The sequence below is a fragment of the Oryza sativa genome, chromosome 12, assembly GCF_034140825.1.
Source record: "Oryza sativa Japonica Group chromosome 12, ASM3414082v1".
In the NCBI taxonomy this organism is placed as follows: domain Eukaryota; kingdom Viridiplantae; phylum Streptophyta; class Magnoliopsida; order Poales; family Poaceae; genus Oryza; species Oryza sativa.
The window spans coordinates 22,166,433-22,222,458 of record NC_089046.1 but is presented as its reverse complement, the minus strand read 5'-3'; the positions used below and the strand labels follow the sequence as shown (position 1 = coordinate 22,222,458).

At 41.9% G+C, this 56,026-nt stretch overlaps 5 protein-coding genes and 1 long non-coding RNA gene across 9 annotated transcripts; 3 read left to right on the top strand and 3 right to left on the bottom strand.

Moving 5' to 3' along the window:
• The first annotated feature begins 6,313 nt into the window (after positions 1-6,313).
• LOC136354860 (uncharacterized) lies at positions 6,314-7,380 on the top strand. The gene is made up of 4 exons (XM_066306674.1): positions 6,314-6,576; positions 6,669-6,751; positions 6,827-6,907; positions 6,994-7,380. The coding sequence occupies exons 1-4, from the start codon at positions 6,325-6,327 to the stop codon at positions 7,010-7,012; spliced, it is 435 nt and encodes a 144-aa protein (XP_066162771.1). The 5' UTR covers positions 6,314-6,324; the 3' UTR covers positions 7,013-7,380.
• Positions 7,381-7,814: 434 nt separating this feature from the next.
• Positions 7,815-10,253, top strand: LOC9270205 (uncharacterized). Its single transcript, XR_001541753.3, has 5 exons — positions 7,815-8,716; positions 9,196-9,319; positions 9,586-9,702; positions 9,796-9,890; positions 10,074-10,253. It is a non-coding gene; the product is annotated as an uncharacterized lncRNA (long non-coding RNA).
• Positions 10,254-26,998: 16,745 nt separating this feature from the next.
• Positions 26,999-29,968, bottom strand: LOC136354600 (uncharacterized). Its single transcript, XM_066306101.1, has 4 exons — positions 29,878-29,968; positions 28,292-29,049; positions 27,561-28,189; positions 26,999-27,281 (listed from the first exon to the last, which is right to left on the bottom strand). Exons 1-4 carry the CDS (start codon positions 29,966-29,968, stop codon positions 26,999-27,001), a joined length of 1,761 nt encoding a protein of 586 aa, XP_066162198.1.
• Positions 29,969-34,934: 4,966 nt separating this feature from the next.
• LOC4352428 (golgin candidate 6) lies at positions 34,935-41,919 on the top strand. The gene is made up of 19 exons (XM_015764545.3): positions 34,935-35,058; positions 35,164-35,240; positions 35,557-35,609; positions 35,748-35,875; positions 35,971-36,170; positions 36,262-36,335; positions 36,422-36,491; positions 37,070-37,123; positions 37,233-37,328; positions 37,467-37,517; positions 37,593-37,682; positions 37,806-37,922; positions 38,012-38,083; positions 38,188-38,373; positions 38,735-38,835; positions 38,954-39,002; positions 39,336-39,401; positions 39,814-40,572; positions 41,224-41,919. The coding sequence occupies exons 2-19, from the start codon at positions 35,178-35,180 to the stop codon at positions 41,782-41,784; spliced, it is 2,790 nt and encodes a 929-aa protein (XP_015620031.1). The 5' UTR covers positions 34,935-35,058; positions 35,164-35,177; the 3' UTR covers positions 41,785-41,919.
• Positions 41,920-42,077: 158 nt separating this feature from the next.
• LOC4352427 (tip elongation aberrant protein 3) lies at positions 42,078-47,741 on the bottom strand. 4 transcript variants are annotated; one of them, XM_066306296.1, is made up of 18 exons: positions 47,540-47,741; positions 46,959-47,080; positions 46,263-46,341; positions 46,008-46,184; positions 45,822-45,899; positions 45,627-45,731; positions 45,365-45,431; positions 45,230-45,291; positions 45,006-45,145; positions 44,674-44,800; positions 44,481-44,595; positions 44,254-44,342; positions 43,936-44,019; positions 43,333-43,695; positions 42,806-43,252; positions 42,658-42,717; positions 42,300-42,380; positions 42,078-42,196 (listed from the first exon to the last, which is right to left on the bottom strand). In XM_066306296.1, the coding sequence occupies exons 2-17, from the start codon at positions 47,003-47,005 to the stop codon at positions 42,306-42,308; spliced, it is 2,115 nt and encodes a 704-aa protein (XP_066162393.1). In that variant the 5' UTR covers positions 47,006-47,080; positions 47,540-47,741; the 3' UTR covers positions 42,078-42,196; positions 42,300-42,305. The 4 variants fall into 4 exon arrangements, with proteins under 4 accessions (XP_066162393.1, XP_066162394.1, XP_025877718.1 ...); XM_066306297.1 differs by having other exon boundaries at positions 46,008-46,166; XM_026021933.2 differs by having other exon boundaries at positions 42,078-42,380.
• Positions 47,742-54,679: 6,938 nt separating this feature from the next.
• LOC4352426 (glutaredoxin-C15-like) lies at positions 54,680-55,667 on the bottom strand. The gene has a single exon (NM_001423558.1). It carries the CDS (start codon positions 55,535-55,537, stop codon positions 55,223-55,225), a length of 315 nt encoding a protein of 104 aa, NP_001410487.1. The 5' UTR covers positions 55,538-55,667; the 3' UTR covers positions 54,680-55,222.
• Positions 55,668-56,026: the final 359 nt, after the last annotated feature.

The window sequence follows — 56,026 nt, the reverse complement described above, 5'->3', positions numbered from 1 at the left end:
TCGTGGAAAACAGCCCAAGTTTGCTCAACTTTATATCTATGACCCAGAAAATGAAACAGAAAATCGAATGAACATATTTCAACATGATGATTCCACCGGTGAACGGGCTGACCCATCTATAGTTCGTGCTCTTTCTGATATGCTAGATTCTGAAAACATGCTTGTCCAAACCTTTCGTTATGCTAGAGAGCGTCTTGCTGAGCATGGAAACCAAACTTTAACACTGCGACTTATGGGGTGCAATGCAAAATCTGAGATACAATACAACCTACCAACTAGCAATGAAATAGCTGCCATTATAGTAGGTGATTACTCAGCATCAGAATATACTTTCGATGTACTTGTGCATGATAAGGATGTTGGGTTACGACGTGTTTCATCTATACACCCATCATACATGGCCTTACAGTACCCACTGCTTTTCCCATATGGTGAGCGAGGGTTCCATCTTGGTATACAGTACAATGACTATGACGGGACAGGAAGAAAATATGTTACTATGCTTGAGTTTCATCGTTTTTTTATGCACTATAGACTAAACGAACCAAATCCATATACATGTTATGGTCGTCTTAGTGATCAAATAGTTGTCGATGCTTTTTCAACGATTGAGGGAAGCAGATTGAAGTGGATAGCTGACCATCAGGCTGACCTTCGTTCAGAGTGTGTTCAAGGTATAGCTGATGCTATTGACCGAGGTTTAATCGATGCTGATAATGTAGGCAAGCGGGTTATACTTCCTGCTAGCTTTACTGGTGGTAGACGGTACATGGTAATGAACTATCAAGATGTGATGGCAATATGTCGTGTTTTCGGGTCTCCTGACTTATTTGTGACATTTACATGCAATTCAAAATGGCAAGAAATAGCAGAGTTGATAAGGTTTGAGGATGGCCAACAGCCATCTGATAGGCCTGACATGATTGTTAGAGTGTTCAATATGAAAGTTCATGAATTCATAACTGACATCAGAGAGGGAAGAACATTTGGACCTGTACTTGCAGGTAAAGATGTTCCCTTTTCCCACTTCCAGCACCTGCGTATACAATTGGTTTTATCTTTATAGTTCTAATGACTATTTCTCTTTTTCGCGCCTTAGTTCTCTACATGGTTGAGTTCCAGAAGCGAGGTTTACCACACATACATTGTTTGGTATGGCTAGCTGCCAACAATGCTGAGGTATCGGCAGCTGTTATAGGTGGGTTCATTTCAGCTGAGATACCAGACTTTCGAATCGATGAATTAGGGTATGAATTAGTAAAGGAATTCATGATGCATGGCCCTTGTGGTGAGGACAACAAAAAATGCCCTTGTATGAAAGACAACAAATGCTCGAAATACTATCCTAAAGATTTCCAGGATGAAACATTTGTTGATGAGTGTGGTTTTGCTGTTTATAGGCGAAGGAATGATGGACGGACCATTTTAAAAAATGGTGTGCTTTTAGACAACAGATCAGTTGTGCTGTATAATATTAACTTGCTTAAAACATTCCAGGCGCATATAAATGTTGAGTGGTGTAACAAATCAAACATGATCAAGTATCTTTTTAAATACATAATGAAAAGCCATGACAAAGCAAAGATTTATTTTGAAACCACAGCCCCATCAGGAAACATGTCACTGAATCATGATTTAGCTCCTCCTGATGAAATTTTAGAATATATGGATGCTAGATTTCTCTCTACCTGCGAAGCACTACACCGAAGTTTTGAGTTTGATATACATTATAGAGTTCCTCCAGTAGAAAGGTTGGCTGTCCACTTACCAGGAATGAACTATGTTCGATATGAGAAAGGGTTTGATTTGAGAGCATTAATTAATTGTCCTGCTGCAAAGCGTACGATGCTGACTGAGTGGTTTGAAGCAAACACGAAATATGAAGAAGCCCGTAGCCTGACATATTGTGATTTCCCTAAAGAATGGACATGGGATGGCTCCTCTAGAACATGGCACAAAAGAACACCTGCCCCTAAAATTGGTAGAATGTATTATGTCCATCCAACTTCCTTTGAGTTGTACTACTTACGAATGTTACTAATGATTGTTAAAGGTGCACAAAGTTATGCCGACATGCGAACCTATAACAATATTGTATATGAAACATAGAGAGGCTTGTGAGGCACGGGGCATCCTTGAGGGAGATAATGAATGGCACCTTCTTTTTGATGAAGCGATAGAAACTGCATCTTCTTATCAGCTAAGACAACTTTTTGTTACCGTTGTCCTTTTCTGTTCGGTTGGGAACGTTCAGGGTCTATTTGATAAATATTGGTTGTATATGACAGATGACATACACCTTAGATTAAAAAAGGCCCTTGATAATCCACATTGCATTATTCCACACGAACATCTTCTTACTTTGTTAATACATGAACTTACCAGTGTCTTTGGAAAGAGTGGTGGCAACATAAGAGATTATAACCTGCCTCATCTAACCTTCTCTCCACAAGTACCCATGGGTAATAGGCTTATTGAAGAGGAGCTCTCACCATCCCTTGATGATGTCAATGCACGCAGAAACTTTGATTTCACAACTTAACAATGACCAAAAAAAATCTTTGACCAAATTGTTGGTTGTGTGGCTGCTAACCAACCTGGTTTCTTTTTTGTTAGTGGTCATGGTGGCACTGGTAAGACATTTTTATGGAATGTCATAATCTCAAAAATAAGGTCTGTGGACAAAATTGTTCTTGCTGTAGCTTCTTCTGGCGTAGCTTCTTTGCTTTTGCCAAAAGGCAGGACAGCCCATTCACGATTTAAAATACCTGTCGATATTAACGAAAATAGCCTGTGATGTAAAGAGAGGAACAATGCTTGCTGAGTTGCTGCAAAACACTGCACTTATTATTTGGGATGAAGCTCCCATGACACATAAATGTTGCTTCGAGGCGTTAGATCGTACACTTCGGGATATCCTTTCTGAAACGTATTCTGGAAATGCTATTGTTCCATTTGGTGGTGTTCCGGTTGTCCTGGGTGGCGACTTTAGGCAAATTCTACTTGTTGTGCCCAAAGGTCCACGGAAAGCAATTATTGCCGCATCGATCACAAACTCGAAGTTATGGAAACATGTTGTTGTGCTTAGTTTGAAAATAAAAATGAGGTTACTTAACCCTTCGCTTCCAGATGCACACAGAGATGAGCTTAGTAATTTCGGTAAATGGCTTTTGGCTGTTGGTGATGGTACTTTGCCTGCAGCTAAGAAAGATGGTGACAACTATGCTTCATGGATCGAAATATCTCATGACTTGCTTATCATGACAGATGGTGATAAGATAGCTGTTGTTGTTAGAGAGGTCTATCTTGATTTCTTAAAGCATTATAAAGACCCTAACTATTTAGCTTCACGTGCGATCGTGTGCCCTAACAATTCGATTGTTGATGAGATAAATGATTATGTTGTGGGCTTAGTTCCAGGCATTGGAAAGGAGTACCTTAGCTGCGATACAATATCAAAGTGTAGTGATCAAATCCCAGATTTTGAGCTATTATATCCCACTGAATTTCTGAACTCAATTGATGCAAACAATTTCCCTACACATAAGCTTGTACTGAAAGAAGGTGTCACGGTAATGCTACTTCGAAATATAAATCAATCAATGGGCTTGTGCAACGGAACTAGGCTTTTGATAGTTCAACTCGGTGAGCATCTTCTACAATGTGTCATATTAACTGGCTCTAACATTGGCGATAAAATATACATTCCTAGAATTGCACTATGCACTACGAATGTGAAATGGCCATTTACATTGCAGAAAAGACAATTCCCTGTTCGAGTTTGCTACTCCATGACTATCAATAAAAGCCAAGGCCAAACACTTGACAGGGTCGGCGTATACCTCAAAAAACCTGTTTTTACTCATGGTCAACTATATGTCGCTTTCTCAAGGGCAACTTCTCGATCAGGTTTACGAGTATTGATTGAAAACGATGATGGTTCCTGTGGTACACAAACAAAAAATGTTGTGTACCATGAAATTCTTGCTGCTACACAAGCAGCGGTACACCATCTGACTATTTTAGATTTTGATTGTTACACATTGTCTTCGTTCTTACGCATAGATACAATTGCAGGCTGAGCTGCCGCTGCACTAATCTCCAGCATATGATTATGTGCGTTGTGCGCACCTTTTTGGATATGTTTTTTTGAACATGTGGTCGATTTACTGGATGGTTCTTGTTTTGCTAATTGCTTAGGATCTTATGCTCTCCATTTTTGCTAACATAGTAATTGTTATTTCCTTTTTTTCTCTACTATGTATTACTTCTGTTTATAGTTGTCATTCAATTACATATACGTCAGTTCGATGTTTATTATATTGTTGTGTTTAATAACTTCGAATGATGTAGGTTGACATGGGAGAAATCTTGATTTCTGATCTGATTTGTGGTGATGAGAATGAACGTCTTTGTGTTCGATTATCTAGACTCTGGGATTTCTGTGATGCTAAGGATGAAAGTAATTTTTTTCACAAAGACCTTCTGTTGCTTGATGCAAAGGTAAGACAGTTCAGCAAGTAAATTTTGAGTTCGATGATGCTTTACATGTTTCCTTACATTGATTTGTCATATTATATAGGGTAATAGCATCCATGCACATATCTTTCCTCCTCTTACGGAAAAGTACAAGCCTCTGCTTACAGAAGGAAAAGTCTATTACTTACACTCATACACTGTCAAGTATGGAAATAGGTTATACAGGCCAGTTCCCAATGAAATGATGATCCTATTTACTACTTGGACTGAAATTGAGGAATGCATTGGTGGCCCTGCTGGTTTCCCTACTATTGTGTACTCCTTAACATCTTACAATGATGTTCCAAATCTGGTTGGCAATGTTGATCGCTTTGTTGGTATGCCCATTGCTGTTATGTCTTTGCAAAGTTTATAAATTACTCTGTTGGCTCTAATATTTACAACTTTTCCATTTTCCCCAGATGTTGTGGGTGTCATTACTGAGATAACTACACCGACAATGCTACGTCCCAAGTCAAGAAAAGCTGACAGCTTAAAAAAGGACAGTTCAAATATGTGATGCCAAGTAATGGTCTCTCAACCTGTTGTTTCTTCTCCTATTTATATTGATTTATATTATATGCTAACCAGTGGACTAACCTCAAACACAAACAAGAACTAGCATAGGGCATTTAATTTTTTTAACATGCCTCCCACCTTTTTTTTATGTTTACACAAATAGCAACTCTATTTTAAATGTCGCTCTTTGGGGTGAACGAGCACTAGCCTTTCAAGCTGAGGATATATACAATGCTGGTAAAAAGGAACCCCAGATTGTTCTCTTTGTTGGGACACTTGTCAAGGACTACACCAAGTCTGGGATAGGTGAGTTCTAATAGAAAGCAACAAAATATACCTCATACATACAACATATATATGCCATATCTAATTATTGTACAAATGTAGGCTTGGCGCTGTCTGGATGTTCTGCATGCAAGTGGTATATTAATATCGATATACCTGAGATAGCTGAACTAAAAAAGAAGTTAGTGCATAATTTCCTTTTTGCATGTGCAGATTCTAAGATAGGTATGATGTACATATTTTCTCATAACAATCGTTATACAGACTTGGGGAAAAATTGCAGCCAATCAGATGGGTTGAAACAGCAGCCACTGTATATGAAGATGACCCTGTTGGTAGAGCTTAAGAAACTCAATCCTCACAAATGTCGTGTTAGTGTTGGGTAGGCTAGATTCACATTGTCTATCAGACATTGCTTATTTCTCATGTTGTTTCTCTTTGTTCATTGGTGCAGAGGCTTCGATTTATAACCAGTGTAACTATAAGAAAAATCTGCAACGAGAACTCTTGGTGGTATCGTTCCTGCCAGAAGTGCTTCAAAGGAGCAAAGCCATATGGATACACGTACAAGTGCGGCAGCTGTTCTTGGATTGGAATGGCAACACCAAGGTAAAGTAACGATTATTGTCTATTTTGACATAACAGGTTATGTTCCATTCAATAACTCTCATCTATTGCGATATAACATGCAGATACAAGCTAGCACTCACAGCAGGTGATGACAGTGATAACGCCGAGTTTATCCTCTTTGGGAAAACGGCTCAACGCCTCGTGCGGAAGCCAATTGAAGCTTTGATTGACAAAATACCAGAAGGTTCTAACTTCATCCCAGATGAGATAACATGCTTGCTTGAGAAACAATTCGTCTGGAACGTCATCATCACAGAGAGCTCACTTAGAAACTGCGAGGTTTCATTCCAAGTGAACATCATAATCTCAGGGGATACTTCTGGACAGCCTCTTCTACTTATGTCCCCAACATCTTCTTAGACTTCATCAGCTATGATGTCATCTGGATCAAGCAGTGCTTTGTTGTCACCAACAAAAGTAATTGAGGTTGGTTGTTCTTCCCCACCATCCATTGCAACAGCTTCTCCATCTGTGGCAATTAGCACACCCAAGAAGCAGGCTTTACAGTCCTCAACACCTCACACGCCAACCAGCAAGTTCTCTTGTGCTCCAACAGAACAAGTAACCTCACTTGACACGCTTTTTCCATCGATAGCTCAGAAAGTTCAAGATAAAACTGCAATGGTATAAATTTCATAATCTGTCTAATCTTTTTATCTTAACACAATTTATGTTATTACTCTTGGCTGCACAGTACCTTACTTCCCTTTTTGTAGAAAGCAAAGGTTGTGGCTGTGCATGATAAGACTTTAAGCCCAGTTGCTCCTTCGCCCGCTTCTGCCACTACCTCCAGGAAGAGGTATAACTATTATCTCTCATTGTCCTGTTACTGAATTTTCCACATCCACTTATACTAAAATATGTCCTTCAACAGAGCGCACCCTTCTCAGACAACACCACCAGTTAAGAAATTGTTCAATGAAGATAACAACAAAGAGAAGGATGACGCTGATAGGTATACTCACCAACTTATAGCTAATACCAAATTATAAAACATGTTAGTATAGATATAGTTTCTAACAATGTGTTCTTTTTTTTCAGTGCACCAGCTGACGCTTAATGCATCATTCATGTATCCCCAGTCAAGCATTTTGGTCATCATCCAAGTTGTAGCGTCTCCATCAACCTTGTTTGAAGTACAAGAAACAATGGTGCCCCTGAGACTTCTGTCTCCTGAATGATAACACATGTCTAAGCCTTTTGCTATAAACTATGCCCGTCTCTTTATTACTTCAAGCCTTTTGGAACCATCCTTATCTATATATGTATGCTATTGTTGCTGTTATGTTTAGTATGCTCCAGCTATATGCTCAGGATACATTACAATTGCAGCTAACCTAGCAGAGCAATAGGTCCTGAACAATTAACAGAGACATGGCCACATGTTACCTTATCATTCTGTTATGTCAGACAAATATTAAGACTGCTTATGGTTATATCCTCTGCTATCTTCAAATCGTTACGTTGTTGCTATGTTCCATGGAGTTGCTATCTTTACCTGTGTTACATTGCCAGCAGTTACATTCTTGTTTGTATCTTCATAATCTCTCTGCAATGGCGTGCCCTACACTGTTTTTAATGAAAAATATGAATGCCGTTCTTGCTTTATCCAGTACATGTAAACATTTGTCACTTTTAAAACTGTTGTTTGCTTTTTATGAAACTAGACCTTTTGTTCTGTCATTAGCACCCCGATAGGGCGCGCGTAGCGCGCTTCAATGTCTAGTACTCCTATATATAAAAAGGAAGAGTCCAAGCAATAGAAGTAGTGTATACGGGGAGAAAAAAAATAAAGCAATGGAAGTAAAGTCAACAGGGAGGGTAAAATAAGAAAGCAACAGCAAGAGTCTCTCGTCTCTTCCGATGATATTTCTCCCAGTCTCTAACGGTCTCTCCTTGACTCTCCCTCCTCCCCTCCCACTCACCCAGACCAAACAACTCTCTCCCTCAGTCCCTCCTCCCTCCTGCCCTCTCACTCACTGGATCCCCATGGCTTTCCTCCTCATAGGACTTGGATTTGGGCATCCTGCGGCTCTCCAGCGAAATGATCGGTGGTGGCTGTTTTGGTGATGGCGGCATCGGCGGCGACGGGAGGGGCGGATCCAGCGACCTCTTCCCCTCCCTCACATATCCCATCGTCTGTTCGCTCCCCTCTCGCGCGGATCCGCCGTCGGCGGCGATGGGAGGGGCGGATCCGGTGACCTCTTCTCCTCCCTCACATATCCCATCGCTTGTTCACCCCCTCTTGCGCGGATCCACCGTCGGCGGCGATGGGAGGGGCGGATACAGCAACCTCTTCCCCTCCCGCGCTGATCCCGTCGTCTGTTCGCCCCCCTCCCCCCCCCCTCTCGCGCGGATCCGCCGTCGGCGATTATGGGAGGGGCGGATCCGGCGACCTCTTCCCCTCCCACGCTGATCCCGTCATCTCTCCGCCCCCCTCTCGCATGGATCAGCCATCGGCAGCTACGGGAGCGTCGGATCTTGTGACCACTTCCCCTCCCGCATGGATCCCGTCATCTCTCCGCCCCCTCTCGCGCAGATTTGCCAGTAGCTGTCCGGCTGGTCGGAGAGAAGGTTTCAAGATGGCGGACGAAGGTTGACCTGTGGTTCTGCTGATGAGGAGGCCATGGCCGTCGGATCCTGTGAGAGCGGACTCCCCGTTAGCTGTTCGGCTGGCTGGAGAGGAGCTTTCAAGATGGTGGACCGAGGAGAGCGCGGCTGAGTGGTGCCATTGAAGATAGTGGGCGTTTCTTCATGATTTCATGTGCGTTATCGGTTGATTTTGTTTGTGTATGTTCATGTGGGGGTCCGGGGCATATGGATGTGTGTTCTTTGCTTGTTGGGAGTTCTGACCAGCGATGGTTTTGGTAGCTGTAAGAGCTGCAATTCTTCAAATAAATGTAACTGTACCACTTATTCAATTAAAGATGCTATGCAATCTCCTTTCTTTGGTGATAATAAAGTAGTGTTATTGTCAATGGACACTTCTTATTTGAAACATGTTATAAACTATAACTAATGCTCTAAACAAAAAGATGGAGGGAAGAAGAGAAACAATAACAAAAATACTAAAAGATCCATCACCTTTATTTATGGACATAGGAATTACGATATCAATCAGAATATCAGGCATGAGTAGTAGTACAGGGAAGATCTGCAATTTTGATCACATTCATAATATATGCAGTATTTGACACTGTTTAATCCTGTGTTCTCAAACTCACACCAAATCTTTCTTTGCAGATTAACTTTGGGATCTTTGGTACTGGTGGTTATTTGGGCAGCTATGGGGGTCTTGATGGGTATGACAATACTCTACCAGGAATTCAGATAAGGTCACTGCGAAAGTTATAGCCATATACTACAGGTACAATTTTACGTAGTTTTGAAACACTGAGATGCAAAATTTTTGTGTCATTTGCATGAAGCTTCATTTGGGCTAAATTTCAAACATAGTTATATGGTTTAATTGCTGATCTATTAGTATTTGGTGTCTTCCTTAAGTTCAATTTTTGTTGTTAATAATACATCTGGTTCAATTTTTACTGCGATGAAACTTTTTGCATTTGACCAGAAGAAGCAACTTGGTTTTTCTCTGTAGAATTTTGAATTGACACAATATATTCTGTCAAGGTACTGAACCACGTCCTTTGTACAGCGCCGAGGTAGGCCTGCTGTGGGGTGCTTTGTGTTGTGGATATTGGGCGTGGACCAGAAGCTGATTATGTGGTGTTTCACCGCGTGAAATTGGTAAGCTCCATATTTTTTTCATGATTGAGTCAGTCTTCAGCACTGAATCTCTAACATTGTTTTGAACACTGAAAATATCTTATTTTGTTACAGCACTACCATGTCAAATATTAAAAATTGCATTTATAGCTGTGATTGGAACTCAGAAACTTTGACTACCAAGACAAGAGATCAAGATGCCTGGAATGGTTAGTAATGCTGCATTCCTCTAAATGTTTTTTTGTTGGGAGTTTATGCAAACTGCTTAGAATATTTGATATTGTCCTTCCAAATCATTACACAAATGCATCAAAATATGTTCTGTCTTAGTTGATGGTTGCTGATGAACTTATGGCCCTGAGAATACTTACAAATGCATTTTGTATGTTTAGGCATTGTGAATTTGTGATCCCCAATACAATTGAAGTTGTTCACGGAGCTGCTCTTGGCACGATGGCTTCTTTGGTGTTGGAGTAGAACTCTTTGAATGCTTTTTTTGTCACACCACAAGAACAAATTTTATTTGTGGTACCAGTTTTGTTTGTATATATATAGGATAGGATGTATGCAGCGTTCCTGTGGTGTTCGAATGTAATATTGTGGGGGGGGGGGGGGGGGGGGGGAGTTCCTGTCTACGTTACCCCGATACTTCACTGAAGTCACACATCCGTATCGGATACTCCAACGGATACGGATACGCTCCAATACGTATCCCGTACGTATCCTGCACTTTCCCAATTTTCAATTAAATAAAACAACCACGGATACATTTCGAATACGTGTGAACATCGTAACCCAGCCATCTGACTAGTGCGCCGCCGTTCACTACCACCAGTCCTCATGCTCACGCGCCTCCTCTCCCGCCAACTGCCGCCACCGCTGCTACCGCTCGCCGCCGCCTCTGCATTGCGCAGCGTTTGCTCTGCTGGTGGGTGCAGCGCTTCCTTTAGCGGGCCATGTCGCAGACCCTCCGCCGTCGGGCTCAGGGGCTAAGGCTGGCAGTCGTCGTCCCACGACGGCCCGACCCAAGAGCAGCATCAACCCTTTGTGGCCGGCACTAAAGCAGCACCTCCGCCACAGAGCAGCAGGCAAAAAGTCCATCACCACGGAGTAATTTTTCCATTGTTCCTGTTAGTAAATCCCCTTCAAGCTTTCTTTTCTTTTTCTTCTGAAAGCCAATCATCTTCTTCAGGCTTTCCAAGGTTGTGAGGAGAGAAGTTAAAAGGAGAGGAGGAGATAAGGTTGAGGAGAGGAGGAGAGAGGAGTTAAAGGAGAGGAGGAGATACCTCGATCCGATCGCGCATGCCTCTCCAATCTCCGCGTCGATTTTTTTTTCCAGTTGGTGTTACCAACCGGGACTATAAATAAATCTTTATGGTGATCTTTTTTTCCGGTTGGTGTTATTAACTAGGACTACAAATAGATCTTTAGTCCGTTACTAACCGGTACTAAAGATTAAAAAGTACCTTGGTTTTAAACCGGGACTAAAGATATTTGTAGTCCCGGTTTTTAATACAACCGGGACTATTGTGAAATCTGGTCGACCGACCAAAGATGGTTTCTCCACCAATATCAGCTCGTCACAGATAAGCGATCCTGTTCTAGTGCCGTTGTCCAACTCGCCCATGATCACACCTCTTCCTGGATACGTTCTGCATCTAGCGTCTGATGATGTTCTCCCAACGCTGGCAGAGCATGTATATCGATCTGTCCGTCTCCAGCGTGACACAAGCAAACGTGCGCCTAACGTGTTCGACACCAAAATAGAATCGGATCAGGAAACTGAGGCACAGAAGTACGCTGCATATATATGGTCATGTGTCCTCAGATCGAGTCGTAACTCGTAACGTTTCGCCGTGTGTATCGATCACGAGGGCAGCACAAACGATGGATCAAGATGGAGCAAGGGAGTTCACCCTAGCGTCGCCGTGCCCCGTTGGTGGCGGCCAGAGGTATCCACGCCATGCGCTGAACCGATCTCTTGCAAGTCATCCAACACTTGCACAAGCATTCATCGTTGTCGCGAGGTCAAAGATGACCTGGCCAGGGAGACGCTGACCAGTTGGACCCACTTCCAACTTCTTATAGGGAAAATAACCACTGTTATTAGTGCACGGTAATTTAAGTACTCCCTCCGTCTCATAATATAACAACCTATGACCGGATGGGACGTTTCATAGTACAACGAAATTGGAGAGGTCAACGTTCCATCCTATCTAGGTTGCTATAATATGAAACAGTACATGGCTCACTAACAAATGGACACTACGGCCCACGGATTTTAAAGGCCCGGTCGGTTGAATATAGAGTCTACATGTTCTTTTAAAAAAAGAAGGAAAAGGTACACCGAAGATCCCTCAACTTGTCATCGAATTACAAAATCGTCCTCCAACCACAAAACCGGATATAATGCATCCCCCAACTTATAAAACTGTGCAAACTAGGTCCCTCGGCGGTTTTGACCCCGGTTTATCCGACGTGGCGGCTGACTCAGCGTGGGATCCACATGTCAGGACGCCACATCAGCACCCTCTCTCTTCCCTTTCCTCTCCCTCCCTTCTCTCTCTCACTTTTCCAGCCAACGGGTGGGGAGAGGTCGCTAGGGCGAGGTGGAAGAGGAAGATGCGGCGATGGCGGAGACTGCGACGCTAGATGCTAACTTGAGATGAAAGTCGGACTCCTAATTGCAGCTCATGATTTTCTAAAAAAATATCTAAACAAATTACCACAGCGAATTTCATCATAACTAAATCGTATCTTTATCTTTATCTTTACCTATTATAAAAGTTTGAGGTGTTTTTACCAGAAACTTTCATAAGTCACCCCCAATTTGGAAATAGCGCCCGGTTTTTTTTCGCCCGATTTTTTTAATATACGGTTTTATTTGTCCGACTCCCCCAAAAAGTTCGCTCGGTTTTTTTAGCGCACGTTTTTTTGGTCCGACTCCCCGCACGGTTTTTTTCTTTCTCAGATCGCATCCATAGTGGTTTTTTTTGTCCGACTCCGATTCCCACCCACATCGCTCTTCGAACACCACAGGAACCTATGTTACCCAGATACGAGGATACGGATACGGATACGCGATATAGGGATACGTCATTCTTTTAAAAATAAGGATACGTGTGGATATGTTTATATATATATATATATATTTATCTTTACCTATTATAAAAGTTTAAGATGTTTTTGCCCGATAAATTTCGTACGTCACCTTGTTCGACTCCGTTCCGTACGATTTTTTTTTTTTTTTGTCCATGGTCACCTTGTCCGTTTGGCTGCCCTCCGCATCCGATTGCAATTCCCGCATTCCACGCTGCGCACCGCGTCCGGGCTATGCGCTAGCTTTGACGCATGCACGTACGCACAACCCTGACACATGCACGTATGCCCTCCAGTTCCCGTGAAAACAAGACTGTTTCTGAGTTTTATGTTCACACACAACTTTAATTTTTATAGCACTTACCTCAGATTCTTCTGTTCCTATACAATTTCAATTTTTAAGACACAATTTCAATTTTTAAGACACGTACCCTAAAGTTATTTTCTTATGTTTGTTCATGATTTTTGGAGAACATAAACACTAGAAAAAATTTTGAATAAGATAAAAATCTTTATCCTTATATTTATCTTTACCTTTATCCATATATATCTATACTACACCTATCTCTGCTATTATAAAAATTAAAGATGTTTTTGTCGGTATTTTGGTACGTCATCCGTGTATGAGTTAGTTTTTAAGTTCGTTTGCTTTTAGAAATACATATTTTTATTTGAGTCGGGTTAACGTTTTAAGTTCGCTCGCTTTTAGAAATATGGAAGGAGTTGTATAAGAAATCTATGTAAAAAAACTCGCATGCTAACTTGACATGATTTTCTAGAAAAATATATATCTAAGAGAATTCTCACAATGAATTTCAGAGTGAACAATAATAAAATTAAAATAGCCTTCACCCGTTATAACGCACGGGCATTTTTTCTACTACTTATACTATTATAAAAGTTCAAGATGTTTTTGTCCAAAATCTTTCGTACGTTGCTTATGTCTAATTTTCAGCGTGAGTTTTCCAAATCACGCGTCTCCGACCGGCTCCTCACCAAGTCCGAAGTCCGTTTCCTGATTGCTTTGTCTATCGCCTGTAACCCAGTCCAACCCCGCACGTACTAGCCACACCTAACCTGATCGATCGATTATGTTTTTATTTGCATGCATGATTCTGTTAAGATGCGGATAGAAAGAGCTGGTACCTGGCGAGGTATTTCTATGTAACAATCTGCATACGTGCTGTTGTAATAATCAGATATAGTGAGGAGTGGAGGAATGGAACATGATGGCTTTTGTCAAAAAAATTATCAAACTATTCTCTCCCTGTTTCACATTACCTGTGATTCTATATTTTTCATAACTCAAACATTTATATTTTTAAGCATCATGTCACACCCTAAAAATCCCAAATATATAAATTGTTGTCTAAATTGGAATTATTAGAATTTATTTTAAAAGCCTAGAAGAGAAGATCTAGTTTTAATTAATAAATTCCAATATAAAATGGGGCCAGATAAAATTTCATTAAATACTTTGCTTAATTCTATAATTCCTAGATTTTTCTGGGATTTATTTGAGCTAAGAAAGTATTTTTAATAAATGGAATTGCATTTAATGAATAATTTAAATTGAAAAAGGTTTTTAAAATTCGCTTTTGGCTTTGGGCCGAAAGTCGGCCCAAAACCTTCTCTCTCTCCCCGGCCCAAGCCGGCCCAGTCCGCCCGCAGCCGCCGCGTGCACGCGCCCTCAGACGCTGACAGGTGGGGCCCGCCTGTCAGGTCGTCGTCTACCTCCGGCCGCCCGCCGCCCGAGCCCTAGCGCCACGCCGCCGCCATCTCCTTCCAAATCCGGCCGCCCCTTTCCGTTTCCGATGAAATTAATAGAGGGGAAATGATCCCCGGGATCCCCTCTATCTTTTCTCTTATGGAATCGTCGGCTAATTTCGTTTGGAAATCCGTGGATTCGATCTCGAATCGGATTCGTCTCTCTCCCCAAACCCTAGACCTTCCTTCGCCGTCGCCGGTCGCCGTGGGCCTCCGACGCCGCCTCCTAGCCGCTATAAATTGACCCCCAAGCCCGCCGCTACCCACCGCCACCCTCGCCTTCACCTCTCGTCGCCCGTAGAGCCCTAGCCCCGTGCAGCCTAGCGTCGCCGTCGCCGCCGTCGCTTCAGTCGTCGTCGTCGCTCGGGAAAGCCGTCGTCGGGTTCGCCAAGCCGTCGCCAACTTCGTCTGCCCCTCCATCGTCGCTGTAGACCGCCGGAACACCGTCGCCGTCGTCAAGCCGAAGAGCGCCGCTGCTTCTTCCTCGTCGCCGACGTCATCCGGTCACCGTCCGTCGCCATTTAGGTCATCGGTGAGTTCGCCGCGTCGCCCGCATCGTTTTGGTGCTCTCCGTTCGCGTTGTCGCGCCGTCGTTCGCCGGCGGGCATGCGTGCCCGAGTCGTCGCCGGTGATGACGTCACCGCTGACGTCATCGTCGTCGTTCCCCGTGGCCCGGTCATGGACCGATGGATCTTGGCCGTCCGTTTTGGATGGATCGATCTTGGCCTTTCGTTTCCGTGAGCCGCCGCCGTGCACCCGGTCCACCGCGAATCCTAGCCGCTGACGCAATAATTCCCTTTTTCTTTTCAAAAATAATTCATTATTGCGTCATAATTCAATTAAAATCCATATGAGTGTTTTAATCCGATTTAATCTTTAAAAATTCATAACTAATTCATCTTAGCTCAGATTTAGTTGGTTCAAGTCTCTAAATTTTTCTAAAATTGGGATCTACATGTTAAAAATATCCACATGTACTGTTCATGCTTGTTATGTGCTGTTTTGGTGATTTTGCTCTTTTCTGTTTAGATTCCGACGTTTTCGGAGAGTCCGTTTTCGCAGGAGAAGAATTTGAAGAGTTCCAAGGCCAGCAAGGCAAGTCACACAGATCCCAAACAACCCTTTGAGCATGTTGATCCCGTTTAAAGCTATTGTTTCTATTCAACTATTGCATTTATTTTCGAATGTCATTGGGTGGAATTAACCTATTGTTTGTTATAGCTCTTTCGTTCTTGATTACTTTATTCCTTGATACCTTGGGTTATCATAACTTGACTAGTTGAGCTTTATATATTGGTTCAGCTAGATAGTAGATATGATTGCTTAGCCATGCTTACAAACATTAGCACACTATTGGGATAACTTATGATTCACTATTATTTAATGATGGCTTAATGATAGTTCACGATGGTCAATCGTGATTTGTTAATTAATTAATTTGCCAACTAAAACTTGATAATGGTGGGTTGTGAGCACATGGTTTTGATGGTCGTGCTCATGACAATTAATGACCGGTTCACGAGTTTCGGTTGTGAAACATTAACCGTGCCAACCACAAGCCAGCGTGGGCAACGGCTTTACCTTTTGTATAGCATGGTTCATTGCGGGGCACCAGACTGAGAAGTAGCGGAGATAATCCCACGGGGGTCGCTGGGGAGTCCATGCCTTATTTATAAGGGGGTGATTATGATCCAGGAACGGTGCGCTGTGGTGGATTGTGTTGTGCGAGGGGTACTATCACAGCTCCTTTCCGAGGTACCGTGGTGGTATTGAGGCGCATGGTGATATGTCATGGGGCTGTGTCTTGTGGGTACAGTGGTACACCTCTGGCCAGAGTAAAACTATTCGAATAGCTGTGCCCGCGGTTATGGGCGGGTCTAACAATGTCTTTCGTGATTAGTCTCACACTTCTCATCATAATAAAAGATGCTATAACTGGTAATAATTTGATTAGCTCCTGGTTTGGAATGGTTAATTCCTGGTTTGGAGATAGAACTGTGCAGCCGGGATGGTTGTTCAGAATGGTTGGGCCTATGCAACAGGGTATGTTGTATAGCGTTGGATTAATATTGTTTAATTATTACTTAACTATTTTATTAAATTCTGAAATGTTTATTAAATGCTGTTTATGCAAATGAAACCCTACTATGCCATCCTTTATTATCCTGTGCACTTGCATATTTGCTGCGTGGCTTGCTGAGTATGTCATATACTCACCTTGCAATCATTCATCAGAAGAGGAGTTCTACAGTGATGCTGATGGTGTGGAGGATTAGGTGTAGCCCTGGTCAAGCTGCCTGTGGAGTGGAGTCGTCTGCGCCGTTATCTTATTTTTCCGCTGCTTAGATCTTTAATGATTGAGAGGAACTATCTACCTCTGTAATGACATTTTATTCGCTTATTAATTAGAGTAATAATTGTACTCTATTATCAATTTGTTATTGTGTGCCTCGGTTGATTCCTGGACGAGGGTTCATACACATGTAAGCGTTTGGAATTTTGGATAGAAATTCCGGGCGTGACACATCATTTTTTAAAAAGTCATATAGTTTAACATCTTAATATTTAATATTTATGTTATTAGATTCAACAAAAGAAATATTTTCATTATATACCACATGTTATGTGAAAAAATGCACAACAATAAAAATACAGTATAGACAACGTCGCAATGTTCCTAAAAGAAATCGAACCACTTCCATATTAATTTCTCTCAATTGAATATCTCTGTCTCTTCTCCGTCTCTTCTCTACTATTATAAAAAATGAATATATTTCCACCAGAATTTGGTGCATCATCCATGTTTGAATCGGTTTAAATTTTATGTTTTTGGTTTTAATTTTATATTTTTGTCAAATTCTTTCCTTTTTTTTCTTACACTGCAAGCGTGCGCAAATTAAATGGGCTAGCACCTTTTCACACGCCCCTTGTTGCACGCAGCGATCGGGCCCGCGCCAGAGTTTGCTTTCCACACGCAACTTTGCGCGCGCGTGATTGGGAATGTGGACGAGGGCGACATAGTCCCAATCAGATATGCGGCAAGGACAAATCCCGCATGTGAGGGCATCGTGGGCCTAATTGGGCATGTGGAAAATCGCGAGCGTGAGTGCGAGTGCCTAGATCATCCGATTCTATTCGTATTACACGGCACGATTCCTAAGACATCCTAGCATGATTTCAAGTAAGTTTCCATGCTCGTATGCACTAGCATGGATACCATTACAAATAATCATAAGAATCAATTTTACTTTCGAAAAAAACATGCTAACTAAAATAAAGAATGATAGAAGTTGTTGATTCCGTCCATCAGCAATTCCAACCCGACTTGAGATAAAAGCTAGACAACAAATCAAGCTCACATTTGAAGGCATCATTGTTTGGCTTATGCTTATTCCTATAAGCCAAATTTTAAATTTTAGAACTTAATTTTGAAATCGACTTTTTGGTTTTTTTATTGTACTTTATTTTACAACATTTGCTTTTAAGTCGTTAAGAACATGTATATAAAAAAATTTGCACACAAATAATCTTTTATTTGGTAATAAGTTATTCGGATAAGCACATGAATGAACAAAATATGGGCTATGATTATTTATCCGTTGACACACATGTGCAAATTAAATTGGCCCTATCTTGTGTGTGTGTGTGTGTGTGTGTGTATATATATATATATATATATATATATATATATATATATATATATATATATATATATATATATATATATATATATATATATATATATATATGTGTGTGTGTGTGTGTGTGTGTGTGTGTGTGTGTGTGTATGTATATATATATGTATATGTATATATATATATATATATATGTATATGTATATATATATATATATATATATGTATATATGTATATATATGTATATATATTAAAATACATGAAATTGATGAGCTTTTGTGTGTGTGTATGTATATATATATGTATATATATATATATATATATATATATATATGTATATATATGTATATATATTAAAATACATGAAATTGATGAGCTTTTGTAATTAAGGAATAAGCAATACCATAGCATTGGTACATTCGACACCACATATCAATCTTCTACAATCCTCTCTTCTAAGATAATTTAAGTTAAGCAGCTTGCCGGCTGGCAATAATTCACAGAAAAATCACTGCATGCATATTTATAACAGAAAAACTAATAAACTGATACACAAGTGTAAGAGTACAGATGCAAACAAATCACAAATTAATAGATCTTTGACCATTCATGGTTCAGCCAATAACCATACACAAATCACACATGTCGAGACTATAGAACGAAGATCAAACATCCTTATCTATTCCTCTCTTTCTCCTCTCCTTCTCTCTAAGACGCCAGGCCGGCGCGGCGGCGGCTGGCTGCCATGCGTCGGCAGCGCGGCGCGCGGTGAAGCGGCGACCGATGCGAGGGCCACGGGGCGCGGAGGCCAGGCCAGCGCGATGGCGGCTGGGCGCGGAGGCCCGGCCGGCGCGGCGGCGGCGCGGGGTGCGGTGAGGCGGCAGCCGGCGCGAGGGCGGCGGGGCGTGGAGGGCCGGCCGGCGCGGCGGCGGTTTTTTTTTTGAGAATCTGAGATTGTTGTGTGATGTATTTGATTGGATCTGAGATTGTTGTGTGATGTATTTGATTTGTGTGTGATGTGAATATGTGATGAATTTTGTAGAAGTTATGATGTAATTTTTTTTAAGATTTTGTGATGTATTTGAGTATTTGAGATGATCGATTGTGGATTTGGAGGCAATTTGAGGATGATTGATTTGGGATTTTGGGGCGGGATGGGGTGAAATCAATATATATTAAAAACAATGACGAAAATGAAGAAAAGAAAAGAATAAAGAGCAACCGGATCTAGCCTCTTTAGTCCTGGTTGGTAACACCAACCGGAACTAAAAATGCTTTATCTTTAATCCCGGTTGGTGTTACCAACCGGGACTAAAAATGGATTTTTACTCCCGGTTTTTTCACCCGGGACTAAAGATAGCAATCTTTAGTCCTGGATTCGTAGTCTCGGTTGGAAAACTGGGACTACAGGGTGGTTACGAATCAGGAGTAAAAACCCCTTCTCCACCAGTGTGAAAGCCTCATCACTATCGGGTAAGGCCCCCGTCATTGAGCATAGGTCACTGATGTGAGGAAAAATCTCAATTGGGCCAAAGCACGTCACGGATGGATGTTATCTCAATCGGGCCGAAAACAAAGCCCGTCACAGATGAGTATGACTAGTCAAACCAGCATAGTTAGGAGCCCGTCACGGATGACTAATCTCAATCGGGCACACAACTAAGCCCGTCACGGTTGACTAGTCATCTCAATAAGGCATTTAGATAGAGCCCGTCACTGATTGGTTTGACCCCACGTGTTGAGTCAAATGAGTCCCGATTCAGATGACTTATCTCTATCGGGCTTACTCTAAAAGCCCATCACGGATGACTTAGCTCTATCGGGCTTATTCTAAAAGCCCGTCACAGATGACATATCTCTTTCGGGCATTATTAATATTCCCCTCAGGGATGAGTTTGGAACAAAAAAAATTTATAATTTGGCTAGCCTCTGTCCTTTGCTAGCCATGCCCGCTGCAAAAATTGACAAGCACATATATATAGTCCCATTCCTAGCAACCCCATTCCCAGCATCACAGCATTCACAGCCAATTCACAACATTTATATTCCCAGCATCACATCATTTACATTCCAACACAAAACATGCATTCACAGCCAATTCACAACTCATTCACATTTGTATTCCATCACAACACATGCATTCACATCACATATACTCCCTCCGTTTCACAATCTAAGGCTTTCTAGCATTGGCCACATACATATAGATGTTAATGAATCTAGACACATACTTATGTCTAGATTCATTAACATCTAAATGAATGTGGCAATGCTAGAAAGTCTTACATTGTGAAATGGAGGAAGTATATGTCATTCACATCCATTTTTCTCTCCAAACCACCGACATGCATCAAAACCTGCAAAACTAAGTTATAAATTGGAACAATTTTATATGTAATTAGAATTGCAAGTATATACAGAGACGAGCTACCTAGGACTTTACTCTAAAGAATTTAATTGTATTACAAAGAATATTTATAAAAATCAAATGTTTGTCGCATATGCATTGCAAATGTTCTGCCATTCCGAGACGAGCTACCTTGGACTTTACTCTAAACATCCCTTTCGGTGACAAGATATCATCTAGTATGAATTGTGCTATCTCCTCTCTAATGATTTCGAAGTTGATTTCCGGAATCCTTGAAATAAATTCCTGCATGTTCGACGCCAAGTTAGTATACATACTTGTAAATTTGTCGTCCTATGTGTGTATAAACAATTGAATTACACACCTCAGGGTCGAGCAATGTCACCTTGTCTGCGAAGCTCCTCATGTTATGGCAGACATGGAACCCGCACTGGTCGCCAACTTGTTGACGTATTGGGAAGTCTTTCTTGTGACCGAGTTTGGGATGCCCATCCTTATGCCTCCCGCCTCTTGCCACGTATTTGTCCCATGCCTCGTTCAAGGCAGATTCGATGGCTGACCAATCGTATATTTCTCGCTTGATATTGGAGTTAAGGTAGTGTACCAAATTCCACTTCGGCGTTTTTACCAGAAGAATCCAATGTTGCCTGCGAAATTATTAAATTGCCAATTACATACTACAGTTGTACGCGTCGAGTATTTGAGTATAAGTACAGTACACGCTTACTGCTGATTGTAGGCACACATAATGAAGTCCTTGTCTTGACAGGCAAATAAGCAGTCCTTGATATAGCCCACCATGTTTGCTCGATCATTTTTCAGCGTTGTCTCGTTGACGACAACTGGATCGCGTAAGGCAACATGGGGTGCTTTACAATGAACATGCTTCCAGGTTAACCTACGAGCAAGACAAGAGTGAGGGTAAGCGTAATTTATGAACAATTACTACCATATCGCGTACCCAGAAATACTTACAAGGAGTAGCACTTAAGGAGGTTGGTGTCGATCGCTCGCACCCTGTAGTGGTCCCATAGATCTTTGAAGTCTACGGCGATGAAGGCAGTAGGCCCGAGGAACGGCTGACCATCGTGCTGGCCCAACATGGAGGTCTCTCTATTCTTCCTCCTTGCGTTGGACTTTTCCATGTAGTACTCGTGTAACTCCTTGCATTCAGGGCCCATCTTGAATAAGGCATCGTCTCCGACCAATGGCATGCCCAATGTGAATTCGGCTGGAGGCTTTGGAGGAGCTACTAGCGCCTTGCCAAGATCAAGCTTCTTTGGGGCTAATGGCACCTTTACTTTTCCACTCCCTATTCTAGTAGCTTTTCTGCATGTGTCAAGCTTTGGTGGAGAAGATTTTGCCCTCTTGCTCCTTTTGGCAGGAGGGGGAGGTGCGGCCTGCTGTCGACCTCCATACCGTCGTCCCCAAAATTTGTATCATACTATAATTGGAGATCTTCATCTCGTTGTTCAACGGCAGGAGGGAGAGATACAACAGTTGGATGGGGACGCGTCGGCGGCGGACGAGAAGTTGGCGCTGGCCATGGAGTTATATTGATCTCAATGCTGTGCTTGGGCCATTGAATAAAGATCCCACGTGCAGCCCCAAGGGTCAGAATCTCGTCATTAGGTGGGTGTGGGATAGTGTAGCCAACCCAATCGGGCTTCACTAAGTCCACCTGAACTTTGGCATTGCCGGCTAGCAACTGCGCCCCATGCACTCGGGTCTCCAGGGTAGACTTGAACGCTTGACCCTCTACGGCAGGAATTGCAAATCCTGGTGTCACCCTAACGACTAGGGTACACGATGTGGGTTCCTGCGATAGATTCATTAGTGTCCTTAGTATATGTTGCAATGTATTTTGGTGCTAATACAATATATGCGTTATTAAGTTGTTTTTACCATTATGTGGTCCACCGCGGCGGGGCCTTCAGGCTATTCTGCCGGAGCCTCAGTTGATGCACAGTTGCTACGCCTCTGCGTGGGGCTCACTTGTACTATGGGACCGGGAGTGGCATCTGTCGACCTATCCCTGATGCGTGCCTCCATCCGAGCCTCCATACCTAACAGCTCAGTAGTGAGCTCTTCTCTAAGCTCTTCTTTAAGCTCCACCCGAAGTTAGGCCTTAAGGCGTGCAGCTTTCTACGCCTTGGAAAGCTTGTGCTTCTTGTACTGCCATGCGTATTGGGGAAACCCAAACTTCCATGGAACATTGGAACCAATGCCCCTTGTTCGTCCATGGTGTTCTTCGTTTCCCAACGCTTTCGTGACAATATCATCCTCGTGTCTTTGTGAGCAGACCTCTTGGGAGGCCTGTCTCTCAGCATTCAATTCCACCTGGGGTACAGTTAGGATGCGTTAGACGAAGAATACAATACAACATAATGAAACTTATTCTATATGTTCAACTTACGATTTTCTGGTAAACCGATTGATCTTCGGGATTTGGGAATGAAAGAGTTCTGTCACTATTCTTCTTCACCCTTGCCCAGTTCCTTGCCCGCTGGACCGGGATATCAGCAAGCACTTGCGGGGTGTTAGATTCCGCTGCAGCTTCATCCTCCTTGTCCCATTCTGCCTGTTTCCCCGCGTAGCCTCCGGTGCCAAGTCGGTGCGGGTGAAGGTTCCTTGCCTGTAGATCACGATTGGCCTGGCTTTTTGCCCGAGACTCTTTCGTTGATTTGGCGGCATGGAACTCATCCCACACGGCTTGGGTGATGAATGGGTATTTCCCAAATGGTTCTGGCTGGGCGGGGTTGAGGACGTACTCCGTGACCAGCGTTGTCTTGAAATTTTTCCAACAATTTCCCATCTTGCGGATAGCCTGCCGCTTGAGTCCTGCGTCGGCCTCTGTAGGGTATTGGAAGCTTTCCTTGAACTGCCTCCAGGCCTCTTCTTTTTCTTCTTGAGGGACCAGATCGATGTGGTCCTTCAAAATAGTGAAGTTCCGCCTCCCTAGGACTCCGCATATCGTAGGGAACTTTTTGACAGCTTTCGTCGGAGCCGTCGGATATCCAACATCGTCCACCTCTGTTATGGTGTAGACTTCCTTTGGAATCTTATTCTGGGTCCTAGGATTCCGGCTCGAAATAGTCCCAGTAGTGGTCGTCGACATTGGTTCGACTTGCTGCGACATGTTCTATGTGACTCTTGTACGGGAAGAAAGTACTTTTTAAACACAAAATTGCATCTACACACATTCTCTGATGGTTTGATATACCTCTATCTCCTATCTGCGTTCGCCTCGTCGACGGAACCATAGCATCCATGCTCAATAAAGCCGGAGCAGCCGGGAACTCAACCTCGACATCAGTATCCCACTCGAACTTGCTATCAATGTCACTACCATAAGATAGTGGCAACGGTAGCAAGTTCTAGTGGGATATGGATGTCGAGGTCGAGATCCCATCTGCTCCGGCCTTAAGGAACATGGATGCTACATATCTACTGATGAGGCGGACACAGATAGAACACACAAGCAACCAAAACCCTTCCTATCCTTGTTACCATACAATTGCACTAGACCCCTAACGTTATCGTCAGCAAACTCCTAGATTGCGTCCAAGATCATTTCATTCTGAAACCCTTATTTCCATAGATACAACAACCAGCTTTGGATACTGAATTTATGGGAACGGGGTTTCAGAAAGAAATGACCTTGAAAGCAATCTAGGAAATTGGTAACGATAACAGATTTCTAGACATGTCTTATTTGAATGAAATGTCCTGGTTACCAATTTGTCTTGGTTGGTACTGTGCAGGCAGTAACCCGACCAAACCAGATTTGGCAACCGGAACACTTCGTATTCTCCTAAAGTCACTAGGTTCATTTAATAACAGCCCTAGGCATATCTCAAACAAGTATATAAAAATGCACATCTACAAGTCATCACATATATTCATCCATCCCATTTCCCCCAAAATCACCCAAAACAGCCCACAGCACACAAGTCACATATATATTCTTTTTCTACCTAAAAAAACACAAGTCATGGCCTCAGTTTTGCTCAGAAATTATGCATCAATTACCATCATTTGCATCAAGTTAACCGAAAAAAGGGAATCAGCTACTAGTAGAAATAAGCAAGTGCCCCCCTCTCAAAAAAAGAACAAGTGTAGATGGTCTATTCTTATGTATAAAACAACCAACAGTACAAACCTATAAAAATAGCAATTACCCCCATCCACCCACCCTCAAAAAAATAACAAGTGTGGACGGTCTGTTCTTATGCAAAACCCAAAAAGAACAAGTGTGGATTGTCTGTTTTATGGAAAACCAAAAAAAAAACATTCCCCCAAAATCACCCAAAACAACAAGTACCCCCCCTCCCCCCCCCCACCCTCAAAAAATGAACAAGTGTAGCGGGTTTGTTCTTATGCAAAACCCAAAAGGAACAAGTGTAGATGGTCTGTTTTATGCAAAACCAAAAAAGAACCTTCCCCAAAATCACCCAAAACAGCATATACCCTCCCCCCCCCCCCCATAAAAAAACAAGTGCATAAGGTGTATTCTTAATCAAAACCCAAAATAAACAAGTGTAGAATGCCTGTTCTTTTGAGCAACCGTCATCACTGGCCTTAGTATGAATCACAACCCACAATAAAAATGCATCCATTTAGGTAACAGCCCACAGTACATCCATGTTATTAATATAACATATAGTAAAATTCATCCACTGCATCCACTGCATAGCAATTCATCACTAGCTAACACATATAATCATGCACAAGTCATCACATCCATATAAAAATTCATCACTAGCTAACACATATAAAAATGCACAAGTCATCACAGCCATATAAAAATTCATCACTAGCTAACATATATAAAAATGCACAAGTCAACACAGCCATACAAACATTAGCATTATCACAAAGTCATCATATATAGACAATAGCATCTAAACATTGAATCAACAAATAATCGCACTATCACATTATCGAATTTAAACATTATCATCGAATCATCAAATCATCACATATAAAATGTACACAACAAATCATCACATTATGCATCATCATCGGTGAGGAGTACCTACCTCGGACGGTGGCGGGCTCGGTGAGGAGGTCGACGCGGGCTCGGGGACGGCGGTCTTGGGTGGCGCCGGGCTTGGGGATGGCGGTCTTGGGCAGCGCTGGGCTCGGGGACGGCGTGGAGGGAGGCGCCGGCTCGGGGACGACGGTCTTGGGTGGTGCCGGGCTCGGGGACGGCGTGGAGGGAGGCCCGGGATCGGGGACGGCGTGGAGGGAGGCGGTGGCCGTTTGGGAGGCCGGATCTTGAGCGGCCCCGGGCTTGGGGACGGTGGTCTTGGGCGGCACCGGGCTCGGGAACGGAGGTCTTGGGCGGCGTCGGGCTCACGGACAGCGTGGAGGGAGGCGCCAGGCTCGGGGACGGCGTGGAGGGAGGCGGTGGCCGTCGGGGAGGCCGGATCTTGAGCGGCCCCGGGCTCGGGGACGGCGATCTTGCGCAGCGGCGACGGTAGGCAATCGGTAGAGGGAGGCGGCGGCATGGAGTAGGTCGACGCGGCGGCTAAGACGAGGTCGACGGCCACCGGGCGTAGATCTGGAGAGGAGGATGTGAGGCGGCCGTGGTCGGTGAGGCCGGATCTTGGAGGTAGGAGGAGCCGGCAGTGTCGAGGACGAGGAGGCGGTGGCTCAGCTCGGCAAGGAGGCCGTCGACGGTGGCGGCAGTGACGTGGATCTGGAGAGGATGCGGCGGTGTTGAGGAGAGACTGAGAGAGACTGAGAGGCGGTGGCGACGGAGAGAATGGATGAGGATTGACTAAGTAAACCCTAGTCAATCGTCATCTCTATCGGGCAGAGTAATAAGCCCGATGTAGATGATCCTCATCCGTGACGGGCGTTAGTACTATGCCCAATGCGGATGACCCTCATCCGTGATGGGCTTTAGTACAAAGCCCGATAGAGATGTAATACTAAAGCCCGTCATAGATGACTTTTTAAAATAGTTTTAAAATGATATTTAAGTTATAATAATCATTTATAATCACATATATTTAACAAATGTCTTATTTACAAAGTTTAAAATTCCTATTAATTTTTTAAAATCATATAATTAACAATTGCCTTTCTCACATATAGTTTAAAATTCCTATTAATTTTTTAAAATCATACAATTGACAATTGCCTTTCTCACATATAGTTTAAAATTCATATTACTTTTTTAAATTCATACAATTAACAATTGGCTTTCTCACATATAGTTTAAAATTCCCTTAAATTTTTTAAAATCATATAATTGACAAATCCATTTCTTAAAAGAGTTTTAAATCGTAATGAACCGGAATGGCATGAAACACATGCAATTCATTCATTAAGGCTCCAATACAAATTAAATACATCATTACTGATAACAATTTGGAAATTACATTACTAAAAAGACTTCATTTACAGTGATATGCCTTCCGAATGGTCTGAACGAGCTTACGCCACTTCATCTTCGGGATCATCGTCAAGGTCGATCTGAGGTCTCACATGAAGATTCTTGTTGTATTCTTCTTCATCGACGACGTTGTCCGCCCCCACAATTCTTCGCTTGCCATCCCTAACGACGTGCATCTTCTTGTTTGCGGGGTCTTTTATGTAGAAAATCTGTTCGACCTGCTTCGCTAGTACGAATGGTTCGTCTGCATATCCAACCTTGGCCAGGTCCACTAATGTGAATCCTTCCTTGTCGACTTTGACACCAATGCGGATATTCACCCAACTGCAACGAAACAAAGGAACTTTGAAGTTCACGTAGTTCTGCTCCCATATCTGCTCTATGCGGCCGTAGTATGTGCTCGATCCAGCCTGATCCTGATATACATCTATACGGACTCCACTGTTTTGCACTGTGCTTTTCTCATCTTGTGTGACGGTGTAAAATGTGTATCCATTGATATCGTACCCTTGCCATGTGTCAACATCCCAAGATGGGCCCCTTGCCAACCTTTGTAATATCTCACTTGGGCCATCGGTCGATCATGCTACACGATCCTTGAACCATTCGTTGAAGCGAGCACCATGTTCTCTATTGATCCAAATATCTAATCGACCAATATTGTCCCGTCGGACCTTCGCTAAATGCTCCTCAAAGTATGAGGTTACTTCAGCCATATGTTGCAGCACTGCGAAATGAGCCTGCGCGTACGAAGCTTGATCGGGAACAATTCTTTTTCTTCCAGTTGTGCCAACACCTGCCAACCTTCCTTCGTGGCGAGACGCGGGAACTCCGATAGGATCGGTCTCGGCCATGTAATCGATACAGAACTCAATGGCCTCCTTGGTCATGTAACCTTCAATTATGCTCCCCTCTGGTTTTGCTCTGTTCCGAACGTAAGACTTCAGAATTCCCATGTACCTCTCGAACGGCCACATTTCTCTCATAAAAGCTGGCCCAAATATTTTTGTTTGCTTCACTAGGTGAACAGTGAGATGAACCATGATATCGAAGAAAGCCAGTGGAAAATACATCTCCAAGTGACACAGGGTTCTGACAATATCGGCCTGCAACCCATCTAGGTCTTCTGAATCTATAATCTTCTGACCGATTGCATTGAAGAAGGCACAAAGCCGTTGGATCGTGTGATGGACTTGTGGTGGTAGAATGCCTCTGATAGCAACTGGCAAGATCTATGTGATTAGCACGTGGCAATCATGAGACTGCATTCCAACCAGCTTTAGATCCTCCAATTTAACGTACTTACTTATTCTCGCGCAATAGCCCGAAGGAACTTTAATATCTGCCAGACATGATAGCATTGCGATCTTCTCATCCTTCGACAATGTGTGGCAAGCTGGTGGGACATACACTCTTCCTGTCTTCTCATCCGTAACAGGCTGAAGTTCACTGCGAATGTTCATCTCCTGTAGATCAAGACGCGTATTCAACCCGTCCTTTGTCTTGCCAGGCATATTCAGCAATAACCCCAGCAAGCTATCACACACATTCTTCTCTACGTGCATCAGATCAATGCAATGACGGACCTCAAGATCTTCCCAGTAAGGTAGCCGCCAAACTATGGATTTTTTCTTCCACATCCTCTTCTTGTCCTCCTTGCTATGTTTTCTTTTCTTCCCAAACTCATTAGTAATGTCCTTCACCATGTTGTGTATCTGACCTCCGGACAAATCCGCAGGGGCAGACCCAAGTTCTTTCTTACCATTGAAAATTTTCTTCTTTCTTCTAAAGGCGTGCCATAGGGGGAGCCATCTCCTATGACCCATGTAAACCATCTTTCTTGATTTCTTCAGCCACCAACTGCGTGTATGTTCCATACAGTCAGAGCATGCCTTCTTTCCTTTCATGGTTTGTCCAGAAAGATTACCCAGCGCGGGATAATCATTCATGGTGCAGAACAATAGAACTCGTAGCATGAAGTTGTCCTGACCATATGCATCCCAAGTTTCCACACCCTCTTTCCACAGAATCTCAAGGTCATCGATAACAGGCTCCAAGAACACATCGATATCATTGCCGAGTTGTCTCGGACCTTAGATTAACAAGCACAACATAATATATTTCCTTTTGAAGCACAACCATGGCGGGAGGTTATAGTTCGCAATAAGAACTGGCCAAGTGCTGTGAGAACTGCTCATGTCTCCGAAAGGATTCATGCCATCCGTACACAAACATATCCTCATGTTTCTGGGGTCGGCAGCAAAGTCTTTGTGCTTTCGATCGATATTCCTCCATTGAATCGAATCCATAGGGTGTCTTAGCAAACCATCATTCCTCCTCTCTGTGGCATGCCAACGTACTAACTTTGCTTCATTGGGGTTGGCAAATATTCTCTTGAAACGATCAATGATTGGTAGATACCACACAACCTTCGCCGGACCACCCCGCTTTGACTTCTTTCCCTCCCCCGCGCTCTTGTTTCGCTTGTATCGAGAAGCCTTGCAGACAGGACAAGCATCTAAGTCCGTGTATTGCTTGTGGTACAATATGCAATCATTTGGACATGCGTGAATTCTCTGGACCTCTAACCTCAGGGGACACAGAACCTGTTTTGCTTCATATGTCGTCTCAGACAATGTGTTCTCCTGAGGAAGCATGTCCTTCAGTATTCCCAAAAGTTCTGTAAAACTCTTGTCTGACCATCCACTACTAGCCTTCAATTAGGTCTAATGTTGCTGACAATTTGGTGTGCTTTGGCTTGCATCCTGCGTAGAGAGGAGTGTCCGAGTCACTGACCAATCTGCTGAACTTCATGGAATCTCTCTCGTTCATAGCTAGGTCATCAACATCACGTAACATGTCTTGCAGCAGATCAGGGTCCACATCAACCATTTCACCACCCAATGGAGATGGGACAAACATGTCATGCTCTTCTTCATCTCCTTCTTCATGATTGTCTGCACCACTTCTGTTTGCAGCTGCACCATCAGTACCCGGATCTTGCTCTCCATGCTTCACCCAACATGTGTATCTCTCGATTGATCGTGTACTTCCTTTTCATCTTCCCACAAAATCTCATTCCTGCAATTCCTACATGGACAACACATGTACTTGTCGTTTCTTCTTATACTATCCTCCTCCACGGCTTTCATAAAACTTAATACGCCATCTCTATACTCCTTGTACTGACGCCTCAAGCCAGTCGTGTATATCCAACTTTGATCCATCGCTAAACAATGAACAAAATATTAGTTAACATCTCATAACATAAGTACTACTAAATTAATAGGAAATGATTAGTACCATTTTACTTACTTTTATGATTTTCCTGTTTTAGTTTGCAAAAAAATTACAAAAATTTGCCCCCTTCAACCTCCCACCAAAATAGTGAACAGTGGGATAACTACACACAACGGACTGCTGGAGTATATATAGTGTGCAAAGTATATCTCAATCGAGCCAAAAAATATCATCTCTAACGGGTGCACACTAATCTCTAACGGGCACAAATAGAAGCCCGACACCGATAAGAGTCATTGGTGACGGGCATTAAGGCCATCTCAATCGGGCCTTCTTTAGAGCCCGTCACCGATGACACTCATCTGTGACGGGCTCAGTATTTGGGCCCGATTGAGATAGTGGAGGTCATCTCAATCGGGCCTAACTTCGAGCCCGTCACATATGAGTGTCATCGGTGACGGGCTATAGGAATATGCACCCCGACGAGTACATCTACAACGGCGAAAATTTAGGCCCGATTGAGATGACTTTGTTCTGACAGCCCACGTTGCCTAGGCATGTGATGGGCCGTCACAGATGAGAGGATCTGTACTAACGTGGGCTCATAACCCTTCAATTTTTTTAAGTAGGCAAAGAAAAAAAATTAAAGACCCAACTCAAAACCTAATCCAACACAGATGATGTACCAAAATTCTGGTAAAAACATTTTCAACTTTTATAATAGTAGAAATATGAGACGGAGGGAGCATATATTTGTAGTGATACTACATTGTACTCAAATTGAAATAACTAGTTCTGAAAAGAAAATTTGAAATAACTAACAAATAGGCGCCGCTAGCGGTGCTGACCCACTGCTTTTTCACAATCACTCTTATGAGCATTAATTTTTGAATATAAGCCTATTAAATTTTATATAAATGACTCACTGAAATTTTAAGCAATGATAATCGACCCCATTTTAGCTAAGCTTGGGAAAACCGGAGAGTTTCATAGCAACTGAGTACTGTCGTACGTGAAAATGAAATAAATATGCATGGGCATGGGTTTTGAATCGCTAGAGTTCTCGTCATGTTACACTAACACGATCTTTGGAAGGCGAAGGCATTTGTTATGGAAAAAGTACGAATTACAACTCCCGATTTATTGCGGTCGACCGAATTACCCATAAACCCAAAAACTAGTCATCGTTCACTCTCAACTTTCAATACCCTCTCGACCCAATCTAGAACAGTTTGGCCAACATGGCCGACGCGTGGCAATAGAGTCAGCATTTTATTTAATAAAAAATATGGAACCCACCTATCATACTCTTCTTCCCCTCTTCTCTCTTTCTCTTTCTCTCTCTCGTGCAGCACGCATGGCGAGGATGGGCGGTGGGCGTGGGCAGGCGGCGCGGATGACACCACGCCGGAGCGTCGACAGGCTCACGGTGGAGTTCATTGACACCAACAGCTCGAACCACATCAACCGCCTGATCAGTGATCACCACGGCTGTCGACGCGTGGGGCGTCGAGCACCACGACGTCGTGGGCGGCTGTCTACGAGCACGCCGTGGCGAGCTGGCTGTCGCTCCGAGCCCTCCACCTCGTCTCCTGCCAATGCCGTAACTCCAAGGTCGTGATCGACGCACCATTGCCAGACCTCCGGGAGCTTGTCGTCGTCGACGGCGGCGACCTGACCATATGCTTCCTCCACTACGTACCTCCCCAATCTCGAGACGGCCAGCGTCCAGAGGACAGCTTGGAGCTGTACTGCCCCGACGCTGCGCCGCACCTCGCGCACGCCAGCATCGCCTTTCGCGTCGGCCAGCAGGAAGGGAACGATGGCTTGCTGCCATTGCTGGAGAGGTTCAAGCGCGACGCCGCGCTGTCCGCGCTCGAGATAAGGACAGCGGGCGGTGGTGCCGTGGTGGATGCGGCTGGAGGTGGGGCTCCGGATGGGGGCAACGGCCGGTGGAGGAGATAACGTACTCCGTCTCCTTCACCGTGCCGACGTCACCGTCAGGGATACACCTAGGCGCGTCCGTGGTCCTCGAAGATGAGCGGATGGAGGTGGGGCTTGGGATGGGGCGGCGGCTGGCATCCCGAGCGGTCGCCGCCTCCGTGTCCCTCGCCGCCACTGCTCCCTCCCAGACCGCGGCGCAGTCCACGCCGCCCGTGCACGCCCACCGCCCGTTCTCGCGCTGTCCTCGCTGACCGCCCATCCTCGCGCGTGCGCACTGCACGCGAGAGAGAACATAGAGAGAGGAAGAGGGGAAGAAGAGTATGATATGTGGGTCTCATATTTTTTATTAAACTAGAAAAAATACCCGTACGTTGCAACGGTTAAATACGTTTTCTTTAGTGATACCACAACCATCGAGAGCTAGGCAATAAATTAAAACATTTGAAATCGCTACATATTATAATTAAAAAAGTCTATGAAAATTTTTTCATTGGTTTTGGCCGAAAGCCCATTTCTTTTTTCTTTTAGTCCAGCCCAATGCGCTACCTCTCTCCACTCGGCCTGACTCTCTTCGGCCCAGCCCACAAGTGGAGCTGCAGACCAGTTCGCACGTGCTGTCTTGAACCTCCGAAAGGTAGTCCCATGCTCGTACAAGCCAGAGCCGATCCTCCCATCAAACTCGGCCGAATATTTCTCGATCTATCAAAATTAGTTGAGGGTTTTTATCCACTTAATCTCCACTTTCCCTTTATTTTCCAAAATCGAAGCGAATCAAGCTCGCTGACCGGCCATCATCAGCAACTTTTAAATAAGATTAAATTTAGCGTATCAAAGTCAAATTAGCAGAGAAAATCATGGGGAAAATGATGATGGAGGAATGAGGAGTCGATTTTTGTAATTGATTGGAGGAAACATACGGGGAGATAGAACGACGTGGCAGTGGCGCTAGGGTTCGGCCCAATGGTGGCTGACGCGGGGCACGCTGTGTGTGTGCGGACAGACAAGATGAGATTGAAAAAAAGACAAAAAAATACCGGACTTGCTGCGTGCACGGAAAATAAACCGTTTCGTGTGCAAAGAAAGTGGCAAAAAAAACACATGGACCAAGAAAACCGGAAGCTTGGCAGCTGAGGCGGGGCGTGTAACACGCGTCCGGATTGGACCAGAGAGAGGAAAAAACTTTAAAAACCGGACTTACCGCGTGCGCGGAAAGAAAAAATCGTTCGCGTATGGATATTTAGATTGTTGCCTCACCAGATTTTGTTAAAGCTAGGGTTAAGTTTGGCAACAAAATACGAAGTGAGTGTGGCTAATGTACCTTATGGTAGACTGAGCCCACCTGGGTTCAAACTCTATACTTGATACGGGTGCTTGTATTTACAACTATTTATTTTTCAATGGTATACGACGTACCTGTCCACAACGAGTCACTTGTGGTGACCTCATCAATTGTGGTAACCTCATCAATCTAAATAAATTACAGTCCAGTTTTTCGGGGGTGCTTATAGGCGTAGAGTATGTATACGTGTGTTTATAGGGGTAATAGTCTATGTATTATGAGTGTCTATATTTATATTGTATTTTCAGAAAAAGTTTGGTACAAAGTGAACAGCCCTATAAAAAAAAGGGATGGTTCACATGTTGAGTCCTGTATTTACACGGACATAGACGTGCTTGATCGAACTGAACTTGTGATGTGACAGCATGATAAAATTCATCGATTAAAACTGATCAGGAGGTTAATTAGGAGGAGGTCAGGAGAAGTTAGGAGGCAGACCGACCGTGCAGAAGGGCGCGCGTCAGAAATCATGTCTTGTCTTCCTTTCCGATTTCTCTCTTCCTCCCGTGTGGACGCACACGTTTTGGAGCCAAACCGAGCGAAACAAATGGAATCGGACTAAAAATTGGCTCTTGCAAGCGAACACGAAGAGGGGCGTGACCCTGAAGCGAAATCGGATAATACGACGTACGAAATAGTTTGAAAAAAACATCTTAAACTTTTATAATAGATAAAGATAAAATACTGACTGGATTGTCATACGTGTGCCACGTTGGCCAAAACCGCTTTAGATTAGGTCGACGGAGGTAATTTGTCCGGTATTAAAAATTCAAGGTGAACGATGACTGGTTTTCGGGTTCAGAGGTGTAATTTGGTCGACCGCGATAGTTCGGGGGAATTTGTACTTTTTCCTTTTGTTATTGCCGATACTATCTTCCTTGGACTCCAAACTTTAATTTTTCTTATTCCCCGTTAACACATATTTTTAAACGGTTAAATGATACCTACTTTGCAAAATAATTTATATATGGAAGTTGTTTAAAAAACAAATCAATCCATTTTTAATTTTATAATAATTAATACTTAATTAGTTATGTATTAATGATCTTTCTTTTTTCGCTTGCCTTGAAAATCTTCGTCACTCATCGATAAATGAACGAAGCGTTGAGTCCATAAAATAAGTTTTTCAAATCTCAAATTGTTAAGCAGAGTCTTATATGCTTCATTCTTTATAATAATTTAATGTACTATGTAGTTGTTGTTGAAGCAAATGCTGAAATTAATCTAATTTCATTATTAAAAAAAACTTGTCATATTAAAATTTCTGTATCCCAAACCAACATCCAATTTAAACTCTCAAGAACTTAGTGACACCTGACCGGGACGACTAGTCGACACTACGATAGGATTTGACCAAATTTTTTCCAAATTTGGAACCGCGACGACGCCACGTCATCTCACGCTCAAGCAAATCGCGCAAACCCAAATCCCCCGTGAGGCCGAGGCCGAGACCCACACCTCCCTCCCCCATCTTCGCCTTGCTTCCGAATCCAACCCCAACTCCCGATCCCCTCCTCCTCCGCCACCGCCGCCTTCGCCGCTGCGGCGATCTCACTCGCACTTCTCTCTATCCCCCAGGTAAGCGTCGCCCCCAACCCCACGCCGCCGCCGCGTGTTCGTCCATCCCGTGGGCTGCGGGTGATCCGACTAAAGCGTGTGTTCCTCGCTGCTTGCAATTCGCAGGTGGCCGCGATCCGATGGACTCCCGCTCCATCAACCTCCGGGGTTTCGCCGGGAACGCCGGCAAAAACATCATGCAGGTGAGCGGTTTTCCCCGCCTCCCCTCTCCTCTCCCGACCTGATGAATCGTGCGCGTTGTGGGATCCGCCCTAGGTTGGGAGGGAGACTGACGACGATGCGAGCGCTGCGTCGGTAGCAGGGGCGGGTTCTAGACACCTAGGGCGTTACAGTTTTTTTTTTCTCTCTAAGCTCTCAAATGCTGTATCAGATAGTCAGAGCTTGTTGTGTGTAGTAGTTGCTCCGTGTGATGTATAATGCTTGCGATGATGTGGGAGGCGATCGGCGTGGTTTGATAATTCTCGACCTTATGCTGTGTTGGTGTGTACAATTTCGCAGGGGATTGGGGGATTTGTTTTCGGAAATGAGAGGTCCGAGTCCAAGGAAGACAGGTTGGTTGGCATTTTGGTATAAGCTGTTACTAGTTCCCTTGTACACTCACATGCTTATCTTTAGCTTGAAGAGAAAAGGAAATTGTTGGTGTATGCCACATTTGGAAAGTGCTCTTCTGACTGTGTTCTGTGCTGCAGCTATGTTGAGAGATTCCTTGATCGCATAAGCAATGGCACCATATCTGACGATAGGAGGTCTGCCATGACCGAGCTGCAGTCGCTTGTGGCAGAGTCTCGTTCTGCTCAGATGTCATTTGGAGCCATGGGTATTTCACTTACTCGAAGCCCAGCCATTCATTCACCAGCTATTGGTTATGTGTGGTTGACACTTAATACGTTTATTTGTTAACATGGAAAATAGGATTTCCTGTTCTCCTCAACGTTTTAAAAGAAGACCGTGAAGATGTTGAGCTTGTGAGAGGTGCTCTAGAAACCTTTGTGAGTGCACTGACTCCTATTGAAACCTCGCAAGGACCAAAAACTGAGGTTCAGCCTGCATCAGTGAACTCTGATTTGCTTTCTCGAGAAACTGAGAATATCTCTCTTCTTTTGAGCTTATTGGTGAGCGAACATTTGAGTTTCTATGGCAAGTAATGGACTTCACCTCCTTTGTTTAATCATGACATATTTTCCCCTCATGCTTGTTTTGAAGTCAGAGGAGGATTTCTATGTGCGGTACTATACGATCCAGCTTTTGACAGCGCTACTTACGAACTCGCTGAAAAGGTGCCCCGTAAGTCATTTTCTGTTGAGATGTCATCGATATGCTAGAGCCCTCTATAACTCCTTTTTATTTTCTTTCCGTATGACAGACTACAAGAGGCAATTCTATTGATTCCCCGGGGCATAACAGTTTTAATGGATATGCTTATGGATCGGGAGGTTTGAACCCTAACTTCCCCTGCCTTCTGCATCCTTAACTCTGAGGAAGCACACATGCCATTCATGCCATTTCTCTTATTTTACCATCAAAATTTGCCTGTCCTTGTGTCATAGCATTCTAATGTTTGCTGAAAGTGCATGCAATTATTTTGTATGCACTCTTTGTACACATAAAACACAGTTGTAGTTTAGCTAGCTTGACTTCCAACATGAGTACTGTACATTCAAGTGGAACTGGGCTTGTGTCTATTCTTCTGAACAAACTGTTATATGCGTACTCAAGTGCACAGTACGCACTACTACTGGAAAACACTATCAATTCACTAGCACCTTGTTCTACTGTAGATTCCAGAGTGGAACTTGGCCTTTTGAAAGGCAGTTCTTTTTGCAAATGATAAGATATTTACTTATGCTGCGGTAATTGGTAGTCATTAACTCCATTGTGATTCCATATTTCTTAATCAATTTATTACCATCTCTCTCTTCCTCTCTCTATTCGTGTACCTGTTGTTTAACCTGTTTACTTTGGATTCTGTTTATATAGCTCACATTGTTGATATCTTTGTTGTATCTTGAAGGTCATAAGGAATGAAGCACTGTTACTTCTTACTTATCTGACCAGGGATGCTGAGGTTGAGCTTTTTTCGTATTCTTAGTTGATGTATTGTTTAATAGATAAATCTTGATTAAACTGTACTTCTATAATTATAAAACGACAATTAATTCATCTTTTTTTTTCAGGAAATTCAAAAAATTGTGGTATTTGAGGGTGTATTTGAGAAAATATTTAGCATTATCAGAGAGGAAGGATACTCTGATGGTGGTGTTGTTGTTCAGGTGATCATCTAATAACCACTAGATGATTTAATGTTGTTAATTATCTGACATTAGTTTAAAACCTTTTTTAGTCAGTTTTTATTATGTTTTTGTACTTGCATAGGCAAGTTTGCTAATATGTTCCTTTCCTTGGAGCAGGATTGCCTTGAACTGCTAAATAATTTAATCCGACAAAATGCATCCAATCAGGTTTATATTTGGCTCAAAATCTTTTGAACTTTTAAGTTGCCTAATTTAATTGACACTACTTAATGCTGATATCAGATGCTTCTGAAAGAGACAATCGGCTTTGATCCATTGATAGCAATACTAAAGATAAGGAGAGGCAGTGCATTCAATTTCACTCAACAAAAGGTATGCTGTTCATTGCTCAGCTATTTGGCCTCACATTCCATCCTCAGAAGAATGCCTAGTTTGGTTTGTCTTAGAATAATACATTAGCAACATTTTGCTCAAGTTAGAACTCTGTTTCTTTAGACAGTAAATCTTCTCGGTGCTTTAGATACTGTTGAGTTGCTTTTGATGGGAGGAGGCTCATCTGGTGAGCCAGGTAAAGATGCTAACAAGACCACCAACCAAACTGCTTTAGCTCAGGTGTCCTTTTCTCCGTCAAACTCTTCTTTTGCAATGTGTTATGACACATAATTAAGCTTCTATATTATGTATTCAATCAAACATGGCAGAAAAATATTCTGGATCACCTTCTACTGTTAGGCGTGGAGAGTCAGTGGGCCCCTGTAGCTCTCCGCTGTATGGTGAGTTACATATAAACCATTAATAGTTTTATTCAGTTCTATTACTTAATCTGTACTATTGAGCATTTTTGTGCTTTTTTCACAACTGACCATTATTTTTCTAGGCCTTGCGATGCATTGGTAATTTGGTGTTAAGAAATCCTCAGAATCTTGATTCTCTTGCGAGCAAGCAAGTTGGGGAAGATCCTCATGTTCAGCCTGCACTCAGTGCAATCTTTTCTATAATCTTGCGAACCTCCTTAGCACAAGAATTTGTTGCTGCTGATTATGTCTTCAAGTGTTTCTGTGAGGTGTTTTTCCATTCTCGTATTTTCTTTTGCTTCAACAATAATATACTACTTCAAAAGTGTTTCTGGATCAACCTAAGAAGATTGTTAAACATAAATGCACTTTGGGTTGCAAAATGGAAATGGGAATGAAAGGCTTTTAAAAAGGTACACTGTATTAAAAGGAAACATGTAATGGACTAAGAAGCATTATTTCTCTCTCAGGAATTCTTGATCAGATGCCCAATATTCCATGATTTTTTTTTTCTAAATTTTGAATTGAAATTGTTGGCAGTGTCTGCTATACTTCTTGGTCTTCCTTGTTTGTGTACATTAGATTATTGGTACAAAATAATAATCTGTACAATTGCTGTTTGTGGAACAGAAAAATCCTGGTGGCCAGGCTTTACTAGCATCAACGATTGCTCCACATCCAAATCAAGCACATGCTACATTTGGGGCCACTACTGACATGCCTTTTGGAAGGTTAGTATACAAGTTTGTATTTCTGTTGCATCTTATTACTACAGGGGTTAGTATACAAGTCCCATTTTTGTCATGCATGGAATTTTATCTTTGACTTACGTTTCTACTGTAATAACAGTATACTTCTGCAAGCTCTGGTGTCAAGTGATGATAATGGAGATATGGAGGTAATGTCTTTGTAAACCTAAGACACCACCAATACTCAAAGAAACTGCTCGACCATTTAATGCTTCAAGCGTATTGTTGGTTGACTACTTTGATGATGAAAGTATACATGTTGAGAATTCATAAATATCTATAGCGTCTATTATGAAACAACCTAGGATTGTAACATTGCTCCAGTTGTTTTTCTACTCTATATGATGTGGCTGTTCTCATTTAGCATTTTTTGTAGGAAGGAATTTTGTCTAGATAATAAAGGATATTATAGTTTGAGTTGTCTTGTGATACCTGCAGTTTTGCCCTTATGCTGAGTATGACTTTTGCTCCTAAAATTTCAGGCATGTTGCAGAGCATCTAGTGTTCTTTCTCACATAATCAAGGACAACTTGCAATGCAAAGATCGTGTATGTTCCCTTACACCTTTTTATCTCAGTGAATTATTATTGTATAGACTATAGAATTGTCTAGTGAAGCAACTATCCAACTGCTGATAATTGATTATTTAACTTCACTACTGTTGCCTAAACGTGACCACATTGAGACAAGTTCTACATTTAGCATTGTGCATAGGCTCAATTATATGATCCCATTTCATTGTTAGGTTATGCCTACTGGCTGACTTTGTTATCATTGTAAATGCACTCTTGTATATTCTGCACTCTGTGTACTTCTGTTCTGCACCTCGTGATGTCAGAAAATCTTATATGCCTTATTTTCTTTCAATTATACATCTACTATTTAACGAAGGCAGGATTTGTTGTGTGTACAATCTCTTGTATACCCTAACGCATTGCTTTCTAAAACCATTTTTTTCAGGTACTGCAAATTCAGCTTGAAACACCTGCACCTTCCTTGGGACGCACTGAGCCACTACTGCACCGCATTGTTACATGTTTGTCTATTGCAGCTTCAGCAGAAGGAGAAAATGGCCAAAGCGGTCAACCAGAAGAATCATATATTCAGCCAGTCATTCTCCGGTTACTCATTGTATGGCTTGTGGATTGTGCTAATGCCGTAGATTGCCTTTTGGAATCAGCAGTACATCTGAACTACATTATCGAGCTTGCTTCAAGTAAACGCTACAGTGCTTGTGTTCGTGGATTGGCTGCCGTTGTTTTAGGTGCTTGTGTCCTGTATAATGCAAGCCGGGAGAAGGGCCGAGATGCCTTTGCTGTTGCTGATGCTATAAGTCAGAAGATTGGCCTATCCACATACTTCTTGAGGTTCGATGAGTTGCGGAAAAGGTTTGCACATTCATCATCAGGGCAGCAGAACCGCAAGCAGCTTTCACGGTCAAGTGCAAATAGTATGTCAGATTTCCAAGAGATTGAAGAGGAAGAAATAAATAAAGGCGATCAGCATCCAGTCCTGTCAGAAATCTTTGATTCACATTTTGTTAGTTTCCTCAGTAAGCTTGAGACTGATATTAGGGACAATATAATGGATATATTTAGTCGAACAAAGACCGCAACTGCAATTATACCTGCTGAGTTGGAGCAGAAGAATGGGGAAGTTGATGGAGAATACATCAAGCGGCTAAAGTCATTTGTAGAGAAACAATGCAATGAAATGCAGGTTAGTTTCCTGTCAATTATTAAAGATCACCTACTTTTGAGTGCATTCTGAGAAGATTAAATAAACAGTTTTGGGTAATTCTAGACAATAGTTTACATGAGCTTCAAATCCTTTCATATCTGAAGGAAAGATTTGGTCACTTCCACATTTTGGTAAAGCTTAGCTTTATACTTTAAAGTCTGTAAGGACTTTGCCTGTAGGATAAGGAGACAAATGACTACTTGCTTACCATTCGTTAAGATGCTTTCCTGCAAAACTCACTGGACTAGGGAAATTCTTATTTTCTTTTCTTTCCTTTTCTTTTTTTGTTTTTGAAGAGAATATTCAGAAACTTCACTTTAGCAAGAATATACTGGCATCGCTATACTAGCTAGTTGTAAATGCCCATAAACCTTACGCTTGACCAATGAACAGTTCCTAGAACGTCAGTCAGATATTGGTTGGCTGTGGCTGTTAGTACTTCCTCTGTTTCATATTATAAGACTTTCTAGCATTGTCCACATTCATATATATGTTAATGAATCTAGACAACATATATATGAATGTGGGTAATGCTAGAAAGTCTTATAATAAGAAACGGAGGAAGTAGTTTTTACAACAATGCATTCGACATTGTAGAAGCTAACAATGGCATTACTTACTTTTCTTCAGGACTTGCTAGGTCGGAATGCAATGCTGGCAGAAGAGTTAGTGAGAACTGGTGGTGGCAACTCCGCTGATTCCTTACAGAAACCAAGCAGTGGCCGAGAAAGGGTCCAAATCGAATCCCTCAGACAAGAACTCGAAGGAGCAACCCGACGCATAGAGGCACTCAGAGCTGAACATACCCAGATCGAAGCCGAAGCTAGCAACCAACGAAACCTCGCAGCGAAACTGGAATCTGATCTCAAGAGCCTGTCAGATGCTTACAACAGCCTTGAACAGGCCAACTTCCGTCTTGACTCTGAAGTGAAGGCCTTGCGGCAGGGAGGCAGTGCACCCTACCCCGATGTGGAAGCAATCAAAGCGGAAGCGAAGGAGGAGGCAGAGAAGGAGAGCGAGGCGGAGCTAAACGATCTCCTCGTCTGCCTGGGCCAGGAGCAGAGCAAGGTGGAGAAGCTGAGCACGAGACTGGCAGAGCTTGGTGAAGATGTGGACACCTTGCTGCAAGGCATTGGCGATGACACTGCTTTGCCAGATGATGACGACGATGAAGATGAAGATGATGAGTAATATAATGTGTGTAATTCTGTCATCTCATGGTGTAACCAGTTGGGGATCATGCTGTTGTAGCAACAACTGTACAGTGGATGATGATATTTAGACAAAGGTTTCAAGTTATTTATGTTGGATGATTGAATTGCTGAATTTAGTTCTCAGAATTAAGTGAAGTCCTTAGGAACAATCAGCTAATGGTATTTGCATTTTATTTGTCCTTAGGAATAATTTACATCAATGCAAGCAACGAGTCCTGTGAACAAATAGGAAAAATCATTTCAATAATTTAATGGATCTACACCAGATCATGAGCAAACTGTTCTAAATTCATCAACTGCACACAAAATCTCAGCCAAATTACAAATCTGTATCAGTTCATGTAACAGAATGGTTAACCGAACCCTGTTATTACATATACACTCCACTCCTGTAACAAATTGATGTACAAGACGATGTTACAAACACACAACCACTATTATTCCAGAGATGTAAACATATGAACTAAACACACTTTGCTCTTTGTTGCTTACTATGGATTAAACAGGAGGGTTCTTTGGCGTTCCCGCTCTTCCTTCCATCTGCAACCGTTGTTTGAGATGGAACACTTCAACCTGATCAAAGCACGATCAGAATGTCAGGTGAGTTTTCTTGTGTTGCATGCATGAACAATAATTTGTGCTGATGAAGAAAACTTAAGTGCCAGTAATTATTGTTCATTATCCAAATTGTTTGACATGCCTTGAGAAATAGATAGTCATAAGTCTGTAGCTTGACATTTTTCAATTAAATTTACCGATAACTTCACAACTTTAATGCATCACAACTTAGAAAGAAAAGCAAGCAATATTGAATAAAGGGACAGTAATGCATCACTCAAAATTTAAATACCTGGAGCTGGAATGCCCTCGACTGTTCTCCCGCTAAAACTCGGCGGGTCGAATGGAGTTCCTACATGGATGAAGTTCAGTCAGTACAGCTATGCAAAGCATGCAGCTAAATTATTTCATATTAAACAATCAAAATGAGCATTTCTTGCCTTTTGAGTCTCATCTGTAATGGCCTTCAAGAATGCCACTTCACGTTCCAGACGCACATTATCGGCATGAACGGTGTTCGAGAGGTTGTTTGACTCCTCTTGTGCCAACTCTAAGCCTGCTATCTTCTCCTTCAGCATCTCAGCTTCTTTTTCCTTATTGGCAAGCCTCCTTTCCAGCTGCTCCCTGCTGTTGATGACCGACGATAAATTCTTCTCCGCCTGTTCTTTGCTCACCAAGGCAGTCGCAAGCTGGTCTTCAAGTGCAGAGCTTCTTTTGATCAAGTCTACTATTTTTGTATTGTATAGATGACTAATGTCTGAAGAGCATCTTGCTATCCTTCTTGCACTTGATCCCGTGGTCTCCAGATTTTCTTCCTTGCTGGATAAAATTCTGGCCATGTTAATCTGAGCATCAGTTCCAGTTCTCTTGCTTCGATACTCTTTTGGCTGTAAGTTACAAAATCTGTTATGCAGGGGAAGAGATAATATACTTTTCTATTGAACTGAATTGAAGGTGCAGCACTTACAGTGCTTGCTTGACATGAAGAACAATCATCAGTGTCATCGTACTTGTCATCGTCGATCGGTTTCTGCAGTTTTTGGGCTAAACTGCACGCTTCTGATTGATGGAACTGCCTGTGGAGTGAAGCGCCCAAATTTGGATTCTGTAACAATGGCTCAGAGAGTAATTCCCTTCTAGGTGGGTGTTCTACCGTAGAAGCGAGACTGTGCCTTGCAACAGAACTATTGGAATACAAAGGAGCACAGTTGTTAAGATGGCTGGCAAGCTCCTTGGTGCTCGGAGAGTATTCATATAGTAAAGGATCTACATCTGGTGCAGACCGCCTGCTAAAAGAATGTTCATTTTGCAGTACCACCAATATTTCAACCTGCAGATAGTCTCACATATTCAGCTGCCGGCGCATTTCAAGTAGAAACAAAACTACCATGTCTGAAGAACGAATTATGTTAAGAAGTAAATGTCAGAATCTGACAGTAACAAAGTTATTTGTTGAGTTTTTAATACCTTGAGCAAAAGTACATTTTGACCATTTTTTTATTCAAATTTAGGATTCAACTCTTTAACTAAATACAAGGAAATGCTCTTATGTAAAGTGTTGATATTTCACCTTGTCGGATGGCTCCTTTCTGTTTCCTCCAAAAGCAACAAGAACAATTTTGTCCCTGTGGTACAAAGGAACCATACTGAAATCCTGCATGATTTTTTTTACTTATTCAGCAAAAAGATGAAATGAGATAACATGGCAACTAGTGCGAATATGAGATGATAAGTTCACTTTGGCCATGAAGAAAAATACATTAAGTTTTTCTTTGGAATATAATCACTATTATGAGAAAAGTTGACATTAACAGATGCATTTTTCCACTGATTTAGTAAAATTATATTTATTTCCATAACAAGAGTGTCAAGATTGAAAAGAACTTACTTTCTTTGTAGCAATCGAGGAACTAGGGGGTACTACACATACCGACCACTTATATTCTACAACATCAAAAGCCCAGGTTTCTGCATGCCCTGAGAATTCGATATTTTTTGTTACAAACTGCTATAATCAAGATAAACCATTCTTGTGAAAGTGTGATTTCTCAGAGACAAACTGAAATAGACCTCATTTCCAATTCTATTTCCATAAGTTGAGAGCTTGAAACATACGTTTTTTCTTGCTTCCACCGCCAGCAATGTACCACTTAGTTCCACATAGAACTCCACTGCAACCGGCTCGAGGTGTTGGATGAGGACCATGGATTTTCACTCTTGACCATACCATCTAACAAGAAGATAACTATGTAAGGAAAATCTACTTTAGCAATACTTTGTGAGATACAAGAAATCTCATACAACTTACTGTCTCAAAATCCAAAGAAAACAGATCATTCAGGGTCTTGGATTTTGAGTGGCCTCCAAAAATCAGAAGGATCCTATCTTCATATAGTGCAGCTACATGATTGGATCTTGGAGAAGGTCCAGAGCCTCTACAGTTTTGAGGTTCAATTAATATAAAGAATGCAAATTTAATTGAAACAACAATTCTGAAACTTGATATTTGTAAATCAGGACAGTTGGGAGTTAGGACACAAATAGATTGTTAGCTACTACGAGCCTTTTACGTTTTAAAATCTATAAATCCTTCCTTTTCCTGCAATGCGCCAATGCTTGGTTCCTGGAAGAATGACTTACTTATAGTTCAAAGGTAGCCATGTTGATGACTTCAGGTCGAACATGTGAAGGTCGTGTCGTTTCTTTCCTTTTGTGTCCTCACCACCAAAAAGTATCAATGTAGCACCTGCTCTGGTCACCGTGTGGCCACTCCGAGCTGCCTACAAACAGTACCACAAGATAATTCTGTTAGTTCATGAGAACGTTTGAATAAAATGTAGTTCTTGATGTTTCTCATAACTTACAGGGATATCACCCTTGGCTTCCATAAGTGACCAAACCTCTGTTTCCATATTGAAAGTCCACACTGCAGCAAGCCAAAGGAAATGTAACATATCTGGAAGTGGCCAATATTGCAGAACCAAGTAGTATGATCAAACCTGCTAAACGATCGGATGCAGGTTCAGTTTTACCGCCAACAAGAATAACACTGTTCCCCCATTGGACCTAGACATCAAAAGAAGCAAGTGGTTCTTGCTATATAAGTCCCATGTATAAATATTTCTTCTGTCCCTAGTTCCACTACTAAAAGAAGTAAAAAAGGTGAGAGGAGAGGTATCCTTATAACTTGAAAAGACTGATCAAAACAAAGAAGTAGAGTGACCTTTGCATACCAACAGCAGTGAGATACAAGAGATATACCAGACAATGACCTTTGCAGGCTGGCAACTTTGACGGACGTCTGTTTGGCGATGGACGGACCTTAGGAGCTACAGAGTCCCATGTAAGCTTCTCTAAATTCAATATCTGATGGATACCATAACTGTTAGTGGACAAATAAATGGTAGTGCTCAAGTGAAATTCCCTACCAACACACAAAAGTCAAAATCTCATTACCTTTGTATCATCCAACAATTGATCACCAGAATCGCCACCAAACACTACCATTTTGCTCCCTACAAGGGCTGCTGCATGCTGTTTAAAAACAGGAGTTTGATATGTCATATGTGGAGTTGTGGATAACTGGATATATCAATGAAAGCTGCAGACTTGATCCTAGCTAGAGTTCAGACGTGTACTCACCGCAAAACGCGGTGATGGTCTACTGCCCTCTGTAGAAAGGACAGCCCAGTTCCGTGAGCTAACCAAAGCGCGGTCGTCGAGATCATATGTGTCAGATGAGCAACGGAAGGCGAGATCATCTACACGGCCACTCACTGACGTTGTAATTTGGTCATCCCCCTGAAACAAAGGTGGGTGCTAAACCATCCAAGTGTTGCCAAAATATTGATATCAGTACTAAGACTAGAGACAAGCACTTCAGTTACAAAGGCTCACATTAGGCAGGCTGAGGTGCTTCACAAGCCCTGAAGGACTCTTAGAGCTGTCCAAAGGATCTGTTGAGTGCCCTTTCGATCTATAAGAACAATAAATTCATGAAAGATTATTCTAAAAGGAAAGGCAATCATGAAAACGAGGTAACAACAAATCAATTGTGTAAATATGATTTAGCACCAAAATGTAAAAAGGAAATTTGACTGTAAAAAAAAAGAGAGACTTAAATAGCATATGACGAAATCACTGAAACCGGTAGGTTAACTGGGTTTCGTAAAGCTAACCGGCTCCGCAAATTTACAATGGATCTATAGGACTTGCTGTATCAGCATTACCATTCTGAACATAGCAAGTTTACCAAAAGAAAGCATTCTTCACCAGCAATGTTCCTGGACCACACTTACAACATTAAACCAAGAATAATGTGCAAATGGCCATGAACTAAATCAGGTGAAGGTCCTTGATTGATTGCCAAAAATAATAGCTGTACTGAGACCACAAGAAACCGAATAAAAGAATTTTTCCTTTTGGATCGAAAGTAACAAAATTGGGAGAGTACAATCTAATCTATCCACCAGATTCCCATCACAGTAAGCCACCTCATGTAAGCACAGTAAATTTTGAACCACCAAACAACAAAATAGCTCGCTTTGGATCAAAAGTACCAAATTGGTGAAATCCATGGAACAAATTTTTCACCTTCCGATCCTCATCCGGCTCCTCGAGAACCCGAACATATTCGGCATTAGCCGTGTTTCCTCCCCCCAAATTCTTCTCAGAACCAAGCCACCTGACTGCACATTGTTGATTTGTTCTCTGAGCTGCAATGTGCAAACGGGTCAATGCAGTAATTTACAGTAAATAAGTAGTAAACAGCACATTGACTGGACTGGAGTAGTTGGGCTTGACCACACCAAATCGTGCCGGAAAAAAAGGGGGACTAAGACGCCAATAAAAATGTTGAGCAAAATGCGGGCGTTTCGATTTGGGGCAAGAACAAGAAACCGCCCCACAAAAATGAAGTAAAATAGAATCGATTGTTTTCCATTGGGAAATCCAAGAAAGCAGAGAGGCAGGCAAGGCGAGAAGGAGAATGCAGTCAAAAAATGCAGGATATATGCTTCTCTCTCCAGAAACCACAGCAACAGGAGATGCTGACCTCACCAGGAAGAAGAAAGAAGAAAGAGCTCGACCTCGGATTCATCGAGAACCACAGCGAAAAAGAAAGAAAGAAAGAACAGAGAAAGAATCAGCAGCAGATAAAAGAATGGATATCATACCAAGAAAGAATCAGCAACCTCCGACGGGAGAAGGCCTCCGGTGAAGCCGCTGCTCTGCTCTGCTCTCTCTCACTCACACACACACACACACACACACACACACGGACTCAGTCTCGGTGTCTCGGTCTCGGGGAGAGGAGAGGAGAGTAGAGGTGAAAAGGGGGGTTGCTGAAAGCCAGAAAGGTGCGTGATCTACAGAGACGGCAGCTCAGCTGCAGCTGCAGGACAAATAGTAGGTGGAACGGAATGGAATTGATAGGTTTTTTTTTCCCCTTCGTCCACTTTACTGTTCACCTGTGAATTTTAGAGTACTGGCATGGACATAACCGGTGAAATGATGGAAATTCCGGATCGATCGAAGCGTAGTTTTTCATATAAAAGACATCGTCTTTTTTTTCATCGTATTAACGTTGAGATTGAGTACTATAAATCATAAACATGGTCAATTACCGATCGATCGAGGGTCGTTTACGTAGAGATGCTACCGATTCCGACCGCTTCTTACCATTTTAACCCCTAAAGGGTGTTGTTTGAGCAGCTTAAAATTCTGATAAACAACTAGTCAATAGATTTGAGAATCTGAAGAAACCAGAGCTTCTAGATTTTGTAACTACAGATTCTCAGAATTTAGATGAGAAGCTAAAGTATGATATTTTTTATTTTGGGAGAAAATGTAGTGGTTATAAACTCCCTCAAACAAACCCAAAATGTGGGTTTGTTTGTTATCGGTGAAGAGAGAAAATAGACCGAGAATTTATATTTTGGGACTAATTTTATGCGATGCCCCCAACGTAAGAAGATGACGGATAAAATGTTTTTTAGAGATATATGCATTATTATTTTTGTTTTTCTTTTGTCCTGAGCATTTACCTTCACCGTTGGATGAGCGGCCGAAGGTCCTGGATGCGTGACAGCTGTCTAGGTTGGGCAACCTAGTGTGAATATAATTGTCTACTTTTAAGTGTTTTGCAATGAAAACAACTAACCTTAGAGACCGTGAGAAAATGGAATTAAAATTTGCCAATGGAGAGAGTACTACTAATTGTTTTCTCATTAAACTTGCAGCTGCGCAACGTTTTCTTAAACAAAGAATCAAAGCCCTTTTATAAAGAAAATCTTTGGCAGAAATTTTAGCGTGAAATTTGTGGAAATATAGTTTTGATTTTGTTGTTGAGAGGGAGTGTTAGAGGCTGTGATAAATCAGGTTAAATTTGTGAACGGAGGGAGTAATTTCTTTCCATTAAACTGAAAATCACACGACGTAATTTTAGGCCACGGGACTTTTTAGAGAGTAAATCTTTAGCAGAATTTTTAAACCCAAATTTGTATGAATAATGAATGTTTTTTTTTTGTTGTTGTTGAAAGCAATATGAGATCGAGTTGTGACAGGCGTGTAGGCGGAGCAACACGTAGGGTATGACGCAGCCAACAGCCGCATTCAATCCCATCTGACAATGCACACCCCATCATGATACTGTAACTAACCGTATTCTTGTCAGGATCTTATGTGCAGATCATACTATTGGAACAGAACCAATTCATTCATAAATTCTCATAATACAGAAATTCTCAAGCTAATCACTCATCCGTTTCATATTATAAGATGGTTTAATTATTTTCTAATCAAATTTAAAGTTTGATTAAATTTGTAGAAAAATTTAGCAACATTACACTGAATATGATTATTTTGTGTTAAAAATATTATTATGTTTTTTCTGTAAATTTAATTAAATTTAAAAAGTTTGACTTAAAAAAGTCAAAATATCTTATAGTATAAAACAGGGGAGTACATATTACTCCCTCAGGATAAATGTGGTTTCATACAATACTCTGAAGCTTTGATGCCACTGTGCCACTAAGGCTGTGTTTGTTTCTAATGATTGGGAGCGCTCCCCAATGGCACAAAAAACGGAGCAGTTTATTAGAGGGTGATTAATTAACGAAAAATAAATTAATATAATTTTTTAAAACAACTTTCCTTTAGAACTTTTATGTAAAATAGACACCATTTAGTAGTTTGAAAAACGTGCACGCGAAAAACAAGGGATAAGAGTTGGGAACGGCAAGAAACGAACTCAGGCTAACTCACTAAGCATAACTGTTGTATTAGGATAATTGTTAGCAAAGGTTTACAAAGCTTGAAAACTTTTATATAAATGGGAATCTATATTAACCAACAGAGGAACTAATTCAGGTCGTTGAGAGTAAGGTGGTCTTTGAATCTCCTGAAGATGAAGATGAAGATGAAGTGTTTCACGCAAAACGAGGTGGTAATAATGTGTGATTAATTAAGTTTTAATTATTACAAACTTGAAAAATAGATTAATCTGATATTTTAGAACAACTTTCATATAGAAAGTTTTTGCACAAAACGCACCGTTTAACAGTTTGAAAAGCGTGTCATGAAAATCCAAAATTTCATCCACTCCTTGCAGTGGAAACAAACAGGACCTAAAACTAGCTTTAGATTAATTCTGTGTGAATTTTCACCCAATAAATAAAATTGGGGAATGCCATCCTATAGTCGCAACTTCTAACTTGGCATGATTGGCAGCCTCTAAGGTATAACGAGTAGAATGAAAAGTTTAGTTAGTCTCTTTCACTGAAGTTGTGTATTTAGGAAACCATATGTTTTTATATCATGTAACCAAAATGTTATTTATGCATAACTTTTCTTATGCAATGCCTGCCAAATAGGTTGAAGAGGTGGTTAATAGGGGTAAAATTTAGTGTAGCACATTTAATTAGAACTACTGTAAATTAAAGTATCAAGTAAACGTAAAAAGAAGCAAACATTTCATTAAGGAAAATGGTAAAAGAATTATATGTATACATTATGTTCTCTCTCTTTTTTTTCTTTTTTTTAATCTTGTAGGGATCGAATGGTACCGTATACGATAGCTGATGAGGGCTAAACTTTGGTCTTCTCCATAGTTTTGAGAGACAAACAAATATCCCGTATGATAGTTTTACTAAACTAATTTAGAATAAAACAAAAGAGTAGGGAAACATGAACCACATCATAACAAAAAGAATAAATTAACAAAAAAAAAACCAAAGGATGTTCCATATCAAGCTATAATATCATGTGCTCACACGGGATGTCACATAAGCCAGTGAAACATGATGCATGGGCCCTGAGCCGCCAAACATGACTAACGAACAGTAGTCTGCATCCATCTGCTGTCGCCAACCATGATGTACAGTACACTGTCCACCTACCCGACGCCATCGATCGAAGATCGGACAGCCCACAAGCAGTGGCGAATCTATAATTTTTATATGTGTGATACACTTATATAATTTTTTAAAATACTCTAAATATTAAATGGATATGTGCATCATAATATATTAAAATACTTTTTTTCTTTTTTCAAAAAATTCTTTTCACATATGTGTATATATATATATATTAGGTTAAGAATTTTTTGATGGCCCAGGACCACCCTTAGATCCGCCTATGCCCATAAGAGCCGAGCCATCCGATTGGTTGATGCAATGCAATATTGCATTGACATGTGTAGGGCTCCTCCATATTTATTAGTTGTTTGTTGGCTTGGCTCATCTTAGCTTGAGAGGTTTTTTTTTTGGGGTGTTCATAACTTGAAAGTGAGAGACCATGCATCATGTCCATGCAATGGATATGGATTAGTTATATTATTGCTCTGGTTTTTGGAGTGTGCCATGCCTCCAAGTCACTACCAACTCTCACAAGTCACATGGCCTCCAAGTTTGGGTGGTTTTGTTGGTTTTGCATGTTACTTAATGTATGACAAATTGTATCACCTTAAAAAAAGAGATAGAGAACAAATAGTACCAGCTGCTACCTCCTTTGTTTTTGGCATCTTTTGGACCACTTCATGCTTGGAAGCTTCTAACTTCAGCCAATGTGGCAAATAATGTAATGTATGTGCATTGGATGGAGATGATGCAAGACTGCTGGATTGGATGAAGAGATAGTTTAGTCTCAATTAGCATATACTGTACATTGGTTTGCTAGCTAGCTCTAGCTTATAGATCAACAGAGAGAGGATGGATCATTCAATCACTACAAGGATTATGATTTTTCTTGAGTGGCACAAACCGCCAGGAAAACTCGTGTAGTGAGTAGACAAATATCGTTGATTTATCTGAAAAGCTTGCCAATAGCACCTCCCATTGATTTGAGAATGCTTTCTCCATTATATTTGTGTTTACCGATAAAAAAGTATGAAATATATCAGGGTGAAAATCGAGTCTTTTGTTATTTCACCATGATATATTTTTTGAGTACTTCTCGTTAGTGATATGCCCTAAAAGCAATCATAAAGATGATTGTATCACATACTATATTTATATATTTGTCCGACATTGTTCCTTGAAATAGATAACTCATTATTGGTTAATGAATATGTAATTCTTTCATGAGACTCTTTATGTTGTTTGTTACTATTTCTAAAGGATCCCTGATCAAATATCATATGTGGAACAAATATGTTTAAATGATCAGCACATGTATTAATTGATGATCATGTCTTATGGATCATGGTATAGAGATACCAAATTAATAATGTGGACACATGTTGGTGAACATGTTGTTGGATAGACCCAACATGAGACACTGCAAGAGCCATATGTGTTTGTGTCATCAGTGATCTCATTTAGTGTTGGTGTTGAATCCTTAGACCTGAGATTATCATGGTTCCCAACATGTGTAGTAGCTTACTTAGGGACTGCTAAACGCTACTCCGTAATTGGGTAGTTATAAAAGTAGTTTTCGGGTATGCTGTGAAACATGTAGTGAGATATGAATAATCAAGATGGGATTTGCCCCTCCTATGGAGAGATATCTCTGGGCCCCTCGATGTTGTAGATTATGGAAGTGCATGGCCATGCCAAAGGTGATTGAGGAGTCAATCACAAGTTATATAATCTATCAATAGGTTCAAGTGAATGATTGAGCTATTAGAGGATGGCACCTATCTAGCCTTGAGCTTAATTGATATCGTGAGGCAAAGGGGTTCATACAAGTATACACTAGAGGTTCAGCCGATATGATCTTTATGTATGCCCGGTGGGTCAATACGTTCTGCTAGGGGCTGTTGTTGACGCGTGGACCGAAAAGGAGTTTTCGGATTACAGCCGAGTATACATGAACCTACAGGGTCGCACGCTTAATGGGCCGGAATAAGGGGATATGATGGAGATCCAATATGAGCTTAATTCGGATAGGGATCCGAATAGAAGTCCTACGGGCCTTGGAGGCCCGAGTGATGGACCCTATATATTCGTGAGGGGTGTGACCGGCGGATGCATTGCATCACGTGAGAAACCCTAGCCGTCACTCCCCTCCCCGAGCAAAACCCTAGCCGCACGCGGGTGCTAGCACATCTGCGCGTGGTGTTCCGTCCCTGTACGTGTGGATACCGGTGGAGGCGCTGCTGGTTTGCGGTGCTGATCGGCGTGGGAATACGGCGAGGAGAACGCACGAGGAGGAGAAGGTCGAGCCGGTGCGATCGACTACTTTCTCTACATCGACGCGCGCTACTTCGCGAGAATTCCTTCGACTTCTTAGCGCCTTCTTCCGCTGCGCAGCGCGTCGAGTGGTAACGGTCTATGATCTAATACTTGCATGGTTCTTGGTTTACACGATAGGAAATTTTGATTCATACTATCGTAGCCTACGCGTATCCCAACACTTCTGACTTGTGTTGACTAAAAGAGAGAAAAGTTTTTTTTTTGGGGGGGGGGTGGGTTAGCTTACAAACAAGATAGTTATTTAATAATGCTAATGTAGAAAGTTGTTGGAGAAATCATACTAGTAATATATATGATCCCTACAATCCAATCAGATTGCCAAGCAAGTTATTCTTCAGTTGGGCCAGGCCATGCACCCTACCAACTCACACTGGGCTAATTCAAACGGAGTTTGTATGAGTGGGACTTCTTCCTTCAATCTCTCAAGAATATATGTGATGAATAACGGCCCATTTACTTTTCTGCATACATCTACTAAATAGGTTGGAGACAAAAATGGCATGTCACATGGAATCTGATACTATGAGAATTCACGATTAATGATTTTCTAAAATGTGATGGATGAAGCATCTATCATTACTTTTATATGAGTTAGTGGTAGTGGAACCTCTAAAATAGTACTAAAAAAACAGAGGAAGACACCTCCAACAATCAAATTAATTAACTTGGAATATATATATATAACTCAAATTCCTATACACACACACACACACACACACACACACACCCCTGCACTCTAAAAATTTTGATGCGGCAGGGGCTTTGCCTGTGTGGTCTTGTAGTTCATTAATCAACAACAATGGTAAAATTAAAGGAAAGGACTTCTTCTTACAATTGAAATCAGTGAAAAATTAAACATCCTGAATTATTTCGACATTTATTCGGTTGTGTCCTTGCATGCATATAGATCAAAATCATCAAAACAATGGATGATTTGTGTAGCTGGTGACACGAATGGAAATCTATATGCATCTTTACCGTCCATCTCATATACGTACAACCCCAGAAAAATAACAAGCTTCGATGGTGAACTTTTCTTACACTATTTCGTTAGTCCACAAAATCATAGCACTTTCAAACACAAATCCAACAGCATCAATTTTTTTATGATAAAACCTAAATATTATATCGAATTAATCGTTAGTCTGAACTCAACATTGGATCGATAACCAAACCGCGTCTTCTATATATTTCTGGATGGAGGGTAGTATATGCAATCTAATTGCAGATATATATGTACGTGTGCATTTGTATATTAGAATATCGCCTTCAAAAAGGGATTCCTACTAGATTTATTTGTTAGATTGCATGGACCCAGCGCCACCCAGTTGCACTCGTTGGAATATTTCAATCGGGTCGAGTTTTCACCTCTTGCCTAGCGGGTTGTGGTTATGTATATATGCTTTAATTTGAATAGCAAATTATATATATGTATTACATATATATATTGTCAGATAAATTCTCAAATTCCATGTATGAGGCACACATATATATATGTAGAAACTTTTGCTCAAGAAAGAGACGAATTAACTAGAGTTAGTACAACATATCAGCCACTAGATTGCATCATATATTTGTAAGAGAATGGTATAGATGACACAATTATTTTAGGCGCCGGCATATGTATAATTAAAATGCTTCATTATATTCCCGATCACGAGGTTACAAAACACAGCTCTCATTGGAAAAAAGAGCTGGAGAGGGATAACATTAAAGCCTATTTTACATGTAAAAGACTCGCTATATATATTCCTCGCCCTCATATGTAATTGCTACTAGTTAATGCTAGCTAGCGGCAAAACTCACTCACCCTTTATGTATATCAAACTAACAATTAAATATTGGCAGTCCTCAGGTGAGTATAGTCTCTCTTAGATAATCTCTCTTAGATAAGATATATATAGTACTTCTCAGTCACTCGCGTAAGTGGTAAACTCGTATGTGTGCCTTTTTTTTACACACGTGCATGCAATACAAAGGTGCATTGCACATGTGTAAATAACATATATATAATATATATAACGGTAGTAGTAAAAATATACCCCCTCCATCTTAAAATATAAGAATCTTCTATATTTTTATATTTTAAAACGAATGTAGTAGCGATTAAAACAGTGAAGTTTAGAAAGGTTAATTAATTAATTGAGCTTAATTATGATGAGCGATCTAGAGCCAAATGGCGCCGGCGGCCTTGAGCATGGGGACGAGCTTGCCGGCGAGGTGGAGCGACATGACGCGGTCGGTGGAGCCGACGAGCTTGCCGGCGATGAAGACGGCGGGGACGGGCGGGGAGCGGCCGAGGCGGCGGGCGAGGTCGCGCTCCATGTCCCGGCCGTGGAGCGGGTCGCGGTCGAGCTCGTGGACGGCGGCGCCGACGCCGAGGTCGGAGAAGAGGCTCACCACCGTGTGGCACATCGGGCAGTTGCTCGCCGTGAAGATCACCACCGCCTTCTCCGTCGACAGCTTCGCCACCCTCTCCATATCGATCGATCTCCGGCGAAACTAATCAAACAAGCTTAATTAGCTATCTGCTGCTGATCGATCGATTAGTGTATGTGATGATGATGATGATGATGATTTGCTGCAGTGATGGATGTTTGTTGTGGCTTGCGATCGAGTGCAGGGTGTACATGGGTTTTTATAGCGTTCGTGCATGAGAGAGAGGAAGAGGAGAATCGTGTACTGTGCAATTGTGCATGAGAGAGAGAGAAATCTAGAGAGAGAAATGTGGTGTGGTGAGGGCATAAGAATCTGTTGGGGGACGTGTGGATCGCACGCTGAAAATGAGCAGTGAAGAGAGAGGCCAACTTTTTCTTTCAATTCGCTCTTTCGGCGTAGGGTTTGCACGTATTGGCCTCTGTCGTTGTCGTCACTATAGCAAAATCATTTTTTCAGACGATGCCAAATAATTTTTCTAGGCAAATAGATCTCTCGGAGCCAAACGGCCGCTTACGAAAATGACAATGGGGT

Bases quoted from the DNA above. Each gene is read 5' to 3' on its own strand.
- LOC136354860 (XM_066306674.1), top strand. From the start codon at position 6,325: ATGATGTCATCTGGATCAAGCAGTGCTTTGTTGTCACCAACAAAAGTA. The intron at 6,577-6,668 runs GTATAAATTTCA...CCCTTTTTGTAG, and splicing joins TTCAAGATAAAACTGCAATG to AAAGCAAAGGTTGTGGCTGT. The intron at 6,752-6,826 runs GTATAACTATTA...GTCCTTCAACAG, and splicing joins GCCACTACCTCCAGGAAGAG to AGCGCACCCTTCTCAGACAA.
- LOC136354600 (XM_066306101.1), bottom strand. From the start codon at position 29,968: ATGGAGAGCAAGATCCGGGTACTGATGGTGCAGCTGCAAACAGAAGTG. The intron at 28,190-28,291 runs GTTCCTTCGGGC...CTAATCACATAG, and splicing joins CATGTCTGGCAGATATTAAA to ATCTTGCCAGTTGCTATCAG. The intron at 27,282-27,560 runs GTTCAAGGATCG...GTTTCGTTGCAG, and splicing joins GGTGCTCGCTTCAACGAATG to TTGGGTGAATATCCGCATTG.
- LOC4352428 (XM_015764545.3), top strand. From the start codon at position 35,178: ATGGACTCCCGCTCCATCAACCTCCGGGGTTTCGCCGGGAACGCCGGC. The intron at 37,923-38,011 runs GTGTCCTTTTCT...CAAACATGGCAG, and splicing joins ACCAAACTGCTTTAGCTCAG to AAAAATATTCTGGATCACCT. The intron at 39,402-39,813 runs GTATGTTCCCTT...CATTTTTTTCAG, and splicing joins ACTTGCAATGCAAAGATCGT to GTACTGCAAATTCAGCTTGA.
- LOC4352427 (XM_026021933.2), bottom strand. From the start codon at position 47,005: ATGCCGAATATGTTCGGGTTCTCGAGGAGCCGGATGAGGATCGGAAG. The intron at 46,185-46,262 runs GTGAGCCTTTGT...TGGATGGTTTAG, and splicing joins AGCACCTCAGCCTGCCTAAT to CACCCACCTTTGTTTCAGGG. The intron at 45,732-45,821 runs GTAATGAGATTT...GGTATCCATCAG, and splicing joins AATTGTTGGATGATACAAAG to ATATTGAATTTAGAGAAGCT.
- LOC4352426 (NM_001423558.1), bottom strand. From the start codon at position 55,537: ATGGAGAGGGTGGCGAAGCTGTCGACGGAGAAGGCGGTGGTGATCTTC.